The sequence below is a fragment of the Homo sapiens genome, chromosome 10 (assembly GCF_000001405.40).
Source record: "Homo sapiens chromosome 10, GRCh38.p14 Primary Assembly".
Taxonomy (NCBI): Eukaryota; Metazoa; Chordata; class Mammalia; order Primates; family Hominidae; genus Homo; species Homo sapiens.
In genome coordinates this window covers 61,124,955-61,197,043 of record NC_000010.11, presented here as the reverse complement: position 1 = coordinate 61,197,043, position 72,089 = coordinate 61,124,955, and the positions used below count along the sequence as shown (strand labels likewise).

At 38.6% G+C, this 72,089-nt stretch overlaps 2 annotated features.

The window, feature by feature from the left end:
* Positions 60,579 to 60,873: an enhancer, noted in NCBI's record as "tiled region #6196; HepG2 Activating non-DNase unmatched - State 8:EnhW". NCBI's record gives its function as "activates a minimal TATA promoter and a strong SV40 promoter by Sharpr-MPRA in HepG2 cells {active_cell/tissue: HepG2}" and the evidence as "EXISTENCE:reporter gene assay evidence [ECO:0000049][PMID:27701403]".
* Positions 61,296 to 61,525: an enhancer, noted in NCBI's record as "active region_3396". NCBI's record gives its function as "activates an Ori minimal core promoter by ATAC-STARR-seq in GM12878 lymphoblastoid cells {active_cell/tissue: GM12878}" and the evidence as "EXISTENCE:reporter gene assay evidence [ECO:0000049][PMID:35858748]".

Genomic DNA, 72,089 nt, shown 5'->3' with positions numbered 1-72,089 from the left:
GATGCAGCCAGATAAATATCTGGCCTTAATATTTATTATATAGTCAAGGCTAAGTTCACATCATTTGCAGCTCAAATCTCAACTCTGCCATTTTCTAGCTGTGTGATCTTTGAATTTTACTTAACCTCTCTGAGCTTCAGTTTCCACATTTATAAAGTGAAGATAACTTTATACTTAAAGAATTTCTGTGAGAGTTATGATGATTTTTGGTGAACATTTGTGCTCAGTAAGCTTCAGTTAAGTAACACAGACCCAAGGAAGGCAATTGAATATTATTAGAGATAATGGGTCTGACCTGGGAAAGCAATAATTCTGCTCATGTTTTAATAGCTTAAGAGCTAGTTTTAAATCAACCAAAATTGAGAGCTTCCCTAAGCAATATCATTCAATTTAATTCGACTACATATAAGGCAGTATGCACGACATTGTGGGTGACAAGAATGAAAAAGGCATGGTTTCACCTTTCAGAGCGTACTTGACCTAAGAGGAGGACTAGGAAAGTCACCTAGGAATAAAATGGACTGTAGCCAGTACCATATGACCATGGAATAACACCCTAATCCTAGAGGGAGAGTGATTACGTTGGTGGATAGGATCAGGGAAAGCTTTAAGAAGGAGGGGCATTTGTACTGAGTCTTGTAATCAATAGGGTTTTGAGAGATAGAAATGACCAGAAATGTTGTCACTGATGGAGTAAGTAGAAAAAAATATGCCCAGACACAAGAAATGAAGGAAACTGAATACACATACATTCATTCATTTATTACTTGTGTGATAAATATTGGGTGTTTGGGGTTACAAAATTAAGTTTGGTTGGAATCCTGAACATATGTGGGGAAGTCATGAATGCATCCCCCAACAGGTAGGTTGAAGCTCAGGTGAGGGGAACATACAGTTACCAGGCTATGATGCCCTGTATGGGATGGGGAAGTCAGAGGAGAATATGTGTGAAAAACAGAGTCATCAGAAATGACTGGAGCTCTGCTTTAAGGATGATTACTCCCATAGGTTGGAGGTTTTAAAGGACTCTTGGTGAGAGATTATTAGGGCCTAGATGGGAGGGGGCAGTCAGAATATTTTGGAGGAATATTGGCAGCATTAATCACAGTGGGACAGAGGCATAAGACCAAACTAAATGAAGTTTCTCACCTCTGTGACTAAGAATATAATGAGCCATGATCATGTGTGTAGATCATGGAAGGGATGATGATGCTGACATCAAATGGACATGGTGGTTCTGAGGGGCACCGTGGCACAACTTAAAGACTTGAAATAAAAGAAATTGCCAAGGACTTAGAGAAGGGGAACAAGAACAAAACCTGGGAGAATGCCTATATTTGAGGAATAGAAAAAGAAATCAATGGAGAAGAATCAGTTAAAGACACCAGAGAGGAGCTTGAAGAGTTCAGGTTCACCTGTGGAAGGAAATTTCAAGGAGTAGATGACAAGTGGCATCATAGCTATGGAGAGGTTGAGGATAGAAACTGAGGAAAAGTCAATGTTAAATGATTAGAAAAATCATTGGTGACCTTCAGGAAACCAGTTTTAGTATAGAGGTGAGGTCAAAAGGCAGAGTGTATGTGAATGTGAGTCTTTAAAATGGTGCTTGGGAATTGATTGCTTTTGTTAGATTTGGCAGCATGCCCTGAATGGAGTTACAAGAAAAGCCCAGAGCCAATTTTTATCTGCAGTAATGAGTCCTTGAATGTGTTAACTGCTTGCATCCTTTTTGTTCAAAGTGCTTAAACAAAAGTGCTTTAATTCACATTACCTAATTTCCTAATTCATGTTACCTAATTACCTCAAAACCACCTTGTAAGGCCAGGAAGTCAGGAAGCAGTTTCCTCATTTATAAAATGAAATAGAGACCTGAGATATTAAGCAATTTATGCCAGGTCACACAGCTAATAAAAAACAGGGGCAGGATAAGGACCCAGGTCTCCTGTCTCCTAGTTCAACACTACTTCCATTGCTCCAAACCAAATGTATGGGGCTCTACTGCCAATAGGTCTCATCTTACCTGGCAATGAAAGTTCAGAGACCACCTACAAAGCCCATATAAAACAAGAACACATAATAAATCGGAGACAAGGAATATCTCTCTTTCTCCAGCACACTGGAAACAGGTGGATTAGCTTGAATTTGAACTTCTCAGCCAGAAGTCTCTGTGCAACGAGCTAATAATTTAAGTTTATTTTTTTCTCATCTTTTTCCTGCATGTAGCAAGTCAAGGATTGCCATTGCTTTTTTAGTGTCTTGATATACCTGTTGGCTTTTTAATCATTGCACATAAAAGGAGCCAGTAATAAGCCCAACTTCGTGATTCCATCAAAACCCATTTATTTGTGAGTAATTGATATTGGAATTTTCACTGTTTTCTTGAGGTCTGCCAGACCCTAGAGACATACATTGTTAGTGGTGACAATAAACATTACGGGGTAGTCAGAGTCAGAAGGAGTAGGATGGCAGGGGAGCATACTAGGATGCTTTCCTAAAAAAGGAGACCATTTGACTTTCCCTTGTTAAAGCATAATTTCTCAGTTCCTGCCATGCCCTTGCCTTCTCTTCTCTGTTCTCTAACCTTAGCCATGATAAATAGTCAATACACAATGATACAACATTTAAAAAATAATCAAGTAGGCCAAGATGTCCATGGATATCATATCCCTGTTCATCATGGGTCATCTCAGGGGACAAGTATCTTTGCCTACAACAAGGAGATTATTCACTAGAGTCTTCTGCTAATTCCTGATACATGGGGATAAGATGGCATTACACAGTCTAGACACACTGAGGTTGATCTCTCATACTTCAAGAGGCCATTGGCTCCAAACTGATTGTGCGTCATGTTTTCATCGTGGATCTTGGTACAGTTTAGGGTTTTGTTCACTTTTATTGTCTTTAACAGGCCAGGTCTGAGGATTTTCAGTGGAAGTGGTTACTTGCTGGCCCAGGAGAGCTCTAAATTCAGTGGTAGAAGATGCTATTGGGTGAGACTTCTAGATAGTGAAGTTCCTTTTCTTCTCAGCACATCACCTGTTACCATGCTTCAGGTTCTGAAAGACATGAATCCTGGAGAAACATGACACCTTATGTAAACATATATTTATTATTATTTATTTATTATCTCATAGCTCACCTCCTCAGAGAACCACATACGAACTTCATGGATATTTCGATTTCTTTACCCATGTTTTTTTAAGGCCTCTGTCTTCCCTAGGAGACCTTATATGGTTTGGCTGTGTCTCCACCAAAATCTCATCTTGAAATGTAGCTCCCATAATCCCCACATGTCACGGGAGGGAACTGGTAGGTGGTAATTGAATCATGGGGGTGGCTACCCCCATACAGTTCTTGTGATAGTGAGTGAGTTCTCACAAGATCTGATGGTTTAACAAGGGGCTTTTCCCTTTTTGCTTGGCACTTCGTCTTCCTGCCACCATGTGAATGAGGACATGTTTGCTTCCCCATCTGCCATTATTGTAAGTTTCCTGAGGCCTTCCCAACTACGTGCAACTGTGAGTCAATTAAACCTCTTTTCTTTATATATTACCCAGTCTCAGGTATTTCTTCATAGCAGCATGAAAATGGACTAATACAGCAAATTGGTACCAGGAATGGGGCGCTACTATAAGGATACCAAAAACATGGAAGCAACTTTGGAACTGGGTAATAGGCAGAGGTTGAAACAGTTTGAAGGGCTCAGAAGAAGACAGGAAAATGGGGAAAGTTTGGAACTTCCTAGAAACTTGGAAGATTCAGAAGACAGGGAGATGTGGGAAAGTTTGGAACTTCCCTAGACACTTGTTGAATTGCTTTAACCAAAATGCTGATAGTAATATGAACAATGAAGTCCAGCCTGAGGTGATCTCAGATGAAGATGAGGAACTTGTTGGGAACTAGAGTAAAGGTCACTCTTGCTATGCTTTAGCAAGAGACTGTCAGCTGTTTGCCCCTACCCTAGAAATCTATGGAACTTTGAACTTGAGAGATGATTTAGGGTATCTGGCAGAAGAAATTTCTAAGAAGCAAAGCATTCAAGTGGTGACAGAAAATAAAAGTTTAGAAAATTTGCAGCCTGATGATGCAGTAGGAAAGAAAAGCCCATTTTCTGGGAAGAAATTCAAGTTGGCTGCAGAAATTTGCGTCAGTAATGAGGAGCCAAATGTTAATCACCAAGACAATGGGGAAAATGTCTCCAGGGCATGTCAGAGACCTTCACAGTAGCCCCTCCCATCACAGGCCTGGAAGACTAGGAGGGAAAAATAGTTTCCTGGGCCAGTTCTAGGGGCCCCCTGCTGTGTGCAGCCTCTGGAGTTGGTGCCCTGCACCCCAGCCACTCCAGCCATGGCTAAAAGGGGCCAAGGTACAGTTCTGGCCATTGCTTCCGAGGGTGCAAGCTCCAAGCCTTGGCAGCTTCCACATGGTGTTGGTTCTGTGAGTATGCAGAAGACAAGAACTGAGGTTCAGGAAACTTTGGCTGGATGTATGAAAATGCCTGGATGTTCAGACAGAAGTTTACTGCAGGGATGGAGCCCTTGTGGGAGAACCTCTGCTAGGGCAGAGCAGAAGGGAAATGTGGGGTTGAAGTCCCCGCACAGAGTCCCCACTGTTGCACTGACCAGTGGAGCAAAGAAAAGAGGGCTATAGTCCTCCATACCCCAGAATGGTAGATCCACCAACAGCTTGCACTATGCATGCACCTGGAAAAGCCATAGACACTCAACGCCAGCCCATGAAAGCAGCTAGGAGGGGAGCTGTACCCTGCAAAGCCACACAGGGGTGGAGATGCCCAAAGCCATGGGAGCCCACCTGTTGCATTAGCGTGACCTGGATGTGAGACATGGAGTCCAAGAAGATCATTTTGGAACTTTAAGGTTTAATGACTGCCCTATTGGATTTCAGACTTGCATGGGGCCTGTAGCCCCTTTGTTTCGGTCAGTTTCTGCCATTTGAAACAGGTGTGTTTTCCCAATGTCTGTACCCCTGTTGTATCTAGGAAGTAACTAACTAGCTGTTGATTTTATAGGCTCATAGGCAGAGGGGACTTACCTTGTCTCAGATGAGATTTTGGACTTGGTTTTTTGGGTTAATGCTGGAATGAGCTAAGACTTTGAGGGACTGTTGGAAAGGCATGATTGTGTTTGGAAATGAGAGGATATGAGATTTGGGAGGGGCCAGGAGCAGAAAGATACAGTTTGGCTGTGTCCCCACCAAAATCTCCTCTTGAATTGTAGCTCCCATAATCCCCACATATCTTGGGAGGGACCCAGTGGGTGGTAATTGAATCATGGAAGCAGTTACCCCCATGCTGTTCTCGTGATAGTGACTGTGTGTGTATGCCTGAATGACTTTCATATTCTTTTGTGCTCCTAGAACCTAATTTTTGGTTTTTGGAAAATTCAAAGAATGGAGAATCAAATCAAGAGATAGAAAACGTCATGCTATTCTGATATATAGAACTCAAACATTTTTGTTGAAAAATAAATATGACCACTTTCACCAAAGATTTGAAGAGTATTTCCTACTTATTGATACTTTATAAGGATGGTGATGATGACAATGCTAAAGGGTGTATTCTGAAGCAAAAGCAGTGTCAGCCCAACTTCATGTGCTCTAAAAAAAAAAATGAGACGAAAGGACCACAGGCAGGGGGAGGACTGTGACCCCTCCATCCCTTCCCCTGGAGTTCCATTAATATAGTGGCCTTGAATTCCATGAGGAAATGCACCCTCTTGAGGAGCAATGAGGAGAAAATTTGTAGTTGATGCCTAGGAGAGGAAATTTAAATCGGGAATACTAGTATCTGTGAACATGCACATTCAAGCAACTAAGCAATGACTAGCTGACAAGCACCAGTTATGTTTGAAGAATTATAGTTAAGGATCCTGATGAAATTGTTTTTACTCCTATTCCTGGGAAAATGGAATTAACTCCAATAAGAGTAAATCTGTAGATTTAGCCCATAGAAGACAGCTAGATTTCTTGCAGAAATCGGGGTTTTTCCTTCTGAACTTCTCCCAGAGCATTCTCTGTTTATGGGGAGTCTGGGTGAATATCTCAGCAGCGTGTTTACTGCTGTGTATCTTGTAGTCACATCCCCAAAGTACTTTTCCAGCTGTGGTTTCTACTGGTTGTAACAAACCTGTGATAAAAGCCAGATGTTTGATGAAGAGCCTGAGGCACAGATAAGTTAAGCCATTTTTCAGAGCTTACACAGCTGCTGAGTTTAGCGGTAGACCTGAAATTGGACCCAGTCCCTTCTCTACCAGCCTGGCCTCCAGATGGCAGCACAAGGTGAGTGTTCACAAATAAGAATAGTAAAGAATGACTGTTGGCCGGGCGTGCTGGCTCACGCCTGTAATCCCAGCACTTTGGGGGAGCTGAGGCGGGCGGATCACGAGGTCAGGAGATCGAGATCATCCTAGCTAACACGGTGAAACCCCGTCTCCACTAAAAAAAATACAAAAAATTAGCCAGGCGTGGTGGTGGATGCCTGTGGCCCCAGCTACTCAGGAGGCTGAGGCAGGAGAATGACGTGAACCCGGGAGGCAGAGCTTGCAGTGAGCGGAGATCGCGCCACTGCACTCCAGCCTGGGTGACAGAGCGAGATTCCATCTCAAAAAAAAAAAAAAAAAAAAAAAAAGAATCACTGTTTGGTCACCGATGTGGGCTATTTTATTTCCAGTGAAAATAGGGATGAGAGCAATCACAAAAGCATTGATAAGCATCTTCTTCTGAGGCTTTACCAATTATTCATGTTATTCATGACCAAGGTAGAGCAAAGCAAATAGCTTCATTGCTACCACTTATTATGTGCCTGCTGTATCCATTGAAATGTAATATACACCATACATGTATTTTTTTGCTCAGTTATTACTTAAATTTGTAAGGAAGATATTTATTCTCCCCATATTACAGATGAAGAAACTGAGACCCAGAAAAAAGAAATAACTTGCTTTCATGTAGATGTAACTATAATATGTCTGAGTCTGTATCATTTACGATTCTGCATTCATGCTGGACTGTATTCCCTATGCTTACCTCACTAGCGGAGTCATTAAGAACCTATAGCCCACAGGAGACCACAGCTGCTGTCAAGCAGGTGTGGCTATTAATTTGCAGCTTCCATTGTCCCTGAGCTATTTCCAGGAAAAAACCAGGAGGACACAGCTTTCACAGCACTTCTTTGCCTACAAACTGCTACAGGCTTTGGCATGATCAAAGCATGTGTCTTCACCAACCACGTAACCTGCCTGTGTGGTTCTACATCTGGACACAGCTGTGAAAAGTACAGCCTGCAGCTCGGATCCTTGGCCTCTGGTGGAGTGTCCTTCTCATTCCCGGTAGGTACAAGTGACTTCATGCAACATTTCACGTTATTTTATTTTGAGACAGAGTATCACTCTGTCTCCCAGGCTGGAGTAAAATGGTATGATCTCGGCTCACTGCAACCTCCGCCTCCCAGATTCAAGTGATTATCCTGCCTCAGCCTCCCCAGTAGCTGGGATTACAGGCAACTGCCACCATGCCTGGCTAATTTTTGTATTTTTAGTAGAGGCGGGGTTTCACCATGTTGTCTAGACTGGTCTCGAACTCCTGACCTCAAGTGATCCACCTGCTTCAGCCTCCCAAAGTGCCGGGATTACAGGTGTGAGCCACTGTGTCCGGCCTCATTTCACCTTCTTTAAACTTGTTTTCAAGGAAGGCATTACTCTCATTCTCATCAAAGTGTAAAATTTTCTGCAAGGAGTTAGAAGAGTTACTCTTTTCCTAAGAAAATGGATGTGAGGGGGAGACAAGCATGCTGTCACTTTACTGAACGATGGCAGTTCTAGGCATTGGGAGAAAAGCTGTTTTTTATATTTATCATTAACAACATTTCCTTGACTGCATATCTGCACATAGGTAATTTGAAATAACACCCAACAAGAAAAAAAAATTAAGAATTAACCAGACTAAAAACATGGACCCTAATCTGAACAAAATCCAGTGATTATATTTTATTGACTAATAAAAAATTTTTTAATGTTTAAGTTTTTTGTGGTCATTTTTTATCACTCATAAAGGTGGTCCCTAGGCAACCATGATTATGGCTTGCACTTGATTAAACATTGTGGTCACTTGATCCAAGCTGAGCCAATCAGGTTCCTCTTCCTGGTGAGCTGGAATCACAATTAAAATTCTATTCAAGTGCAGGCTTCTCTCTTGACCTCAGGAGTTGTGAGGAGGCTGTCTGCTGACATAGTGAGAAATCCAGTCTGCAGGGGGAGAAGGGATGGAGTGGAAAGCAGGAATGGGAAACTAAAAGTGTGTCTTCCTGAAGTTCTGGGGCCTTGCCTTTTCCTGGCTCCAAATCCTTTCTGAGTCCATGTTCCAGGGCTCTATGGGATGCCTCAATTTTTGTGTAAAGACGAACCAAAATATGGTGGAAGCACAGAGGGAGGCATCGTTTTCTTAAACTGAATTTGTTAGCCACATTATGTAGTTTCAAAGGACAAAAACTATGAGATAGTGGGAAAAACTGGTCAAAAAATGTTGATGCCATGAAATGTTGAATCCCAGTGCCATTATTTGGCCAATTTATTTCATCTTTCTGAAGTTCACTATCCCCATTTATAAATGAGGATTATGTTTTCAATCTCATAGGATTTTTGTAAAAATTAACTCACATATGTATAGTAGGTGGGTCTAGCTGTAATGATTAGACCTAACACCTGGAGAAAAGTTACAGGATGGGCAAAGGTCATTCCCTGGAAGGTCTTATGTGCCAGGCTAAGAAGGTAAGACTTTAAATTGCAGGCAACCAAGTAATTAAAGAGCTTTGTGGAGAGGAAAGACATGGTTAAATGTGCCTTTAAAGGAGATCACAGACAGAGTACTGAGCAGTGAGATTCAGAGAGGACACAGGAAATAGAAAAAAATGAGGGCCTGTAGTAGTGAGAAGATTGTGACCAAGTCCAGGGTATTAATTAGGGAGGCCTGGAAGAAGCAGCTGGCATGGGGTTTAGAACCTGGGAGACAACATTCTCCTAGTTCTCTCACAATGCAGAGTGCATTTATGAATGGAGTTAATTGAGTTCTTTCTATTGCATGGCACCTGCAGAAAGGGTTGTTGAGTTTCGTTGCTGTTATTTTTTAAAGTTACCTATCTGCAAAGTACACCACAAGGGAGAAAGTGTTTTGTGTTTTAGGACCTTGGCAAATAGACATCATAATGTCAGAGAAGTTTCTGACAATATCACTATTGTCTTTAATCCCCAATTATAGGATGAAAAATCTCTTTATTCAAAATAAACCTCAAATAAAGCCCCACATTATCCATTATAGTGCAGAACCAAAGCATCACTGTTCTTTATCTAAGAGGGTATGATATATTAAAAGCCATATGTCAACAAGGAGAATAACTGTTAAGGGTCATTGATCAGGAAGAATCAGAGGGGACTGGTGGCTTTATCTTTTGGAGCACATTGAAGCAGTTTCGGAACCCCCACTTTTTCAGGTACCATCTATGACTTTGTTGTTTAAATGTGAGCTGCCCAGACTGCAACAAAAAGAAAGATAAAATGTTTCTGTTGCCCACAATTAGTTTATAAATTCAATAAATATATATGTGTTAAGTATGTGACTATCTCTTTTTTTTTTTTTTTTGTCTGTGCTTATTCTAATTATAGTTGGGAGTCAGGAGCAAAGAAAAAATTTAAGTTTTATGGAAATGCTTAATTTACAGGATGCAAGTGAAACTCTTTACAACAGTTTTGGAATTACAATAAAAGATCAGATCTTTCCAAGAGTCTGTGCAGCAAACTGAATACATCAGTCTCATCTGACCCCCTGCCCTTCTCCACACCTGCTTGTGTGGTTCCTCACTCCCAACACAAACAGATCATTTTAGACATTGTGTTTAACACCTTAGTACCTCGTTGGGGCCAGTGGGGTTAAGATTAAAGGGAGACACCATCCTCTTTCTGAATTCTAATACTTGGAATTATTTTCTTGAGAATAACGAGATTTAATGCTATAATTTCTATGTGAATGTGCTCTAGATGGCAGATATTATATATATGCAGAATATTCCTTAGAATACAATCATAAGAAAATATACATTTTAACTACTGTGCTTTTTTTTTTTTTTTTGACGGAGTCTCACTCTGTCACCCAGCCTGGAGTGCAGTGGCGTGATCTTGGCTCACTGAAACCTCCGTCTCCCAGGTTCAAGCAATTCTCCTGCCTCAGCCTCCCAAGTAGCTGGGATTACAGTTGTGTGCCATCATGCCCAGCTAATTTTTCTGTATTTTTAGTAGAGATGAGGTTTCACCATGTTGGCCATGATGGTCTCAATCTCCTGACCTCATAATCAGTCCACCTCGGCCTCCCAAAGTGCTCGGATTACAGGCGTGAGCCACCGCGCCTGGCCTACCTTCTGTGGCTTTTAAGTCCGTAGATCATCCCAATGCCTTGACACATAATCGATTTTGCAAGATGGCTCTGGGGATTTGGTATCCCTGGGCTTCAGCACATATTAACTATTCATCCTGTACAAGATACCTAACTTGCTCTCTTTCAGTTTCGTCAACTATAAAATGGGGATAATGTCAGTACCTACAACACAGTCATGGGGTTGGGGTGAGAATTAATTAACAATTCAAGTAAAGGCCTCGATCATTATTATAACTATTACCATGATTATTTTAGTTTCTCAGAAACCAAGTGATAATGAAGACAGGAGAAAAGTTCTTGAGGTTTCTCCAAAATACAATTTAGTATGATGGGTCTTTACATCCAAGATTTGTTGGTGTCTCACATGCACAGCTTTGAAATACCTATTCTGCTTAGCTTTGCAGACAATCACAGCTCTCTCCCTTCCCCCTTCCTCCTCTTAGTGGTTCAAAGCTGAACTTGAACTCTGTGTAGAGGATTTACTGATGAAGGAAACAAGGATAGGCTGGAGGCAGATGGTGTGAACACACATCCAGTCTCTGCTACTTGGATAAGTTCTTTAGCCTCTCCAAATCCTTACTTTGTCCTCTCTAAAGCAGGATTAAAGATATCTACCGAGCGAATTGTTGTGATTAGTAGATTGGATGAAAGGATAAACGTAAAACAAATGTAAAATGTCATCATGGTAGAAAATAGGGCAATGTGTTTCCTTCCCAGCTGACCCTAAAGACACCTGTCTCAAGAGATCCTCCCACCTCAGCCTCCCCAGTAGCTGGGACTACAGGTGCATGCCACACAATGCCTGGCTAATGTTTTTATTTTTTGTAGAGGTGGGGTCTCACTGTGTTGCCCAGGCTGGTGTCAAACTCCTGGCCTCAAGCAATCTTCCCACCTTGGCTTTGCAAACCTCTGAGATTACAGGTATGAGCCATCATGCCCTGCCTGTGGTTCACTTTTTAAATGAAACCCTTTCAGATTTAATAGGGAAGGAAAATATCCTCTCTTTTCCCTGTTTATGTAGACAAACTCAAGCCCAAGCTAAAATCAGTGAAAGAAGATCACTCAACAACAACAAAAAGTTGTGGGTTGTTACTGATGTTTCTTTTTTATAAATGTGAACCTAGGGGGACACAGGCTGCCTTTTAAATCTTTATCCATTTAGACTTTGCCTATCTTGTGTTAGAAGTACATACAATACAGTTGGATAAATTTAAAAAATTACAACATTGTAACAAAGGGAAAAATAAGGATGAGAAAATGAAAGAGCATAAAACATGATAGCATAAATTGTTAGTAGAGGACCCCAAATTTAGTTTCATACTTCCAAGTGGGAGGAAGAAAAAATGACCAGTTGTGAGATTTATAGCATGCATAAGATGAAAAGCCAGATATTCTAGTGAGATGTAGCTGTCCCTGGTATTGGGATTGGAGACAGATTTTGCCCATGTGTCCTCATGAGGGAAGAATGCTTCACAACTTTCCAGCTAGACTCCTTGCATCCAATCGTGTCCAGTAAATCCATCCTCCACTAGAAACCTAAATTATCTTCTCAATGAACAAAGGTTATATCATTCCCAACTTAACATCTCTAGCTTTTTTTTTTTTTTTTGAGATGGAGTTTTGCTCTGTCACCAGGCTGGAGTGCAGTGGCACAATCTCAGCTCACTGCAACCTCCACTTCCCGGGTTCAAGCAATTCTCCTGCCTCAGCCTCCCAAGTAGCTGGGACTACAGGCATGAGCCACCATGCTGAGCTAATTTTTGTATTTTTAGTAGAGACAGGGTTTCACCATGTTGGCCAGGATGGTCTTGATCTCTTGACCTAGTGATCCGCCCACCTCAGCCTCCCAAAATTCTGGGATTACAGGCATGAGCTGCCATGCCTGGCCAGCTATCTTTTTTTGTCTTCAAAAACAATAGAGAAATATTGCTTCTGAGAGGTGTTGTGCTGGTAAATGTTTAACCATCAGTTCTTGGAAACAGACAGGGGCCCTGACTTGTAGCACTTGCCAGTTACTGAAGTATAAGTAATCCTACCATGGACAACTTGAAGCTACCAAACGTGGACTGGAAATAATTTCCACCATACAGATATAATAGATATAAATAACTTCAAGAACCTAGATAATAGTAAAGTTAGTAGTTAGGAAGTGATAAGTTTTAAAGATTTTCAAAAATATGATTTACTTAGTCATAAGTTTATATAATTAAATATTTTTTAGAGAGAGAGAGAGATGAGATTTCACTATGTTGCACAAGGCTGGCCTTGAACTCTGGGCCCAAGCAATACTCATGTCTCAGCCTCCCAAGTATCTGGGACTACAGGGGCATCACCACACCCAGCAACTTAATTTTTAATAATAGCTGTTGAACCATAGCTTGAAAAATTCCTATTTAGCAACTGACTCTGTTGAACTTATATCAAGCTGGCAGCAACACATGACAGCTGCTGAAGCATCACGAGACCTGTCCCCAGCTGTCTTCTCCAGGATCATCTTTGACTACTTGCTCTCTCATATTTTCTGCTCCAGACATTCTGAAGTACCACAAATAATCTAAGCTTTTCCTTAGATAATAATCAGAGCTTTTGTATACACTGTTCCTTTTGACTAGAATTTGTTGACTAACTCCTGCTTGTCCTCCAGATCTCCATTTACACATTTTTCACTCTAAGAAGTCTTCTTTGGCACTATAAATTGGTGTGGTGATTGTTTGGAGAAGAATTAGTATTGCTTAATCCCGATTTTTGTCCTGATACCTTGAGGTAATCTCTAAGCCCTTGAAAAGTCATCCCTGATGAGACTGTCTTTGTTTACTTGGGCCACACTTGATAGTGTAAGTTAACAGTGCAATTTACAATGAGGGGTTTGGATCATCATGGGGTGCATAGGCTTGACCTCCATAGAGGATGAATACTAAGGTCAGGAACATGTATGGTCAACCATATCTATGTAACTGAGCCCCAATAAAAACTCTGCACATCATGGCTAAGGTGAACTTTTTTGAGGACACTAATACTCCACATGTATGGTCACACATTGCTACTGGGAGAAGTTTGCAATGTCTGTGATTCCACTGTTGGGGGGCAGGAACAATTGGTAGCTGGCATTCAGAATTCTCCTGAACCTTGCCCCATGCACTGCTTCACTTGGCTGATTTTCATCTGTATCCCTTTGCTATGATAAGTCATAATTATGAGTAAAACAGCTTTCTGTGAGTTTTGTGAGTACTTCTAGCAAGTTTTTGATCCTGAGGTGCTCTTGGAGTCCCCTAAACTTGCAATTGGTGTCAGAAGGGAGGGCAGTTTTGGGGACTCCCAAACTTTGGGAACTCCCAAACCTCTTAAGTGCTTTCACTCACTGTGGTGCATGTACCACCCTATGAAGCATTTTCCTGTTTACCTGTCTGAAATGGGGACTGTGCCCTGTTCACTACTGCATCCCTAGAACCTAAACCATGGCCAAATGTAGTCACTCAAACATTGGTAGAATTAGCTTAATAGACAATATTATCCTATTGATGTAATAATCACACATTTGTTCCTTAAAATTATTTTTATTTTTACATGAATCAATTAAATTGAAGGAAATGACTGACGACCACTGAATAAAACCAATTTCACAAGCAGCCAAGAAGCACATCTTTATGAATCTCTCTCTTTGATAATTTCATTTCATCTAATAATAATATTTAGATCATAGAGGAATGGAAAATTATTTTTCAGATATGGTTTCTTCCAACTGACCTTATAATGAAAATTACATTGAAGAATATGAAGTCTTGTTTTCTAGGATATACCTGGAGTGCAGATTAAAGGGTTGGTCCAGGATCTTCATAAACCAGCTGAGTCCAGGATAGGATTAACATCAACCTGGGAAAAATATACACATTCAGCCAGAATACTTGGCTGAATAGAAGCCTACTTCAAGGCTGGCCAGAGATAACTAGATTTCTTTTGTTTATTCTACACGAAAGTGAAAAGATCTGAGGACATAACCTGAATCTACCATAAAGAACACAATAGGTCAAGTCCCTTTGCCCTGTAAATCAATGTATTCACCTGCAGAATGAGGATAAGAATATTCACCTTGCTTCACAAAATGTTGTAGAGATCAAAGGAGACGATAAGCATAAGAGCTTTGGAAATACTAAAGCATGTACACAATTTTGCTTTTCTCTTACTGTTAACATATGAGAGACACAATGCCACCTGGACACTTGCTTAATAGTGTTTAAGATTGTTAATTAGTCTAAAGAAAACAGAAACAATGCATCATCAAAGTCTACAGGTAGCAGATCAAAACTGTGGCGTAATGGCAGCAACTAATTTTTATTGAATACTCGCCAGACACTGGGCCAACCACTTTACATTATATCATTTTATCCTCACAACTCCTCTGGGTACATATATTATTATCCTGAATTTATAGATGAGGAAGCCGAGGCTCCAGGGTATGATGTAACCTTGTCTGGGGTCACATCATCAGTAATTAGAAGAGAGGAGACTCCAGCTTAACTTGTCTCTGTGAAATCCAATCTCTTATCAGTATGCAGACATACCCCTCTGTGGAAGGGCTTGGAGAGGGAATATGTGATGAGTGACTTTTTGGTCATTGTGCATCTGTGATTACAGATTTAGCCATAGCTCTCGCCGTATTCACATGAGAGCTAGATGGGATAAAGAGAGGTGGTGTATGAATATTTTAACATGAAATGTAATTCCTTCTACTAACCATAACAAATACCACAACTCCCATTTCAGACTGGACCCCAAAGATGTGATAAGATTGCCCACGGGAATCTTGCAATTTAAGTTTATTTTATAATCCATTTGAATAGGGTGATGAGACAAAATTAATTCATGACAACTTGTTCTCAAATTGTGAATTTTGGGGAACATTTCCAGTATTCATTAGGTCTCAGATTCACACTTTCACCTGTGTGTTTAAGAGCTGTTTTATCAGTTCCTAGAGCAGGAGGATGAAATATATGGAAGAACTGACTTTGTCTCCTTTGCCTCTTAAATTTGCAACTTTTAATATCAGTACAGTAAGTGGAGAATGGTTTTCAGGAGTCTTCTTATTCCCAAATCCCCTCCCTGTTAAATCTCTTGTCTTCTTTATGTTCATTTGTTCTTCATGATGAGTTCTTCTCAAATGTGAATCCTGTTTTAACTGTACTGTATATGGAGTAGGCCTTGTTAGAAAGAGGTTCCTCCTCATCATCTGTAATAACTTTCTTGGCCAATAAATACTAATACTGACCCTATTTTAAGGCCACTATACCCTGAATGCCTCTGAGCTTAACGCTACAGAGACTCTCAGTGAATTTCTGATGTTCTGCATAAAATCTTAGCTAAAGAGAAAACAGCTGTCATCTGAATAGTGGATTCACAGGTGCCTTCTCAGGTAGCAGAGCTTAACATTTTCTCAATGCAATTGGGTGGTTATGCCCATTTTAAAATTGATCAAATTCTTCTCTTTACTATGCTGATCTAATTGTGCACTGGGTTATTTCTTCCTAATGACCTAGGCATCAGCTAGTCCACTTTGATTAGTGTCTCGATCAGGCTAGGGGTACGCTTTGCAGTCTTTTTTTTATACAAATGCTGTAATTCCCACTCTACTCCCACCCCTCAACCATAGACCCTACCAATGTGTTTGAAATTTCACCAACTTGTTAATAATTTAAAAGTGTTCTATTATTCCCCCCTACTAGTAACTCCTGCTCAGGGAAAAATAATTCAGGAACAGATGTTCTCCATTTTGTTTTTCTGCCTACCTGACAAAAAGAGATTTTGGCAACAGTGACATCAGAAAAAAAAAAAATACTGAAAAAAAAAAGTCTTGGGAAGAGAAGGAATTGAACAGATGTTGTAGTCAAATCCTGACTTTCCATACAAATTGGGATCAATGTGGGGACAGGAGAGGGGTGTAAAGAGGGGGAGGACAACGCCACTGACCTTCCTCTGCCTCTCATCTGTGTAAGTAGCAGGTCTGCCCTCAATGTTCCTACGTTTCCTTTTTTTCTTCTATTTCCTACTTGATTTTTTTTTCCCTTTCAATTATCTCATACTGTCATTTGAGGCTGCACACATACCATCCATGAAATCTCCCCCACTTTGCTAAGTATTTTTGATAAAAGAGAGTCAATGGTATAAATTACCCAGATGATTTTGTCCATTATTTGTTTTGCATGCTCCATAGATACCAATTAATGTGTATCCATGTTAGTATGAATAGAAACATATGAACACCTAACAGCATTTCTAAGGAGGGAGTTGGTTGGCTAGAGCAACAAGCAGTCGTATTCTTTAAATTTAAAAAGATTTGTCAACTAGAGATTTTTTTTAATGCTCTGATTTGATGAGCAAGGGAATAGCTTCAGAAAAATGTATGAGAGTCATATTTATATGGTTGTGAAATTTTTTAAGCAGCAAGGATCTGAAACATGCTTTTTAAAATAGCCAGATAGAAAAATCTTGGTGTGAGCAATTTACACTTGAAGTGACTGTTCTGTCTTTAGAACCCTGGGGAAAGTGAGGTGTTTAATGTATCTTCCAGACAATTACAAAGCAGTCCTTGATCAAAACCCTCTGCGAGAGGTATTGACAAACCTGTCCAACTGCAAGAATCTCCCGTAGAGAAAATGATCTATGAGATTACCTGCTGGCGGGTTCATGGGTCAGATTGTCAATATCTAGAGAAGGATCACAGAAATAAACATTTAGTGTTTGCTGTTCTGACATCTATATTTATGGTCCTGTTAAAGCAGTTGGTCAATCAAAACCAGTTAAAGCAATTATAATTTTCCCCAGCTACATGCAAGAGAAAGAAACTGAACTCTTTGTGATGAGAAGTCAATATAGCAAGATAATCCAAAATTGCTTTTTATTCATGTGGAGTGAATCTGGTACTATTATATCTTTTCCCTTGTAATTGTCTGATTAAATGAATGCAGTGAAGATGCATTAATGTAATGAAGTCAAATACTCCATTACATTTTTATTTTTTCTTCCCTTCCTACATTGTTTGAGATCCCCACAGAATTTGAAACAGAATGGTCCTTTCCCTATTGAATTTGGCTCCTTTATATTTGGCAAATATTTATTCTTTTATCTATGTTTCAATTGGAGCTGCAGTGAATGGGTCCATTTTTCTCATGGTTTGACTTCTGCTGTCAAACAATATAGGTGATGCTGTTAGGCATAAAGTTATTTTGGAGATGACACAAATCACTAATGTAAGACAGATTCTGTGCTGGATGTTAACGGCAAACCTCTTTGAAGGGACAAGAGAAAGTATAAACAACAATGTCTGAAGGAGGCTGTGATTTCCAAAATGTTTACTTAGCGCTTGAAGGCAATCTGTAAAAAGAGGTGTCAGATTGTACTAGGTTGGTGCAAAAGTAATTAAGGTTTTTGCAATAAAGGTAAAGGCAAAAACTGCAATTACTTTTGCACCAACCTAATAACTCTTCTGAAGGGCTAAAAAGAAAGACAGATATAGTGAACCAGCATCTGCTTTGGTAAACTTGATATTCAAATATTTGAATGGGAAGGAATACAGCTTCTGATTAAGAGCTCACTTTCTAGAGTTAGGCAAAACTGCCTTTATCCAACATGCAGATTACGTGACCTTAGGCAAGTTATTTTACCTCCCTAAGCCTCTGTTATCTCATGTGTAAAATGAAAATAATTATCGAAGTTGCCTGATAGAATTGTTATGAGTTTTAAATTACATAATTCATGCAAAGTTCTTGGTACAGTGTCTGAATCATAGTAGGCACCCAATAAATGTTAGCTCTTGTTATTATCAGAATGCTGACTGGTGTTCAATTCAACGAGCATTTACCTCATGCCTTTTATGTAAGCAAAAACCTAGATGGCTTCAGAAATAAATAACACATGATCTCTGTCCTCAGTTTAGGAGGTTAACTCTAGTTATCACCATTATATTAGAAGGCAGACTGAAATGAGTGTTTAAAAAAGATATTGTAGAAATACAATTAGGCCTAGTATCTTCTTAACAACCCCTGCTTCCAATCTGACCCATTCTTTATGTGAAAATGGAGGGATCTTTGCAAAACTTTTTAGTGTCCTCCTGTTGAACATAACATCCAAACTACGGACTATGGGCTACTAGGCCCTGCCTCATCTGGTATCCAGGGTCTTCATTTGCTGTCACTCTGTCCCTCTTATGTTGCAATCCTTCTCCACCCCACTCCAGGGACTTTGTCTTGTACTTTTCCTCTGTCTGAACTGTTCCTCCTCCTTCTCTTTGCCTAGTTAATTCTCACCTTCAAGCCTCAGCCCTGATGCCACTTTCTAAGGGGTACCTCCTTAACTTCCTCACTGCTCACTGCAACTCTAAACCAATTTCTCTGTGATTTTCTCTTAGAATATTCTGTAATTTTCCTTTATGCACCTTAAATATTTTCTTATATCTGAGTTTTTTTTAAAATCTATCTCCCAACTAGACATAAATTTCTTGAAGTCAGGAACTATGACTATTTTGATTATCATTATATGCCCAGCTTCTAGCACTAAGCTTGGCATATAGTAGCTGAAAAACAAACAATAAGCAAAGGTGTAAATGGCAATTTTTTAAAAAGGTCAAATCATGATTCTCATACAGGTGTAAAATGAAAATGTGTTAAAGATTTTATTTGTCATTATTATTATTATTTTGAGACAGGGTCTCACTCTGTCATCTGGGGTGAAGTGCAGTGGCACCATCTTAGCCTCAAACTCCTGGGCCCAAGCAATTCTCCTGCCTCAGCTTCAGAGTAGCTGGGATCACAGGCACATATCATGATGCCTGGCTAATTTTTAATGTTGAGATTACAGACATGAGCTGCTGCACCCAGCCTAAATCATTATTAATGAGGGAGTCAGGCAGATATTAAACCAATTGAAAGGAGAAGTAAAAGAGTAAATATATAGAATCCATGTATAGATCTGGAATATTGTAACAAACGAGCAAATTGAGACAAAACTGACTTCTTCCACAGTGGGGAGGGAAGTCAACCGAACCTTCACCTGATAGCATTGTTTGCTTATTTATAAACAAGAATTGTTTTGCATTGCTGTCAGTTATCTACAGCTTACAGAGTTGTAAAATAGCTCAAAGGCAATGAAAAGCTAGAATCAGACGACTTGGAAGAGGATGCTCTAACATGCTTTTCTACTACAGCACACATTTTTTCCCTACAACAAATAGACATTCTGGAGGCACACAGCATTTCATTTGGAGGGGAAGGTGAGAGAGTTTAGAAGTCATGATAAAGGAGGAACAGTTGAGCTAAGCCTTGAAATGTTGGTAAGGTTTCAGTAATGGCAAAGCACTAGAGATTTTTGAGCAGAGCTCTAGAGATGTCCTTCTGGTCGCAATGAACTTTTGCAGGCAAGAATATAGTCTGTGAGACAAGATAAGAGTCCATTGCAACAGCCCGGGGAGAAACTTCTAGAAAAGACAAGGTAACATCCATTGGGGAAGGAAAGGCCCTGAGTACTGGTTCTGGTGCCAGCATTCCTTCTGTGACTTTGGAAGAGTTTACAGATCTCTCCAGGCCTAATCTGCTTTCATCATAGAAGTGTTAATTTAGCACCCAGCAACAGGGTTACAATGGTGAAGAAAAAACAAGCATGGAACTTAGATTCTAATGTATCTGGGTAATAAGGAAATGTTGACATCCTAAAGGAGCTTACAAGCTCTAATAAGAGTGTGTAGTTGTAGATGCACTTTCTAACATCATATTGAAATGAGAACAATCGCCCACCATCTGCGATGGGGATTATTTAGTACGTGAATAGTATAGGAAAGAGACTCCTTATCATAATCAAATAGATCAAATATTTTTTATTATCTTCTAGTACAGGGGCCAGAAAACCTTGTCTGTAAAGGGCCAGATGTTAAATATTTTCAGCTTTGCTGGTTATGCTATCTCCATTGCAATCACTTAACCCAGCTGTTGTAGCTTGAAAGCCAGAGACAATATGTAAACAGGATGTGCCCATGTTCCAATAAACCTTTATTTTTAAAAACAGGCAGTGGGCCAGATATGTCCCAAAAGGCCATATTTTTCTAAACTCCGTTTTAAAAGGTGGGTGGCTGGGTACCAAGAAGATCATTAGAATTGTGAATGATCCTTAGAGATACTAGTCAATAGAGAGTAGAGATCATTTTATTCACCTTTGTCCTAAACAATGACTTACACATAAATTATCAGTACATTGTAATAGAAAAAAACCCACTTTTTTTCAAGGATTCATCCTTCCCTGAACTTTCAAAGCAATTTGTCTCTCTTACAGAATTAATCACATCTTACCTGGTATTGGAGTTACCCCTGCAAATATCTTTATTCCCTACTATGATCTAAACTCCTAGAGGGAAGATATTATGCTATTTTCAGTGTTTCCCTTTGCTCCCTGATAGGTGCTTTAAAAAGTATTTCTTGAATGAGTGAATGATTTCTTCTGTATTTTTGTTGTTTATCAATTTTATTTCTAATCTTTCATGGCCTCAGTAAAATGCAAGGGCTTCCTGCTTGAGCACGGTTAGCAATATCTCAGCAGTTTCCCCAGGAACGAGGCCTCTCTCAGAGTAGGATGCTTGCCTGTGATCATAGCTGTCTGCTCCTCACCATTCTCTTTATTTTGTGGGATACTCTTGAATAACTGATTATTTGCCATCTTAGGAAATGTCCTTTTAGGGGCTGACCATGACCCATTTAACATAATTCAATGTAGTGTTCCTATATTTCCCCCCTGGACTGTCCTTTTCTGCGAGTCTGAGAGTTTCTTCTTTATGTAAGAAAGGAACAGTGTTTTGTTGTGGATCATTTTATACACCAGACAATGAACTGTCAATGGAAATAGATGTCAGCTGCATTCAAATTTCTAGTTTATTTGTTTTTATTTTTTTAAAAATTGTCCTTAAGTGTTCCTTCCCTTGTGAGAACACCAAGGCCTTATTTCCCTGCCTACTAATAGCTTTTTCATGAAGTGAATTTTTTTCCTTTTTTTTTTTTAAGCTTCTAAGCAGTACCAGATGTTGAATGAACTTTCTCTGATTGGTGTCCAGAGAAAACAGAAAGCATGTATCACTTCAAGCCTGACCTGCAGAAGGAAAAAATGGACTCAACAAAGGCTGCCAGAATTAAACACACTACAGATGGTATAAAAGGAACATTTTAGAGTTGTGTGTTTTTACCCCTGTGCTTTCATTGTTCTGTTTCACACCTGATTAGAGCATTAACTTTTGTTGAGAAAATGTAAAGTGGAAAACAGAAAAGCCACAAGAAAAATATTTTTTCTTAGACATGTCTTGGCTTATATGATCTTAGGCCACAGTTCACCAAAGGGAGCTCCATGTTCACGCTGTGGGATGTTGAGGAATGTTTTGAAAGGGGAAGAGGGTTTTGTGATCAAGTGCTATAGTTTGAATGTATGTGTCCCTCCAAAATCTGTTAGCTGGAAGTGAAATTCCAAGGTGATGGTAGAAGATGAGGCCTTCTAACAGAAGGTGATTAGATCATGAGAGCTCTCCTCTCCCAAATAAAATTAATATCCTTAAAAAAGCACTGGAGGGAACTAATTAGGCCTTTTTCCCTTCTGCCTTCTGTCATCTGAGGACATAGAGTTAGCTCTTTCTGCCAAGTGAGGATGTAGTAACAAGAAGCCACCTTGAAAGCAGAGAGCATCCCCACCAGCCACCGAATCTGCCGATGATTTGATCTTGAACTTCCCAGCCTCCAGAGCTCTAAGGAATAAATTCTTCTTTTTATAAATTCCCTAGTCTCAGATACTTTTTTATAGCAGCACAAATGGACTGAGCCACCAAGTACATATTTGATCTGATGGGATAAACAAGTTAAGCAAGAGACTAACCAGCACCAGGAATCTCCAAAGAGGTATATATAGTTCTGGCTTTTCTCATAACCTGCACAGAACACTTCTATTGCAGAATATTTTATAAAATGATTGCCCTTGGCATACACTTGAGAAAGTGCCTTGTGCTAGAAACAATAAATTTGCTTAAAAAATGTAAGCCCGCACTTTGGGAGGCTGAGACGGGCGGATCGTGAGGTCAGGAGATCGAGACCATCCTGGCTAACACGGTGAAACCCCGTCTCTACTAAACATACAAAAAATTAGCCGGGCGTGGTGGTGGGCGCCTGTAGTCCCAGATACTCGAGAGGCTGAGGCAGGAGAATGGCGTGAACCTGGGAGACGGAGCTTGCAGTGAGCCGAGGTCGCACCACTGCACTCCAGCCTGGGCGACAGAGCGAGACTCCGTCTCAAAAAAAAAAAAAAAAAAAAAAAAAAAAAAAAAAACTAAGCCCATGATTTTTAGTGTCATTAACTCTATAGTATTAACATTAACATACTATGTGTCTTAACAATGTCGATACACATTAACATAGTATGGAAGATAGCCTATCCTTATCTCCTGTCTCCAAAGTGTATGCAGTCTGGTTGGAAAGTATGGCACACACACATAAAAAGTTATTTAATGGGACAGTGCCAAACCAGTCTTCAAGAAAACAATCACTATACAACTTTTTAAAAAACTATATGTGGTGGTGCCATGGAGATTGTCTGAAGGTACCACAGGAGCACCTCTAAGGCAGGAATAGCTAAGGAGAAAGTCAACCAGGAACGGCTTTAAGTTCCTACCCTTGATTTAGCAAATAAGATGTCACTTGAAGACAAAATCCTGTAAAATGCTCAAATGATTAATAGATACTTTTCCACTCAATAAACGAACTGATGTTGCTGCTGTCTGTTTGGTTTTCACGGCTGAGCAGACTGCTCCTTCTGGCCCTTGGAAGAGGCAGAAACAGGAAAATAGGTAGTCAAGCAAGACAAGAGGAAGTGGGAAGAGGTGGGAAGAGGTGGAAAGAGAGTATGAGAGAAGGTAGAGAAAGCTACGTAAGAAGCAAGTGGGGGAAAACAAAATGAAGAAGGAAAAGTGATGAGAGTGAAAGAGAAAAGTTCCCAGAGCAGCCGGTGGAGGAAGCATTATAGGGGGCTTTCCTGAGTGCAAGGCTCTGGGGTGGTGCAGGGTGGGAAAAAAGAGGAGAGAAAGTGGGACCCAAGAAACATGGATGCGATTATGGAGTAGCATTGTTCATGTGTTTAAGATGAAAAATAAAACTCCCTTTTTAAATACTATTTAGGACTATGCTTTGCTTGAATGTGATTCAATGTAGATATTGGATCATGTAGGCTCAGAACTCATAACAGTTACACAGATAAGTGTGCCATTTGCATTAGGCTTTTTGAAATACTGCAAATAGCTTGAGGACCCCACTATTAACTTTGAGCCTTCTGAGGTGTTTAAGGGTGCCAGGGTGGAAACTCATTCCTTTGATGATGTTTACAAAACCATGAAGGACTTTAAAAAGTCTAATTAGGAAGTCCAATGAGATTAACTGCTTTATTATTTGTACTGAACTTGATAAACAATCCAAAGTGATTTGCTTTTTCGTACTTAGAATCTCCTGATGCCAAGCCTTGTAACTTGTTTCTAGTTGCTATAGAAATAGTGCAAGGAATCGACAGATTTGTTCAGAAGAATTTATTTCTTTCTGACACCATTGCCTTTAAAAGCAACATTTAGATTATTTATAAAAATTGGGTCATTGCACTGTATGGCAATTATAAATGCTACTATTTTAATTGAAGGCTATGAATAAGACACTTCTGAGTTTATCTTGGTTAGGTTTGATGGGTCCTTTGAGGTTCTTTTATATCTGGATGTCTAATGTAATTCTCAAGTGTCTTTTTTCCTCCTTTTCTTTCTCCTTCTTTCCCTTCCTTCCATCCTCCCTCCGTCCCTCCTTTTCTTTCTTCTTTCCTTCCTCTTTCTCTTTCTCTTTCCTTCCTTCCTTCCTTCCTTCTTTCCTTCCTTCCTTCTGTCTGTTTCCATTAGTACTTTTTCCTGGCAATTCCTTTCTTAGACACTTATAGTTAACTTCAACCAAAGGAGGAACCCTTTATTTCCATCCAAGCTGCTTTCTGGAACCACTCATCTTGCTGCTAACAACCATGTCATTTTGGGTGTCTTAAGGGATGCAAATTAACGAAGAAAAAATTCACTGCCTTCCGGAATCATCTCCTGTCTTGCATTTATGGCCCTTGGGAGGCCCAGGGCATGATTCTGAGGTAATTTTCTCTACATACTGTGACAAGAATGAACTTTTGAGAACCAAAAGTGCTCTTTTCTTGCCATACTCAGGTGAGGGGGTCAGAATGCTGTTATCTCTCTCCTGACCTCAAACAGAATTTGGGCTCTCCCCTGTAATTAGAAGCATTCAAGAGGCGTGTTGGGTAACTCAGGTGCAGGTGGCCCAGGTGTTATTACCAGATGAAACGATGATGCCTTTTGAAGAGACTATGAGGATATGCTGCTTCAAATTTCCTTTTTGTTCCTTGGTTTTGTCTTTCTGTCATTCATAAGCCACTTTATCATCTTAATACATCAAACTTTGAGGCCAAGTCTGTTGAAAGCATTGCTTTCCACAGAAGATTGTATGTCTTAGTTTCAGCTGCACAATTTTTTTTGCTACATTTTTGCATATGGTGGTCTCTGCAGGCATATATTTGACTTCTTGATATAAGGGACCAAGGATTTGAGGAGAATTATTTTGAAGAAATCCTACAACACTTCCTTTTCCCCAGAGCCCATAAGCCGAAGTTATAGGAATTATGGGGGCCAAAAGAGAATTTAACAATCTATTTTTGTGGAGACTTCTGATTAGTAGAAGGAGCACTCAGACATCTTTTCCCAGCTTCTCCTCTTTCTTTCCTCAACAAGAAGGTTTAGAAATAGAAATTAAGAGTCTTGCTGTTTTCTCAGTTCTGCTGCTGCCAAACTTAGCACTACCTATATTACTTGGCCTGAACAAAAACCAGTCCCCTCCTCATTTTTCTTCAGTTTTCCAGTTATTTGCTTACAAATGGCTCATTTAGCTGTTCTTCATTTACAGGAAAGCTTTCTGGGGCCTCATCGAACCCCTCCTCTCTCACTTTTAAATCTCCCTCCAGGTTCCTTTCTCAACTACTTTTAAAAATCCTTTTCCCTCAGAGAGGCTCTGAACCTGCCACCTTTCTTTTCAAAAATGATATCACACACATTGCCATATCCAAATAGTTGTGATTTCAAGATATTGTATGTAGGAACATAAACAAGGTGGGAGGAGCTTTAGAGATATAACTCTTTGTGGTGTGTATGTATTTGTTTACCATGCAACTACACAAAGTGGAAACAAGTTCAGAGAGCTTGTCGAGAACTTTCCAAAACCTTCATTCAAAGCCCTGGACTGGAACACAAATTGAGAAGTGCACTTCACACACACACACACACACACACACACACACACACACACACACATTGTGAATAATGCTGCCATGAACACCAGAGCACAGGCATCTCTTTGGCATAAAAAAAAAAAAGAATCCCAGAACAGTAACTTAAAGCAGTAACAGCCGTTTATCTTACTCTGAAGATTGACTGGCTATGCTAGGTAGTTCTTGCCCAGGGTCTTTCATGAAGTTGCAATCAGATGGTGATTGAGACTGGTGTCATTTTGAAGGTTTCTCACTTATATATCTGGATCTGGGCTGGGAATGTTCAGGAAGCTGGGAGCCAGAACCGCTGGGGCTCCTGGGACATCTTTTTCTCACTGTGGTCGCTTTATGTTGTCCTTCTACATAGCCACCTCATAGTAGCCAGACTTCTTACATAGTTGGTGAAGGCTATCAGAAGGAGTGCCAAAGAGAAACCTGAAGACATGGCATGGTTTCTTACCACAAAAGTTACCCAGTATAACCTCCATAACATTCTCCTTGACACAGTCACAATGGCTGACCCAGTTTCATACAGGGAGTACCAAATCATTTGCAAAATGCTTTAAAACACCCAGAGCCACACAGAGAGCCACACAGAATACTGCTGGCTCTATTTGTCTTGGGGTTCCACAGTCATCTTAACACTTGAGGGTTTAGAGAAATGTCCTCTTTCTCTTTCCTTTTAAAGTCTTTTTCTTCTTCCATCTTCATCTGGGACACCTAGCACTATTCCTACAATGGTCTCAGATCAAGGATGTCAGGTAAGTAAAGAAGGCACTCAAAGGTTTATATGTATTAATATAAAGACTGGTATAGGGACTAGGATAAAGAAATAATTCTTTATCATAAAAAAGTCAAGGAAAAATTATAATGGCATCTAACAGTTGCATTTATTTCAGAAGATAACAGGGAGTAGTGGGAACTGGGAAAACTGTTTAAAACAGGTATTTGTTGTTCAGCTGTAGCCAGTTATTATCATAAGGGATGCAGTTCCCGTTGTGCCAAATCTGCTCATCTTTTAAAGAAAAGTCAGAAATCTGTGTTTTTATATAAAACATCCTGATTGTTAAATACTGGTTACTAAATCAAATGCTTTTATAACTTCACTTGGGCCAAGCAAAATGTGTCATTGGCCATATTCAAGCTTCCAGATGTCAGCTTGCAACCCCTGCCTTGCATTTCAGAAGAAGGGGGAAGAAAATTTGATTTCAGGCTACTTCTGATTTCTTATGTATCAAAATTCCTAAGGCAAGAAAACATGAGAAAAACTGTCTATAGGGGAATGAAGAAATGAGAATCTACAGGGAAAAAAATATAAATTAATATTTCAGTAAAGTATCCTGCCCCATGGTGTATACCAGGAGTCAGAAAATTATGGTTCACTGGCCAAATCTAGCCCACTTCCCTGTTTTGTAAATAAAGTATTATTGAAATTGAGCCACACTCATTTGTTTCTGTGTTTGGTTTCTCTCATGCTACAATGGTGGAATTGAGTAGTTGCAATAGACTGCAGCTTGCAAAGACTAAAATGTTATTATGTGGCTTATAAAAAATGTCCAATTTCTGATGTATATCATCCTACACAGTGTCATTGGAGGTAGGAATCATAGAAACTTAAAACTAAAACCTCTTAAATCCATTTGCTAACTTTCAGGCTACAGTGAGGGTATTTTCATTCTAAGAAAAGGTTGTGATTTGGCTGGATTGCTGGTAGCAACTGAGTGTTCCTGCTGAGCTGGGCCTATAATTAGCAGGTGTACTCAACCTTGGCTGCTTTCTCTGTGACATGATAGTTAAAGCTCATAATTCAGCAGATTTATTCTAGTCAAGAAGAAGAACAAAATACACTGAAGGCTATGCTTTCCATTCCCTTCCATGGTGTCTTTATTTAATAATCAATGACATGTGTCACTTTAGAGCATAATTCTTCCCTGTCAAGACCCAAAAGCTTAGAATGAGGCTATCATTCCCGAGTCTCCAGGTGTGTTTAAGCAGACTCTTTAAATGGTTTCTAAAAAAAAATCAGTTGATGTTTTAAGAAAATAATATTAATCTTCCTTACACATTTTTTATAAAAACAAATAGCTTGCCACCGCCTTATGTGGTAGAAACAGTCATTGACCAACAGGTGCTGCTCTTCTCCAGAAGTGCACAATTCATTAAGAAGTTAATAAACTGGTAAGGTCTACAAGCATCTGAATTATTCAACCTAAAGCATCATTATTGCTATAGTTTCACTCAGAGGCTATGTTTCACCAACTACACAAAAAAATGAAATAAAATAAAATGACCCTAGGACTTCTGGTTCAGGACCAAGATGGCATAGACACATTTCTTATTCTTCCTGCTAACTACAGCTAAAAACCCTGCACCATATTATATAGAAGGAAAACACAAGGAGATGTCAAAAGGTAGAGAAAACCTTGGGGCCCAAAGAATGACACAGTGGTATCAATGAAGGTGATCTGGAGAATTTAGATGTCCACTTTTACCTGGAGTAATGGGCTGGATCCCCCTTCACCTGCCAGTGTAGTGTCAAAGGAGGCTTGTGAAAACATAAGGCTTAAATAACATCTAGAGTTTTATAAAATAATATCAAAATACTCAGCATACAATCAGAAATCAGTTATCATATCAAGAACCAGGAAAATGTAAACTCGAATGAGAAAAGACAGCAAATCTTCTGGCACTTTGATTTTGGACTTCCCAGTCTCTAGAACCATGAGAAATAAACATCTGTTGTTTATAATCTACTCAGTTTATGGTAGTTTGTTATATCAGCCTGAACGGACTAAGATATAAACACCAAGATAACACAGATGTAAAAATTATCCAACAAACATTTTATAGCAACTGTCACAAAAAATGATTCTATAAGCAATTGCAATTACACTGAAAAAAATAAAAGTAGAACGTTTCAGCAAAATAAAAAAATAGAAGACATAAAGAAGAGCCAAATGGACATGTTAGAACTGAAAAATCCAATAATCAAAATTAAAAACTCAATGGATCGGCTAAATAGCGTAATGGTGCAGACAGAGGAAAAAAATCAGTTATACTGAATATAGAGCAACAGAAATGACCAAGTCTGAATAACAGAGCCAACATAAACTAACAAAAAAACTGAACAAATTCTGAGGGACCTGTGGGATTATAACAAAAGAGCTAACATTCATGTCATTGGAATACCAGGAGAGGAGAAAGAGGGTGGTGATTAAAAAAAAAAAAAGTAGACCAAAATTTGGCAAAAGTAATAAACAATAAATGAAAAGCCAAGTAAATCTCAAACAGGTTAAACCCAAACATCCATACGAAGACACATTATACTCAAACATCAGAAAAATAAAGGAAAAAGATCTTGAAATCAGCAGGAGGGAAAAGCCACCTTATCTATAGGATTAAAACAATTTAAATACAATGAATTTCTCACCAGAAACTAATTTAACAGAAAGGACAGAAAGAAATGATACATTTTTCAAGTGATGGAACAAAAGAACTGTCAATGCTAAATTCTATATTCAGCAAAATTATTTTTCAGGAATGAAGGGGAAATAAAGACCCTCTCAGATGAAGAAACACTAAGAGAATTTGTCACCAGTAGACCATTCCTAAAGGAAGTCCCTGAAACAGAAAGGAAGTGATTAAAGAAAGAATCTTGGAACATCAAAAAGAAATAACAGGAAGAACAGAAATATGGGTAAATAACGTACATTATTCTCTTCTTGACTTTTAGATTATAATTGATGGTTAAAGCAAAAGATATAAGTGTGGTGTGATTCTCAACATATATAGAGTAAATATATAAGGTAACTATATTATAAATAGAGGTTTATGAGGACTTTCATTAAAGGACTTTAATAGAGGTGAGGTTTGTACCCTTCATTCAAACTTGTCTGTATCTTGATAGCAGTGGTTGTTACATAAATTATACATATGATAAACTATCTCAGAACTACATGCACACATTTTACCAATGTCAGTTTCCTGCTTTTGGTATTGAACTATAGTTACATAAGATGATATAGATGAAATGTTCATGTCCCTCCCAAGTTCATATGCTGAAACTTAATTCCTCAATGTGATGGTATGAAGAGGTGGGGCCTTTGGGGGGTGATTAGTTCTGACAGTGGGTCTCTCATGAATAAGATTAGTGCCTTTATTTTTTTAAAAAATACAAAACAAAAAACCCCAGAGAGCTCCTTTGCACTTCTTCCATGTAAGTTTACAGGGAGAAGACAGTTGTTGACAATCCAGGAAGCAGGCCTTCATCAGACAACAAATCTTCTGGCACTTTGATTTTGGACTTCCCAGTCTCTAGAACCATGAGAAATAAACATCTGTTGTTTATAATCTACTCAGTTTATGGTAGTTTGTTATATCAGCCTGAACGGACTAAGATATAAACTATAACCACTGGAAGAAACTGGGTGAGGTGTTATCAGGACCTCACTATATTATCATTGTAACTTTCTGGAAATCTATAATTATTTTAAAAACTGTTTAATACTTTGCAATGATGAAAAAGTTCTGGAAATAGATAATGGTGATGATTGCACAACATTGTGAGTGTACTTAATGTCAGATTTGTATACTTAAAATGGTTAAAGTGGTAACTTTTATGTAATGTATATTTTTCTACATTTTAAAAAATGACTCTTCCTGATATTATCAAATTAAATCTCTTAGAAAATATGAAAATGATCTTGGTCAAAGACAACAAATGCTATGAGACTGCTGATCATGGAAGATTGATTCACTTGCCCTGTACATTTCATTCTTTCAGCATTTAACATTTTAAATGGATTCATTTTTTAGATTAAAAAAATCAAAAAGTAAACATTCCCATTCACCTCTCTTCTCCTCCTTAAAGATGTTTGGTGCCATCTGGTGATAAGGTAAAAAGATTGGGTTTCCAGAGGGATTAGTATAGGCTGCTTAAAGTAGTAAGTTAGCAGAGAGGTTTTTAACTTGCAGTGACAAATGGCTTTGGGCTATGATCAAGTTCTACAAATAGATTAAGCCCTTTTTCTTCTTAGAAATAAAACTGGCCTGTCAAGTCCTAAAAATAGGTTGCTAATCACCTGGCCTATTTTCTCACTGATTTTATTTTTTATTTTTTCTCTTGGCCAGAACTCAGTAATTCTTACCTAATTAAGAAATTAAGTGTAAAATTCTTTAATAGGAGCTATTTCCTTATAAATTGTCTCCTTTAATGTGTTTATAGTTTCTTATATCAAAAAGTACAACTGCAGAAGGAAATAAAATATCTAAGCAAACCCAGTCCCAAGGAAATGTCAACTGCCACAGGCAACTCGAAGCTCTTTCTTAAATTTTGTCTACCCCAGATTTTCCAGTAAATAAAAGCTTTTAATTTGAGATTAAATTTGATGTTGTTTGGACTTTCACAATTAACATTATTGAGTCTGTTAAAGAGCATTCTTGGAAAAATCTAATCTACCCGTTGCAAGAGAGCCTCTACTTCCAAGTCATCTAAGACTGTAGCAGAAACATCAACCTCTTCAAGGGGCCTCATGTTTTAGTGGCACATTTCTCTAAGCCCTTTTAGAAAAGAGAAGTTTTTCTGCCATTTGATTTTGTTCACTTAATTCATTTCCCTGTGAAGGCAAAGTCTTCACAATTTTCCAGGCAAAATGTCTGTGAGAACCAGCAGGGCATTTTATACCTCCTATGATGGAAAAAACACCACCAGCAATAATCGTTCTTTTATTTTATTTACGTGCCTTCTTGTTCCAGAATTTAAGGCAACTGTGGTACTAATAGGAGCTGCCATTTATTAAGTGTTCACCATGTGTCAGGGGCTACACTGGGCATTTTTATGTGGAGGTTAAGGGCACAGGTTCTGAAGCTAAACAGAACTACTTCAAATGCCCGTTCCACCACTTAGTACTTCTATAACCTCATGCAGGTTATTCTGTCTTTCTTAGCCTCTCCAATTGTAAAATGGGGAAAATTATCGTTCTTATCTCATAATGGTGAGGTTTAACTGAGATGCTGCAGATACTTTCACATAAGCCCTAACAGGTAGAAAGCACTCAGTAAAGGCACGTCTAATTAATACTAATTTAATCTTTGTAAGTTTACAAAATAATAGTGTTCTTCAACAGAACACAGGCTTAGAGAGAGTAGACAATTTTCCCTCAATAGGCAGGGTTTGAATCTGTGTTTCTCTGCCCTCACAGTCTATGATTCTTTCCTCACTGCTGTGATTCAATCTCTTTTATTCATTTTATTATTGACAGTAATGCTCATAACAGTCATGTTATTGGAGGTTAAAAAACAAACCCTAATATGGGTTTATTAGCTCTCACAACAGCTTTCTCTTCCAGGAATTTCCTGTCTCTACTAATTTTTCCTCTGTCTTTGGCAAAGTGAAGGCTCTGATGGCTGGATCACAAAATTTCATGAACTATGGTTGTGCTGAGAAGGAAAAAGCAGCAGGATTGCGGGGGTGGGGGTGGGGGAGCATCGGGGGACACCCAGAGCGTCAGATGCCTGGGCCAACTGCCTATGCTCAGTTAGTTCTCAGACTTTGCTAGCCCCGAGGCGGCAGGACTGGGCCCTCCACGTGTCCATTTGGCTGGAATACTGCTGCATTTAATCTGAGCTCTTTAGGTACACAACAGACATGGCTGCAAACTGCTGGTGCCACTCAAGTTGTTTTATTACATGGTATTGCTCAACAGGGTTGCCACACAAGACATGACTGCTGCCATTGAAACATTTTTAACCCTGCAATGGTTACTAAAGCTCATCTTCCCATTCTGACTACCTTTTCTAATTGTGACTCGCTTGTTTGTCTAGACCTTGTATATGTCATGTTTCACTTTTTCCTTTATTTAGTTGGATCAGCAAGATTTATTTCTTCTCCCTCCCTCTCTCTCACTCCCTCTTCCTCTTCCTGTTCTTCTTCTTCTCCTCCACTTTCTCCTCCTCCTTTATTATTACTATTATTTATTAGTATCACTATTATTATTATTATTGTTGCTACTAGGTTGTCTCATGCCTCTCTAAGCTCATCATTTCTCCTTGGAAGCTACTCTGAATATTTCCTAAAACTTCTTTTAAAATAGTTTTCCATTTAATAAGTAAGGTTGAAAACCCATGCCTGCAACTCTTCCTGTCTGGAGCAGGTTATTCAATTTCTCTTTTTTTAATGACACCTGTTGCCTGATAAAAATGTATTTCTACAACTAGTATAAGATTACCCCCTCACTAGTCTCAGTCTACCTGATTGAAAACTCCCATTTTAGTTGTATGGCTTTGGCTGTCACCTTTGTAAATTGCAGAGCTGGCTTCATGAGACACCACCGCAGCCAGGAATTCATTTCAAGCCAATATTTTTGGTGTGACCACATGTGGCTCTGTTCACTGAAACCTGCAAGAATGGGAATGTGGGCATTTTAAAATCTCACCATGCTTTCATCTCTCTTGCTGGGCTATCCTTTTGCTGACACGGACCATCATTTTCCCCTCACTCACTCAGCCTCTCTGATTTGCTTTCTACAACCCTACACATTTCTCATCAGCTTGTTGTGAGTTCTGACACATCCCAAGTAAATTATTTATTTTGACAGGTGTGTGTGTAATACACCTAATGTGGGATGAACCTAGGAGTCAGATAACCGGTTATTTCAGTCCTGGGAAACAACATCATTATCTTGTGAAATGTACTTTCAGCACTCAATCCTAGCAAGTAATGAATGATATTGTGTAACACGTTTGCGGCAATTACCTTCGGAAATGAAGACTCCCTTTGGTGCTATTGATAGAATGCAAGGTGAGATCCTTTTTCTTGTAGAAGCCAGGACTTCGGTGCGAGTCCAGCAATCAGGCAATGCAAGCATAGAACATCTATGACACTGAACTGGAGATAATGACCTGTCCACCCTTCTGCCCTGCAGACCTCCAATCCCCATTCACTTCAGGCTCAGCCTAGCTTCAGGCTCAGAGACCAATCCTGATTCTAGTTGAGAGAATTTAAGGATCCTTAGACCAGGTGCCCCGTTACTTTACATCAAGCCAGTTTTATTTGGTTCCACTGTGGCGACAAACCCTGGTTAACATCATTGGACCACCCATGTGTCCATGGTAATGAGATCTCTGGCTCCTTTCTGTCATGTGTTCAATTGAACACCATTTAGTTTTGGGGCACCCAGCTTCCAAACACTGGCTCTTTCTCATGGGCACATGTGTTATTTTTTTCAGAAGACCCCTGAGGCAAACTGGCCTCCTCCTCTACTCTGTGGCCCTGAATGTGGCTCAGCCCTCAGCAGGTGTGCATGTCAACCCCTCAGCCACCTACTCCTCTGTTCTGCCGACTTAAACCCCAGCTACTCTCACCGGCCCCCAGGTCTTGTTGCCATACTGATTGTTGCAGGTGCTCCCTGCACCTCTTCCTGCGTTCTCCATCTCTCAAGTCCAATCTCCCCTGCACCCTTCTCCGCACCCCTACAACATCACACACAACTTTCAAATGAGGCAGCATCACCCATCCCTTACTTACTGGGATAAATTTCTTAGACATTTCTGACTGTAGGGAAGTTAGCGCATAGTAAATTCCATCCTGTGGAGGGGAGAAGGGTTCAGTTTTCTCCAAAGGGCAACTTCCTTTTCCCTTCTTTAGTTTTCTTTATATAAGCAAGATGGGAATGGGTGCTGCCAGAATGGCGAGGACCACCCCCCAAAAAACATACACATATATACACATACACACATACACAGCCAAGAATTATCCTGACCTCAAATATCAACAGTGCTGAAGTTGAGACACCCTGCTTAGGCCCCAGCCCTCTCCATTTCTGTGGCCTGCCAGCCACCATGTAAGCCCTGCTTTAACCAGTTACATGGTTCATACTGTGGATCCTTTACCAGTTGTTTGAGGGTAAGTATCATAAAATCACTGTCCTTTGATAACCATGTTTCTATGTGAACCACAACCGACCCAACCCATAACCCATACATGTAATCCTCTAGTGGACTTCCTCTCTGAAGCCATGACTTTTCTATCTCCTCTGCATCTTTATATCTTGAAAGTTGGTCTAAGACTAAGTTAAACCAGAATTCATTGATGAATAGAGTAGACATCAATTGCCATGATTGCAAGTTTCTGAAACGTTTTTCCTGGAGTTGTTCCCTATACACAAAGGTGGACTCCCACTGGCTATACACATCCTTTGGACATAGCTGGAAGACACCTGAACCAGTTTTGGCCTCTCAGATTTTGAACCTTGATAGAGGAACACAGGGAGTGGACGTCTTGAGGGGCTTGCTAGGTCATTCCATGTTCTGGCCTTCCCAGAGGCCTGGATCTTCCGCTTTTTCTCCAGTTGTGTAAGAATCCCTAATCATTTCAATACTCTCATTTTTTGTTTAACTAGTAAAAATCTGTTTCTCTTGATTGCCACTAAAACAACAGTTAATAATCCAAAACAAACACTATACCACACCTCCATCTACTTATAGAAAATATTTGCGGTACTTCATAAGAAAAGCATTGGCAAAATAGACCAAAAGCTATTCGCAGAAAGCAAAAGATTAAAACCAATAAATTTGAGGATAAGCAAATATTTTCTTCTGTTTGTTTTCTCCTTCTCCACTTACACCACCCCCAAGAAACATACACATGATTTTCCAACTTTTCTTTTCCTTCTTCATTCAAATAACTGACAATACTATGTTCTAGATTAGGAATGGTCAACACTTAGTGCACTATACTAATCTGTAGAATATTTGGTAATTTCTACCCCTCATCACCCACTCCCAGGATATTCTGATTAAGTAGTCCCAGTGAGGGGCCATCCACAATTTTCTTTTTTTTGAGACGGAGTCTCACTCTGTCGCCCAGGCTGGAGTGCAGTGGTGCGATCTCGGCTCACTGCAAGCTCCGCCTCCTGAGTTCACGCCATTCTCCTGCCTCATCCTCCCGAGTAGCTGGGATCACAGGAGCCCGCCACCACCCATGGCTAATTGTTTGTATTTTTTAGTAAAGACCGGGTTTCGCTGTGTTAGCCGGGATGGTCTCAATCTCCTGACTTCGTGATCCGCCCACCTCGGCCTCCCAAAGTGCCGGGATTACAGGCGTGAGCCACCACGCCCGGCCCACAATTTTCAAGAGCTGAACAAATGATTTTAACATGCAGCCATGACGGAGAGTCAATTTAGGCTTTTTTTATTATTATTATTCAGAGTCATACATTCCAAGGATCCAACAAGATCTATGAACATACTCTCCAGAAAAATCCATATATCCCATTTATTCTACTTTCAATATCAGGGGTAAACAAACGCCCAAGCCCATTCATCACTGTTGGTTAGAACGCTGTTTCTAGACACTGTTGGGAATTGGAGGAAGCAGGGTAAGAAGTTAAAAATAACACATAGTCCCCATCTTTGAATAACTCACTTTAGCAAAAGGTCATAGAAATATAAACCAATAGTTTTTCTCAGGCCCACCCAATATCTTTCAGCTTACTTCTAACTCACCTATAGTATAGTCTTTGAGGTCTTTCTCTCACGCTAAGTATAAATAGCAGTTTACTTATCTTAGAACTGGCAAAAGTTGAAATGGGATCCATCATTTAAACTAAGTAATTGTGCGGAAATTAGTTTGAATCCTTTTTGCGCTTAGTAATTTTTGTAATTATGCGTATGTTTACTCATTTATCTAATATTTGGGTTCACATATATGAATTGTGTACTATTTTCCAAGAGCTAACTTTTATAAGTATGCTTGGGTATTGCATTGTGTAAACTCCCAGAAGTTGAGGAATGTGGATGAAATGCCTAATGCAGTATGTCTGATAAACACTTGCTAAGTTTGGCTGTGTCTTCTGATTCTCAGTTCAAGTTGCACCTCCAAGGAAAAGTACATTGGTAGCAAGCTATGGACATTCACTGGCCCTGAAATCTTGGATGTCTTTGATGTAATGAAAACGGCACAGGATGAAGAGTGAGAGTACCTTGATACTGGGCCCACCTCATGCAGCTTTTCCCAGCTGCACAAATCTGTATGAACTTAACTGCTTTTAACCTCCCTTCCCTACCCATAAGGGAATCCACAAAGATCATGCGCCTGTTGAGTAATCCTCACTCAATGAAACATAATAAATTTTAAAAGTATTTTATCAATCATAAATTACTTCACAAATAGTAGTATGGGAGACAGACTGGCATAACAGAATGAGGGTGGCCTTGGAGTTAGATAAACCTGGCTTCAAATCTGACACTTTTTGTATTTAATAGTAATGTGATCCTGGGAAAGTCACTTAACCTCTATGAGCCTTATCTTACTCTTCTATAAAAGGGGATTGTTTATATTACCTTACAAGTTTGTTATGAAGATTTTATGTTAAATGCTTAGCACAGAGTTTGGTCCATAGTAAACACTCAAAATATATTTGCTCTTAATATTAATAACTACTATTATTAATATTAATTCACTAGTAGTAGAGATGGGTTTATACTCATGTAGTCATATTCTCTTGTCCCACATTTCAGGGGACAAGTTGTGTAGCACACATTTGCAAAAATGAAAAGAATTAGGTGAGCCTTTGTTCTTGAAACGGGCCACAGGAAATTTAACCCTCTTCCTGGCCTCATGAGCACAGGGCTTAAATTATGTACTTGACTTAGGAGAGACTTCTGCTAGGCCTAAAATTGTCAATAGTCAACATAGAAGACAGTGATAAAAGAAAAACTTCAACTGAATTAAATTTAAAGAAGTTTAATTGAGCAATGAATGATTCATGAATTGGGCAGCTTCCAGAGTCACAGCAGATTCACAGGGACTCCAGCATAGCCACGTGGTGGAAGAAGGTTTATAGACAAAGTAAGGGAAATGAGGTACAGAAATTGGAAGTGAGGTACAGAACGGCTGGATTAGTTACAAGTTGGCATTTACATTATTTTTACACAGTCTGAACACTCAGCAGTACTGGGATTGGTCAAGATTCTGTTACAGGCACATAATCCTAAGTTAGGTTTTCATTGTTGTCTAGCTATTAAGCTGGGTTGCAGTTTGTCCACATGGACTCCAATGTAGAAGTACAGAGTCCCTCTCAGGCCATATTTAGATCACTTTAACAACAGAGAAGAGTAAAGAGGTTATTGGCCTAATAAAGTCTGCTTCCTTCAAACGAGCTCATTTGAAATCTAATTTAAAGTTGTGACATTATGGTGTTTTTACATATCACTTTAAAAATTCTTAGAACTTAAATGGTCATTAAAAACTCTAAAGAGTAATTGTATTTTTTTCAAATGGCTGCCTGTGGTTTCAGGAGCTGCTTTTCTTCTCCTCCAGAAGGGCTTACAGCCTACTATCAAAACATCTGGCAATTACCTTGGACACTGATGCCAATCTGTCAAGCAATGAAACTTCTAATATTCCATTAGGAAATAAAGATCACTGTGACATCGGACTGCTAGTATGTTAGAATCGTTTCTGACCCTGAATTTTTGTAACGGTCATGAATCCATGGTAGACATGTTGCATGACTGAAGCAGAGCTCTGATTAGTCTTCTTAAGCAATTTCCCTTTGTGTTGCTAACCCTTCTAGACTGCTGGGGCAAAAATATTTATTGATCTCTATGTACCCAGCCACTGTGATCATTACTGGGGTAAAATGATGAAAAGATATACATGGACTGTGGCTTCATGTTTTTAAGGTTTAGAGTTTTTTATTCAAATGCCGAGACCTGAAACCTGATGCTTAAGGTTAGCATGTAAGGGGCTTTGAACCTGAATTTATTCGAAGACAACAAAGTTTAGCTGAAAGCTCATTTAGTGCCTCCTCCACTGAAAGCCTTAAAACCATTACCTTCTAAGAAAGAAATGAGTTTATTACGAAAACATGGTGCTAAAGTTGACCTTAAAAGCAATGTCAATCTCTCAGAGCGACAGAGTAGAAAGATGCCCACTTTGATGAACACAGAAATACCTATTTTCCCTACCAACTCCTGGTGCTTATCACCACTGAGTTATTTACTTCAAGCCCAGCGTTTTTTACAGGGCCACTAGAGAATGGAGTGTAACCCACTTACACCTCACCATCCCAAATGGGAGATTAGTCTGCCTGTCATTTGGCAAAGTGGAATCCCAATAAAATTACCAATAAGACAAGCTATCATTTTTAATGCTGCTTGAGAAGGGCAGGTTTAAATACAGTTTCAGAAGATCTTGAGAGCAGAGGACATTGGCAACAGGCACGGATGACAAATTGCATCTTCTTCACAGGTGTGCTAGCACTCAATGCTAAAGATGGCACCCAGTTCAAGGTCAGCAAATGGAAGGCATCCTCGCCCACAACTCTTCAGTGGACATGGCTTCTCTATCAGAGAGCGCTTTTCAGCTAAGTCCAGATGCAGGCCTGAAGTCTTCTCTGCCCATCCCTCCAGAAGGCCACTGTGATAACCTGAATTGGGAAGGAAAGAGAAGCCCCGTTGCCTTCCAAGATCACCTTCTTCTTTTTTTTTCCTCCAGGCAGATTTTCAGGCTAATTTTCCCAGGGGGAAAAAAATTAGTATCTCTCCTGTTTGAAAGCATTCTGAGATGAAAATGAAATAGAAATTGAAGATTGTTTCCATTCTTAAGGGTTTTGGTCAATCGTTTTTAGAAATTTCTTCCTGGGATTTATATTATTTTCCTCCCACTTTACCTCTCCTGTGTCCATTTTGGAGAAAAGCACCTCGTTTATCTTTGGGAGACAGTAACGCAGAAACTGTAACTGAGCCGATTTCCCCTTGAGGATCAAAATATTTGTGTTAAATGAAATGAGAAATCTGCTAAGTGGCGGCATGCATCCCCCAGGGAAGGATATTTTGTAATTTTGAAAAATTCCTACTGAAATTCTTCTCTTGCCAAGAAAAGAGGAATGATTTCTGTTAAAATTACTTCATGTCTGAATTACTCTCTGCCCCTCGGGAACATATAACATTACAGCTTTTATGCTCAGTAATTTAGAAGGACGGGGGGACACCTTATTTGGAAAGCATGCAGACTTAACACGAAATGTTGGGTATTAAGTAGTTTCACCACAAAAGTCTCGTTTTGAAAATTTTGCACTTAAACAGTTCAAATTAAAGTTCGTTTTTAGAACTGGTTTTTATGATTGTCTGTATAAGTCCTTTTAACTTTCTACTCTTATCTCACCATTCCCTGAAGCTGCAGAGAAAATCCTTTGATTGGTGTTCAAGAGTTGTACCTTTTATAGAAAACAGGATAGATGGCATCACTTTAATAAGGCAGGTGCATGCTTTGAAGCCAGTCAAATAAGTTAATTTTATTAAAATATATGTATCTGCTTCTGTGTATGTTATAGTACAGGCTTTGGAAAGGCACGAGAGATAGAAAATAGGTTTAAACTCACAGGCCAACTCTGATCAAGTATTATGGATCCCACTGGCACTGTGTTGGGAAAGATTCTGAGGCCAAATTCAGGTTCAGGGGGAAAAAAAGTGAAAGATGAGTATTCTTCTTTGATTACAGGTGGCCAATTTTAAGCACAAGCACCAAACACAGATGTCATCACTGACACGTATTAAATATCAAGAGAAGTGCCTTCTGGCTTGTGTAATTGAAGTAGTTTTCTGTGTTTTCTAATTTTCTGCAGTAAATATGTATTGTTTCTGTGATGAGATTAAAGCTATTTTTTATTCTTTTTAAACTGGAAAAATTGTTTTGACCACTTTTCTTTCAGTTGTCCTAAAGCTTGAGGAAAGTCGTTAAATTATCTTATTTGCGCCTTGTCCAGGAAAAGTCATCTTTAGAGCCAATAGGAATTCTGGAAAGGGTATAAGATCTGTTTCTATGTGATAAAAGTCAGTGGTTCTTTGAATTATTGATTATTTGAGTTAACCTGAGGCATATTCATAGACTTTACCAAGGCAAAGTTTCCAATATTATTCCTATGTTAATGGGCTTGGACTAAAAAGAAGTAGATCTAGGATGACTGGAACAGCAAAGCTGTAGGAGTATAAATGCCCTAGAAGAAGCCAGTTACCAATCTCATCTCTAGGATGGTTTCATGCTCACAAGCCCTTGTGCACTCTTGAGCGCTTGCTCTCCGCACCCACCCTGGTCCTCTTCTCTCTCTCTCTGTCTCTCTCTCTGTCCCCCTCCCACACACACATGCACATCTGTCAAAGGGAGAGAATGGTAATACCTATTTCACAAGTTGCTGTGAAATCCAAAGGAGCCAATGTATTTGAAAAGCACTTTATACACTACAAAGCCCTACAGAAATGCTAGTGCTATCACTCTGAGTAGTGATTATAAACATCCTTGATTTTCATGTTAATTAAGACAAACAGTAGTAGTATTCAAAACACAGATAATCCGAATCTATTTCCTCATGTTTTGGTAACTGACTTCTAATTAGCATAGACTCTATGTGCCTCTACGCATCTGTCATCAGAGAATATGTGGTTCAACAGGTCACAGCACAGATGAAATGGAGCCCTGAAGAAGTTGTGATGACTCTGGGTCACATTTACAGTTATGTGTGGCAGGTGAACTGAAACGTGTGAGTTTTCACTCTCTGTGTAGTCCTACTTTCCAACATATGCTACTAATTTTTATTTGTCTTTATAATAATATTTCCCTGGATTACTGCATTTGAATGAATGGTCCAGATTTGGCTGAAAATGCCAATAAAATTATTTTCCATTCACTGAGCAATTACCACCCAAGAGAGGAGACTTCACCTAGATTGGTGATACATTATTAAAACTTAGCCTAAAACAAAACACTTGTCACAGATTATCCACATAGTCAACAAATTTCACTCAAATTAGTAAATAACCTAGTTTATATGGCTAAGAAAATAAAAGCAGCATGCGATACTTAAACCTTCACATTCTCCTTTCTCTAATATTTGATAGATAAAAAATAAGAATACTTAATTCACAGAAGACTTATGTCTAAAGTAATAAATTGAAAATAATGGCTATTATTTAGTGTACACGTATTTTGTTCCAGGTATGTTCAATGTATTGCAGATAATCCTTACAGCAACTCCATTTGATACTGTCATTCCATTTTAAAGGTATGGAAACTGGGGCTCAGAAACATTAAGTAATGTTTTTATTTACTAAATAGTAACTAATTAAGGACTGAGCCTCCAAAGCATATGCTCTTTTCATCCTGCAATACTAACATATTAGTATTGAAGAGTTAATTGTAATAATTTTTCTCCTACTAAGTTAGTTCAAATGGTAATAAACATGCTCAGAAGCTCACAAAATTTTAATTATTAGCGTTCTACCAATGGCACACAAAGGTTCCTGTTTCTCCACATGGCATGCTCACTAACACTCATCTTTTGTTTTTCTGACAATAGCCATCCTGACAAGTATGAGGTGATATCTCATTGTAGTTTTGATTTGCATTTCCCTGATGTTTAATGGTATTGAATATTCCTCCTCCTCTTCCAAAAATCGTTCTTAGATGTGGTAGAGTGGCAATCAATAAGTACGTTCACTAGCTGAATCCATGAATGTGCAAGGAGTTGGTGTTGACTGGTAGAGAGGAAGGCATGAAACTAGGGGATTTCTGAGAAGGATACGAGACTGTGGGAGAGTACTTCAAGGTCACGTGGCTAAAATGGTCTGTTTCTAAGAAGGAAAAATCCCAAGTTGCATAGAAGTGAGACAAAAATTGGCTGAAATAGAATGTGTGTCTTTGGCCCTGACTATTCGCTTGTTCAAATCATTGACCTCATTGTGCATCTTTCAAGTGTAGAGCCTAATAGCAACCTAATTACATCACAGAACAAGTGTAAAGAACAACCAATGCAGTCTACTTCAGAAGTGTGCAATAGAAATTATTAAAATTAATGATCTGGGCAGCTTGCAGGTAAGGTGACTACTCCAATTTGAGCCAAGTTCTTTCAAGTTGTACTTTTTTTAAGAAAAGAGTTCTGCCTCAATCCGTTGAATTGGATTATTTAAATGAAATACACTTAATAAGTTCCCTTGGGCATCACTCGATACTTCTTTACTATTCTTTTTACCTTTTTTGTGTGTTTGATTTAACACCTGGGTAATACTAAGTGCCATGGTTACCATAAATTATAGGAGACTAAAGAAATATTTGAGAGAGCAGGAGAGATTTGATGAAATTGCTGAAAATGAAAGGTTGAGTACTATTTCCCGCACCAAACAGACTCTCCTCCTTGAGCATGCTCTGCCAACAGTGGATTTAGTTTTCATAGCCCCAGACATTTTCTAAATGGGTAAATTGCCAGCGTGACCACTTCCGTTTTTCTTTCTTGTTTAAGCCTCAACATATTTTTCACCCTTTGACTTTAATCCAAGCTAGTAAGTTATGGCCAAGAACTGAAGGCTTGATAATAAAGGGTTGTAGTAGTGGAACTCTATTGCAAAATCTACCTTGAACAGGCAAGAATATTTATATTGTAAATGTGGATTTTAGGCACATGAGATTTATGATATGTCAAAAATAAACTCCTTCCTGGTAAGTGGGCATGAATGGAGGGACTCAGTTAGGGTAATTAATAATAATTATAGCAATGTCAGGAGATTTGGAACAAGCAAGAAAGATTACTGAGTGCCTTCAAAAGAAAACTATGTACTGTTCAGAGCAGTTAATTTCAATATTACTTGTCTATAAATGAGTCTGCTTTTTAGATTTTCCTTTGAACCAGCTGTATTCACTTAGTGATGGGTTAAATGAAATTTTTGACATGTGTTTATTTTATAGCTCTGTGAGATTCATGATTTTACCTTTTAAAAAATTCACCCTTTCAGTGTTATCCTATCCAGTGTTAATAACTAACATATAGCGAGTGCTTACAAGGCTAAATTCTACAAATGCATTTTCTCATTTAAGAGATATAAGCCCATATTCCCCCCTTTAAAATGACAAATTGAGTGAACCTTGGAGAGTTTAAGTAACTTGCCCACCTAAGAGACTGAAATTCAGAAAAGTGTCCTCTGCCACCTAGAAAATGTACAAATTTCTAGTTAGCTCTCTATCATCTCTGACTAGATTAGTTCATCATGTAGAATTTATTTCCCTTTTGATAATATATTATCTTTAAGTGGATCCTCATCCACATACCTGTCTTCAATCTCACCAATACACACCTTTCTCAAACAGCTGGTAACGCAGATATTTTCCCAAGATGTTTGTTCACTCAGCCCTAGCCTAAGGATCCCTCCAAAGAGGTTGAGAGCTAAAGAAGGACAGGGAGAAGAGTTCTGAGTTTAGAAGCTGGAAAGGGGGTGGCAGTTGCAAAATGTGGATTTCTGATGTCTTTGCTGAAAACAAAGTAGCAGGCAACTGTCAAGCAATGAGAGGGCACGCAATGAAATTCGATGTTTGGGGTCCTGACACCGAATTCGCAACTCCACTCTCTATGCATTCCAGAGAAATGTCCCATCATCCCTGGCTTCCATTCTCTCTTGAATTTAGCTCTCTGCTTTTAGGCTAGATTTTGTAGCTGCCTAGGTACCTCCATTTTACTATCTCAAATGGAAAGCCCTACTAGGACTGATGAACCGTGAAATCTAGGTAGGCTGACCTCGTTGGGCCCCAGTTTCCTCAGTCAGAAAAAAAAAAAAAAAAGAGGGGAGATCCCTTTCTTTCAGCTTTAAAATGGAATGGATTCTATAATTACTCTTCATCATTAAGTGAAACGTAATTCCAAATGTGAAATGAAATATAAACCCTTTTTAGGAATTCTAAAACATTTATTTAACCCTTTTAAAATTTTATTTATTTGAAACATATTTCATTCCAAAAGGAAGCTGAGCTGACTTGCTGGACTTTTGCAAAATGTTGTCCATATATTAATGCAGGTGGAAGAGAGTCGGTGTAAAGTCAGAAAACTACATGAGGCAGGGCTGTTGTTTGCAAGTACAGAAACCAATTCTACCATTTCAGAGTAAATAATGTTCCCATGGAATCCAAGAACTGGAATGCTACTTGGCCCTGTGAATGGACAGGAACCAGGGACAGGGATGACTTTAATAATGTCTACCCCCCAACTCTGCTCCCCAAAACACACCTGAACACTCATTTCTATTATATTGTACATGGCAGAAAAAAATGTCCACAAACAACAATCACACTTATACATCAGCCAAAGAGGAACCACCTTCTCTCCTTAAAACCCAAACAGAATTTCCTGGAGAAGGAAATGGTCAAGCCTGGGTCACATACCAACCTTTTGACCAATCAACTGTGGCTATAATCTGAAAATGGTGCTCTGATTGAGACATGTGTTCTCCCCTCTTCCAATTCATTGTAACCTGTGGGCAGAGCCATGCTGTGCAAAATGGTCAACAGGGGCCACATAACCCTATTATGTGGTGTGAGAAAGAGAAGGCTGCCAGAAAACAATCGTTTGCAATAACAACTCAAGAAATGTCACCATAAGTTCAATAAGAAACCATTATTAAATAATATGGTGCTCATAAAACATTAAATTAAATAATACCAGTAACATCATTATAAACTCAAGCTAGCGGCTTTATGCACTCCTTCAGTCCATGGGGACATTTTGATACAATCAAAGGTGATAAAATTGCACTGTTATCTACAGGCTAATCAAAATCTTGATTGTCTCGGGGCTCTCATATATGGTCCCAATAAACGTCTGCACATTCCTAAAGAGTTCTTCAATTATTTTCTCAGCATTTTTCGTTTGATTCTTGGGCTTCATTTATCCCATTAAAAAAAAAGCACATTGGAACATCAATGCATATCCCAGTTTTCGCAATTGTTCTCTCTCACAATTAAGTATAATAATTAAAGTATCCTTTTTGTCTGAAAGGCAATTAAAGTCCAACTTTGAAAACATATGACAATAATATTGAATAATGTTGCCTTTGTCAGTGAGGTTGCTAAATGGGCAATAGATCTTAAAAAGCAAATAGTCTCTTTCGTAAACAGATCACTACTGAGGTTACTTAAATGGCTGTAATAGGTCCCATATACCACTGGCTGCTGTAGCAAGTTTTTCTAGTTTGCTGTTTCTATTTTTTATGAGAAATGAGCACTTTGTGGTAATTGGCAATGCCCATTGACATACTGATGAAAAATGAGTCTAAAACCACTTGGAAAGTAGCAGACAGCCAAGAAAAGAGAAACCATTAGAGATTTTTAAGAATCATATTTAAAAGAAGCTCTCAGACAGCATGAGAGATGATATACTGTCGAATGTTTAGCTACAATATCAGAATCCATAAATTGAGAGACAACAATGGCAGCTACAATATAGTTACTTAATAAATGAAGTAATCACTGCTCAACTACAGTTTTAAAACAACTTTAGCTTCTTTTCATCATACAAATCTGTCTCCTTTACTCTTCACTAAAATAGCCTCCTTGAGGGTAGAGATGTTGTCAATTTTGTTCATTATCTCCAGCACCTAGAATAGTGGCTGACAAGAGGCGACACTCAATGTTTTTTGTTTTACTGTGTTTGTTTTATTTTTATTGAAGAATAATATACGTACAGAGGAGTACACAGATAATAAAAATAAAACATTGAATTTTCGTAAACTGAGCACATCTATGCAACCAAAACCCAGATTAAGAGACAAAACCTGCCAGGAGTTGTGGCTCACACCTGTAATCCCATCACTTCGGGAGGCCGAGGTGGGTGGATCACTTGAGGCCAGGAGTTCGAGACCAGCCTGGCCAACATGGCAAAACCCTGTCTCTACTAAAATTATGAAAATTAGCTGGGCATGGTGGCGTGCACCCGTAGTCCCAACTACTCAGAAGGCTGAGGCACTAAAATCTCATGAGCTTGGGAGGTGGAAGTTGCAGTGAGCTGAAATCATGCCACTGAACTCAAGCCTGGGTGACAGAGTGAGACTCTGACTCAAAAATAAATAAAATAAAATAAAATAAAATGAGACAAAATCTTATCATTCACCTCTGAACCCCTCTGGACCCTTTCTCAGTCTCTAACTCCTATCAGTATAACTACCATCCTCACTTCAAACAGCACAGTTTAGTTTTGCTTATTTTTGGACTCTATATGAATAGGATCACATGACATGAATCGCTCTGGCTATGACTTCTTTCGATTAACACTGTGTTGGTGAGACTCACTGGTATTTTGTGTAGCTATACATTCTCCTTGCTGCAACATATTGTATTGTGTGAATGTGCCAGTATATTTACCCTTTCAACTGTTGATGGACATTTAAGTAGTTTCCAGTTTGGGAGTAATATAACTAGTGCTCTTATGAACATTCTAGTTCTTATCATTTGATATACACATTTCTTTTGGATACATATCTGGGGTGGAATTGCTGTGTTATAGAACAAACATATGTTCAGATATTTTTAGACATAAATATCTGCTAATTAATTTAATGATTTGAGCTTTAAAGGGCCTATATTTTAATTGAATTGGGGGAATAATTAACATAGTTCAACATTTTGACTTCCACATGAGGAAGCTAAGGGTGAAGTTTATTTAAGAAAGGCAGTAGAGTGGAATGCATGCTGCTACCAAGTAGCTGTGTGACCTTGAGCAAGAATCCCCTGGCCCCAATTTTTTTTACGTAAATTGAGGAATTGGAATAAGATAATTTCAGAATCACTTTCACATTCCAGTTCTAAAATTCTATTGCTTACTTGGGGTGTAATTGTGAGAGCCATGACTAGAAGCCATATTTCCAAACTTATATCCGGTATTCTCAAACTCATACTCACTATATTATACCCAGTATATCCAGTAGTCTTTATTTCATATCAGCCTTTATTTTAGTGAAATAAATTATTGATGTAATTAATTATTATCAATGTCAAGAGCTAGTAACAATATCAAGAGCTAATCTTTACTGAATACTTTTTCCAAGTGGTTTTCATGTGCTAACTCATCAAGTTCTCACAAGAATCCATAAAGAGTTGTTATGCCCATGCTTGCTTACGAAGGAGTAAACTGAGGCACAGAATGGATCAATGACCAGCCTAAGGCCACACAGCTGTTATGCAATTGAGCTAGGTTTCTTTGGGCACTACACACTACACACAGTGGGCACTACACACTTTATGTGTGGCCATCTTTAAACCTAATGAGCATCTAACAACAAATCTTTTTGCTACAACTTATGCCTGTTTCTAGCCACTTCTTTCATTGGAAACTGGTTTCTCCCTTGATTCCTGTATGTGACTTGTGACATACCCAGTCCTAACTAAGCCCCCGCTACAGCAACATTCCTCTATGTAATGCTCCCAACCTGGTCTTAGCACACTGAGAATCAATTCTTTATTGAACTCTTGTACGATCCTCCAGTGCTGATCTCTTTCTTCAACAACACTTGGACCAGTTTCTTAACTTGACTTTTTCTAACTTAATGAAAGCAGCAAAATTAACAAATCACAGATGACTAAACTTATATAGAAAAGAATGCTAAAGAGAATAGTAATATTAGGCATCATTATCTATAAGAAACTATAAATATTATGCATCAGTTGTCTGATATTAAGTTCTAAGTTTAGCTTGAAGAAAAGCTAATAGAAACCTTTAGTCATGTGGTAGGTGAATTATCTCTGCACTGATCCAATTCAGATTTTTGGTTCAGAATACTTTGGCTCCTCTTTCTCTATGTTCCATGAAGTTTAACAGGCTTTTACTTTCATTTTCTGTGTCCTAGGTTCCTGATTATTAGTAAACAGAATTCTCAGGTCTGTCTGAAATGGCTCTAATTGATGACTATTAATATAGGTTGCCCATCAGCTAATTTTTAAGGAGGCTTTACTTTCCACCAAAATACTTTGTAGTAATATGCCTATGGGAAATCCTGTTATGTAGAAAGCCTTTCTTTCTCTCTACACATAAGGTCCTGTGGTTCACAATCCATTTATTCTATAACCAATCTAAACTGATCTGTAACTGGTGCTCTGAACAAATTCCTCCATGATTTACATTTAGTCCAGCCCCAATATTTTGGGTGGGAGTGGTAGGTAAGAAAGGAACCTTACTCCGTATAGTTTGAGGTAGAAGGGTTTTCTATTCTTCTTGCCCTTATAAACTCCTTTAGAGAATTAGATCACACACACACACAAACACACATATAACCCTAATTTCTATATAAACCCTTGTTAATTTTATGTAATTGTTTAGAATACAAAAATTTTGCAATATATATTTTTGATAAAAATTTATAACAAAAATTTTGCATTGTAAATATATTTATAATAAAAATTTATAACAAAAATTTTGCATTATAAATATATTTATAATAAAATTTATAACAAAAAATTTGCATTATAAATATATTTATAAATTAAAATATTTATAATATGTATAAGCATTATAAATATTTAGGATGGCAGTTCTGCCTTGATACTTATAATCTGAAAAGTGACCTTAGTTCTCCATCTAAAGAAATGTGAAGCTACCATCTCAGCAAAAGCTGCATTCATGGATGTTTCCCTCCCTTACACTCTTGTTCTTTGGTAATCTCTAATGCTTGGGTCCCTGGTTTACATGTGACTCTTATGGAAGTTCAGTACCTGTAGCTATTTTCAAGCCTTTCCTGCTACCTGTGGTTAAGGCATCAGTAGACCTCAATGCCTCAATTAGGTCACTATTGATTGTTTGGGCAAATTATTTACTACACATGAACTAATCAGTGAACAAACGACCCATGGGAATTTTGATTAGCATCTTTCTATTTCTGCAGAACCACAGAAGAGATCCAGACTGTGGTCTTTCGGGGTTTAGGGATTATAAATCTACAGGTTAGCCCCACCAGAGGCAATCACTTCATGATTCCTTTTCTTGGCAGCAATTCTGGAGGACACATTGAGACCAACCAATGCAATAGGGTCAAGAAGAGAGGGGTGTCGAGCAGCCAAGGTGTTCAGTTAGCCAATTTCTCCATGAGTTGAGATTATTCAGTCTCTGAAGCTTACAGTACTTTATTATAATCACTCTCTTTTTTATTAAAAGTAATAACACTTCTAGTTAAAATTACCATTGTTGGTATTATTATTTTGCTTCTTAAAATACAGGAAAAGTCAATTCTTGTGATTTAGAGGGGAAGAAATAGATAAAATACTAAGATAGTTATCAAATCTCTTAACAATTAGCTATCAACTAAGAGACAAAGACAGAATGCTCAACTAGAGACCACCTTGTTCAAATCTTTGAGCCCATGCTGCCCACCACTCAGAACTGGAGGCAGATGGGACCTGAGACACATTAATATTGGGGCACTGGAATGAAATCCACAGACTCTTGCAGCAAAGGGTCCTTAGTACTGCCCTGGTTCTTGCTCATCCTAAAATACGATTTGTTGACAGAGCAGCATAGATCAGAGGAGGAAGCTATTGCTTTGGAAAAGGATACAGTTAAAAATAAAATATGTATAGTCAGTGAAATTGGAGGAATATTTTTAAGTCACTAAGATCTTATGGAAATACAGTCAAAATAATAAGGGGAAAACTGAAGAATGCTACATGAAATAAAATTAAACCTCATCATTATAGCTGAAGTTTGACCAAATGTCTGCGCATGACCCATTCTTTTTTTGTCCTGGACACAGAGATATTTCCCCACACTAAAGATACTCTAATTAGAAAAACATACATGAAAATAAAGCAAAAATAAAATTAATTAGAAGAGATCTGGAAAGAAGTGCGGGAAGTGTTAGTTACATAGATTAAAATAAAGCAAAATAATTTGAAATTTGAGAGTAAACATAAGCCAGTATCTTGGGAAGTCCTCCAGGTACCATTGACCTGGAGGACCCCCATTGTCCTCCCACTGTCTCTGATCAAGTCTAAATGGATGATAAATCATATGGCTATATAACCACATTCTCCTCCTTTCACTACTTGAAATCAACCATGGACTGGAAAGAGGAAAGAGTTTTTTCCGGAACCTTGTACAAGCAGACCTGGAGCTGCAGTAAAATAGCCAGCTGCTAAATCTGTTTGGTCTCCTTATCCATACTACTGTCTGAGGGCTAAACTTGCCCAGAATAGACAATAGAACAGAGTTCACATTCTGTGTACTCTCAATCAATCTTGAATTTCATAAGATCTGTGTACTTTTGATAAATCATTTTTTATTTAGATTGATTGGGTTGCTATTTTTTATATACAGTCTCAGACAGAAATGAAGACTCAGCTGAAGATAAATTCTTCCACTGGGAAGAAATATGATGTATTATTTTAATTTCAATCAGAAAACAGAAACCACTCTAGCTATTTCAACCGGATAAAATTTAATCTAGGGAATTGATTATCCAGGTGATTAAAGAACCAAAAAGTCAAATAGGAGATGGTGAGGCATCCCAGAAATTAACAACAACAAAAAGGGCTGGAGAAACATAGGAAGAGGCCGTGTTTTCAAATCCAGGAGGTAGTTACAGACTAGAAGTTGGACCATGAGGAGGAGTGCCTTCCAGCAGGATCTGGATACATAGAAGATGCACAGAGATGCTGCCAAAGACCTGACCAAAAGCAGAGAAAAGAGAAGGCATACCCTGGGTTCTCTCTTTTATATATTCTTTGTACCAGTGTATCCCATTGGCCAAACCTGAACAGACACTAGAGGACTGGAAGCCTGACAAATGTAGTTTCTTATAATACTGGCCAGGGCAGAAGAAAAAGACAGAGTATGGATCTGAAAATAACCAGGCCAAGATCTGCCCTGCATGGGTCCCAGGAAACAGTTTGTATCACACTAATAAATACCCTGCAAAAATTTTGGATGGTCTTGGGGCATAATAACATAATTTTAAGTTTTTTGATTCTCTCTATATTTTTCCCTTTTTACTCATTTTATTCAGATCCTCTACATAATGCCTCAGAGATTTTTGCAAGACAGAAACCATAAGTTATGTGAAATCATAAACTCTTCTTATAGAAAATAAATGTTGACTAGAGGCAGATACCATACTAAAGATACTAGAGAAGGAGGGAAGAGAGGAATGCACCCATGTGAGCAGCAAGCAAAAGGGGAATAATTCCAGACATTGCAGAGGACTGAATACAGGTATCCTGGGTATCAAAGACTCACATGCTGTTGTGACACTCTAGAAAAAGGCATGCCCACAGGTTGGGGGCAGGAGGAACTGGTGTCCCAGTGCAGCCTAAAATCTAAGCACAGGATATCTTTGCTTTGCCAAAGAGTCCCATGCCCTGAACAGGGTCCAGATACAGAAGAGCTTTTGGATGCAAAGGGAACGTGCAAACTGAGGTATCACATGCATCAAAAGGAGCCAATAAACTTTGGCTAATTCCTCATCCCAGACTTCTCTACTCAGGCTTAACCTCAATATCCACATCAGTCCTAGCAGAAAACAAATCCATACTCGAGAGAGTTTAACTAAAGAATTTAACAACAGAAGTGAATAGTTAAGTCTTGAAGAGGATTAAGGAAATCAGTAAGGATAATGAAACCTTGGAGAATGTCTTTATATCTCAGGCCTGAAAGGGAAAATGGAGAAAATGGTGTTACAAGGCCCCATAAAAGCTGAAACTGTGAAGTGTGAGCCTTCCACCAAGTCCTGAGGTCTTAGCAGAGTACATTCACTACTGCAACTAGGATGAGAGACAAAAGGAAGCAAAAAGAATGAATATTCCAACATTTTTCTCTTCTTGAAGCCAAAGAACAGGTAAGCCCAGCTGAGAAAATCTGTAGGGTCCTAGGGTACAGAATAGGGCAGAGAAGGGCTAAAAATGGCAAAGGTTAAATGAAAAGCAACCAACACCTGGTAATTCCAGATTTTGTGGGGTCTCGGATTTCTGCAGTTTGGGGGGACCACTTCAAAAAATAATAGTATAAAATTTAAAATACAAATTAGGGGTGGAAGTGCATATTTGTTTAGATTAAGAAATCACAACAAACAAGGAATTTGAAATAGCTGACAAATACTCAACTGTCACAAAATTTAAAAAAAACCCAATACAGTTTTATAAACTAAGTGCCTAAGATACCTTTATAATGTATGCATTCTTTACAGTTTTGACTATAAATCTTTTTATCATCTCTTCCTATAAGAACAATTTCCTAATATCAATTCCTATAAAAGAATAGAAAGATAATTTAATCTTTTTTGCTTTTGTTTTTGATATAGGGTCTGGCTCTGCTGCCCAGGCTGGAGTGTAGGGGCACAACTGTGGCTCACCTTAATCTCCACCTTCCAGGTTCAGGTGATCCTTCAAGCTCAGCCTCCCGAGTAGCTGGGACTATAGGCAGATGCCACCAAGCCCTGCTAATTTTTGTATTTTCTGTGGAGGTGGGGTTTCATCATGTTGCCCAGGTTGGTCTTGAACTCTTGGGCTCAAGTGATCTACTCACCTTGGCTTCCCAAAGTGCTGGGATTATAGGTGTGACCCACCATGCCCAGCCCTTAATCTTTTCTATAATAATAAATCAAAATTAGTTTTGTTATTGATAACTGGGATACATAAAATATGCAACTTCACAAAAACATGTACTTGTTTGTACACTCCCATTGTAAATTTGTACCCTAAAAACAAGAATTATGACAAAATAAATTTTAAAAATGTGTATGTTGCTTTTACAGTAATATATACTGCTTTATCAAATATATTCCTAACAGCAGAGCACTTTCATTTTGACTAGATGTTGATGAGAACTGACTCCTCCACTAAAAATTAAACATGTCTGATGATTAGAAGAATTTTTCAGAGACCAGCTTCAGGTTCCATACATTGCAAATCTATTTTTCTCTCCATCATTCACATTTCTACTTCTGGGAACCAGAGAAGTAATGGTTCTATACACTGAAGATTAATAATAGCTTCACCACACACAATAGCAACTAAAAAATCACATAAATATTTTTCACTAAACTCAAACTAAATGTCATGAATTCAATTTTCCCTAAGCTGGATCTTATAAAAGCCTGAAACGTAGTTAAATGGAAATATTGTTCAATGAGACCTGTAGATTTGCATTTAAATTAAAAGCCTAATATTCTCATGATGTATTTTTTAATGTGTGTGTGTGTATATGTATTACCTATTACCTACTTCTATTTACACAAAGGTCTAAAAGTAATGACCACCTAAGTGGTACAGAGCACCCCTAGTGTTGAGATTGTGGTTTCTAAATACCATCTCCACAAAAAGAACCTTGTATCATTGGAGAAGTGACTGATTTCAGGTCTGGTAGAATAAATTCACAATATGAGCCTGAAACATCTTGTCATACCAGAAAGCAAAGAGGCTATCCCCATTCACTAGGGTCATGTCAAGAGATAATTGGAGTCAAGTTAAAGCAAAACTCCCTATCAACTAAAGATGAAACACATCAAATTTTTTTTAATCAAGGTAATAAGGATATATTTTTTAAACACCTCTTTTGTCTCATTTGAAAGCTGTTAAAGCAGCAACTCCTCATTCTTCATCTGGTAAATAAAGGGGAGATAAAATTCAAGCATTTATCCTGCCTTTCCTACACAAACTGTATTCCAAAGGAGTCAAATAGTTGACGAGGAAGAATTCTTGGAGAATTCCATTTAGTAACTGCAGAAGGGATGATTGAATTAGAATATCTCCATTTTTAATCCCCAATGAAATAATAGGTCAACACAATGGTCGTCATGATTGCTAAAACTAATGATTCATGAATCGGGCTGATAGCACCTGAATCCTTAGGTAATCTTAACATTAAAAAATAAATAAATAAAGTAAAAAATTAAATACAGCAGACAGAGTATGTGTGTGTGTCAAACATCATATGCTTCTTATGTGATACAATGACAAAAATAGAGCATCATCTATAAAAAGTGTTTTCAAAAAAATTGAACATGAATAAAATCAAGCATCTAGATATAACTTTCAGTTTGCAAGAAATACACAAAAGATAGATGACCATACCAAATGCCATCACAAGGATGTAATAGGCTGACTCGAGAGTGCAGGATATTCTATGAAACAAAAGATCCAGCTTCTTCAAGCAAAGAAATAGCATTTTTAAAAAGAGAGAAGAAAACTATTACACCTTAGAAGAGTTTTATAAAACCCATCCTCCAAAAGCAATTTGAATCCTAATTCAAATAAACCAATTGAAAAAGAAAAGATATTTATGGAGCAGTAAGAAAAAAGTTGAATACTGACAGCATATTAGATTATATTAAAAATAATGTTAATTTTTAAGATATTAAGAATGGTTAAAAATAGTGTTCTTGTCTCTTAGAGATACATACATCAATATATAGGGGTGGAGTTATATCATGTCTAGTATTTACTTCAAAATCATCCAGTAGAGTAAGGCAGAGGTGAGAAGGTACAGATGAAACAGGGCTGGCCATACATTGATAATAGTTAAAGCTGTGTCATATGCTCATCAAGGTATATCATACTATTCTCTCTAACTTTGTATAGGTTCAAAAACCTCCATAATAAATTTTAAAGCAGTTGATAAAAAATAAACTTTCCATGAGGTTCACTAAAGTTCATGGAAAAGCAACTTTCTTCTTGTACCATCAAGATGAAAGTGACCAGTGTGGAGGTTCACATCTGTAATCCCAGCAATTTGGAAGGCTGAGGTGGGAGGATCCCGTGAGGCCAGAAGTTTGAGAACAGCCTGGGCAACATAGCAAGATCTCATCTCCACCAAAAGATTAAAATTAAAATTAAAAAATTTTCTGGGTGTGCTGGCATGCACCTTGTAGTCCCAGCTCCTAGGGAGGCTGAGGTGGGGGCATTGCTTGAGCTCAGGAGTTCAAAGCTGCAGTGAGCTATGGTCATGCCACTGCACTCCATCTTGGGTGATAGAGCAAGACCCTGTCTAAAAAAAAAAAAAAAAAAAAAGTTGAGGGGGAATTCAACTTAGGCCTTTAAATCTTTAAGAGAATTTGACAAAACAGTGATTCTCTTCTCTTTTTCTAATCCCTAAATACTGCCTGCTTTGTCAAGTGTTCAAGGGCAACTCTTCACTGATTAAAGGGGGGAAAAAGCAATTGAGCCTCAAGAAGCAATTGTTCAAATTATTTATGTCATCAGCTTGATCACAGTCTTCTGAGTGCCAGTGAGCTCAAGATCCGTACTGTTACTCTTAACTTCCCCCTGAAATAGCTAAAATGCTAGAATTCTGTATCTGATCCACCTCCTTCCTCTGCCCCCAGCAGCCTCTAGAGTCTTTGCTCTATAGAAACTTAATGCTCAATGTTTCTACACTGCGACACTGATAAAGTATGGAATTCATTAGAATTACAGAACCTCGAAATCCATACATGATAATTTTTTTAAATGTCTGAATATATCATGCGTTAGACAGTGACACCTATTGGTGAAATGTAGTGTTTTCAACCAGAACTGCTGAACATTGTACTACAAAACCTCTGGAAGTCAGACACAATGGAAAACAGCCAGACTGAACTGGGCGAAATCCATGGTAGGAGAACATCACTTTTACACGCTTTTGCCTCATTCAAATACTCTAGGTAATTTGACTTAGACACAAAGTGAGTTCGTCTATGTCTTTACAGACAATATTTTTGTTTACTGTAGCAAATATTCAGCTTATACTGTAGTGATTTGCCTTAAATTGCAATTAATTCTTTTCTTAATTGAAGTTTTAAAAATTCTCAATGTCACTTTGTTCCCCTAAGTGGACAAAAATTGTATGACCCTATCTTGATTGATTTTTTTCTTAAGTGACACTATCTGAAAGCTCACAGATTGCAAATCTGGAATCCAAGTTAATGAAAAAAATTTTTTTTCTATGCTCAAATTAGGCAAAAGATAAGGAGATTAAATTTGGCATTGTAAATATGGAAACTAGGGACTTCTAAGTATGAAATAAATACTTCTTACTTCTACCAAGGGTAGAAAGAAAGGAAGGATCCATTATTAAAAAATCAGATTGTAAGAACAAAAACAAGGAAAATGAGGAAAGTCAAATCCCATTCAATTCTCTAAAACACCCAGCATGCCACAGGAGCAGCCTACAACTCCTCCTCTTGCTCATCAAAAGTCCTCACCTCACTCATTAGAAAGATCTGTATAGCTTATGAAAATAATTTATATAACTTAGAATCATTTGTAAACACATAACATTATTATATTTAAAATATAAATATATTTATATTCATATAAGTATATATTAAATGTATTTATATTATAAAATTATATTATAAAATAACTTTAATAATAAAACCAATGGGAAAGTTAGACTCTAAGTAATTTATTTTACAGCTCAACATCAATACATTGCATGGTGAGAGATACCTGAAGCTAGAAGTACCCTTGAATCCTGTCTTCTGCCTGATATAAAATAATTTTCACTCTCAAATTGCCCATTCATTTCCTTGCACCTACTTGATTTTATCATAATGGCTGGTATGAGGTTTTTTCCCTGCTTGGTTCTGAATTCATCCTCCTCTGTGCTTCCCTCTTAATCATTTCTCCTCTTTAGAATCCTGGCCTCCTTCCCTGAGTGACACTATGAAGTCAGCCTTGACTTCAGTAAGGCACAAAGGAGCACTAACATGTTATTTTCCTCTGCTGGCTCTCTCATCTCCCCGCCCCTCTCCTTCCTGTTTTAATCAATTCCTGCAGAGTACTTCGAGGAATCCATTCTCAGGCCCTAAAGTCCCTGCGTGGCCAAGTTGCTCACTGGTACGGGGAGCTGAAGGTAACAAGGATAGGCTTCACTTCTCTGAGAGCAAGAAGGGAGCCTGTATATTCATTGCAGAGAATGCGGCAATTGCATCAATTTTGTGGCAAGAAATTCGACACTGCAAAAAACGGGGACTGGAAGGGTTGGGCCTAAGGGGAAAAAAAGGGAAAAGAAGAAAAAGGAAGAAAGAAAGGGAGGAAAGGAGAAGAGAGAAAGAAAGAAAGGAGGGAGAGAAGAAGATTAAAGTAAAAGAGAAAGAGAGAGAAAGAAAAAGAAAGGAAGAAGGAAAGGAAGGAAGGGAGGGAGGAAGGAAGGGAGAGAGGAACAAAGCAAGGAAAAGAAAAGAAAAAGAAGCCCTCTGAAATGATTCATACTCTGCTAATCTTTCCAAAGGAAGAAAAACCTGTTAATGACAGATTAGGACAGCAGTCTTGTAGTTAATTTTTATTTTCTATTACCATCATCAAAATATGTTTAAGGAGGGCCCTTGCCAAATTAAAATCAAGAAAGATTGGCCATCTGTGAAAGTTAAAGGAACATGGAAAGAGTCGGAGAACAGAGGAACAACTCAGGGTATAAAGAAGCATTTCTTTAATTCATGATTGTTTTTTGGGTTGTCCTTGTTTAACATAGGCATGCAGGGTAGAAGAATTTGGAATCTTTAAATAAATAAAACATTGCAATCATGCTGAGTTATTCAAGTCATTCACTCAGGGAGTTGGCCCCAAGAGAGTTAATTAGAATCTCTTGGGGATGAGCAGGTTCCATTTGCTGTAGAAGCCAAGTGAAGCCTGAGAGGAAGCAGTTGTTGGAAAAGTTAGAGCAAGGCTGATGGTTCACGAAGACAAATTAGAGCCTGAGAGAGCTTGGTGAACTGATGCAGATGCTGGAGGAGCAGAATCTTAGTGAACAGGTTCAATGTTTTATTTAAGCATACTGACGCTGGTTACCAAAAGCTGAGGCCCTATTAGCTGGAAGGGTTCAAGGCTGTAATTCTCTTGGTAGCAAAATAGGAATAAGTCAGTGGTTCTCAAAGTCTGGTCCCAAGACCAGCAGCATCAGAATCAGCATCCCTTGGGAAATTATTAAAAATGGAAATTCTTGGACCTCATTCCGACTCACTGAATCAGAAACTGTGTTGCAGGGACCCGCTCAGATTGCTTTGTCTACTGAAGTGTGGGAGTCACTACAATAAACGACTGGAATAAATGACTGAAATGGTTCAAAACTCTGATTATAATTAAATAGTGATTCAAGAAGTCTTTCCCATCCTGCTGCTTCACCCAGGTGGAAGCCACCATGGTCTCATGCCAAAACACCTACAACATCCCCTTCTCTGGTCTCCCTGTCTCCAGGCTCAAGGCTCTCCAGTCAACTTCTCACACTGCAAGAAAAGTGAGACTTTTAAATTACAAACCAAGTACTGTCCCTTCCTATAAATGACCTTCAGTAGTATCCCGTAGTATTTAGGATCGAGTCCAATTGGTGACCTGACTTCTGCCTTTGTCACTCCACAGCAGGCTCCCAAGCTGCTATCTCTTTGCATTCTAGGCTCCAACAAAGTCAAATTGCTTTTAGCTACTGGAATCCAGCTTTCAGGCCACTTAGCTTGCTGTTTCTACCACCTGAGGCTTTCTTTCCTTGTCTATTCATCAGCCAGTCTGGAGACAACTCAGTGGAAAGGGGCACTCCATGAGGGTAGGAGTGGTTAGAAAGAGGAAGCCAGTAAAATGTATCCCACAAAATTGACATGTTAAAGTCCTAGCCCCTGGTACCTTAGAACATAACCAACCATATTTGGAGATAAGATCTTTAAAGAGGTAAATAAGTTAAAATGAGGTCATTAGGCTGGGCCCTAATCCTGTCTGACTGATGTCCTTATAAGAAGATGAGTTTAAGATACACACATGCACTGAGGAATGACCATGTGAGGACACAGAGTGGAGACAGCATCTCCAAGCCAAGGAGAAAGCCCCTGGAAGGAACCCAGCCCTGTTGACACCTTGATTTCCACCTGCAGCCTTCAGAGCTGTGACAGTGCATTCCTGTTGCTTAAACCACCAGCCCGTGTGCTTTGTTATGGCCCAGCTGACTATGCAAGAGCTATAGGCACAAGGTAACTGTAACTAGTTTTATATTTGTGCTTCAATGACATTATAATAAAAAGTATTAGATCCTAAAGAGAGAGAGAGAGAGATTGAAAAAGAGAAAGAGGAAGCCACGAAGGGGAGAAAGGACAGAAACCCTGAGCCAAGCCAAGCCAAGCAAGTATAGATGCAACTGTGAAATAGGGGCCACAGGATCTTGACACCTGCCCTGCCCCCCAAGTCTTTACCTTCTGCAGGTGTTCAACCTATCCCTGGCTTCACCTTTAATATGCCCAGCCTCTTCTGAAATCTCTGGCCCCCAACACAAAACACCTTCTGGAGAGTAGGCTATCAGTGGCTTCCAGGATGGTAATTAGCTACCTGATCACCTCATATGCAGCGGTCTTTGGAGTGTTGTCCCCAGAGCAGTGCTACCACTACCGGGAAACTTCTTCAGAAATGCAAATTATTGGGCCCCAAAACTTACCATATCAGAAACTCTAGGGCAGGGCCCTGCAATCTGTATTTTTAAAAGCACTTCAGATGACTTTTAGACAAACTAAAATGTGAGAATCACTGTGTAAAGTATTTGTGTAGGCTATGCTAATGGAACACCATATGTTCTCCTTGCCCCATAAAAGGGCATTATAATTTGGGCCTTGGGTGATAACACCCCTCCCTCTTTTGTGCAAACCACAAGATTGTCTCCATTGTTAGGACTTAAGATCAGACAATTTGAAGAGGGTCCACAACACCTATTATATTCAACTGTATAGGTAGTAGTGACTGACAGTAACTATAGCAACACTAGTAATCACAGCAAATCCTGGAGAACATTTAGTAACCCCCTATAACATGATTTACTCATATATATCCCACATATATAACCTTGGAAAGTAGGAGTTATTCTTCCCCTGTAATGAGTTGCAAAAACCAAGTCTCAAAGGGATCAGCTGATTTGCCTAAAGACACTTGACAAGAAAGTGATAAGCCAATGACTTAAATGTGCGTCTGTCTAGCTCCAAACCACTAGCTCCGCAGTCCCACTTATTCCTACAAAGATACAGGGGTGGTCACTGGAAGACATTCTGCTCCTTGAACCAGACCTACCTTCCAAGCAAACACAGCAATGTGTTGACTGCACTTTTGGCCTTCCTGCCTTTCTTCCAGCCTCTGATGCGGTGTTTGCTTTGGGGGTTCTCTTCTCCTCACTGACCAATGACTGTGATAATGCAGTTGGCATTTCCTGTTGCCATGCTGAAGGTGGAAGACAGTGATGTAGTGTGTGAGAGAGAGTGCCTTCCAGATGAAATGCAATGTGTAAATGGAAATTGTCATCATTATCCTCTGAACAAATGGGGAAGATGCACATTGGTTCTAGCAGAACTGGAAGAAAAAATTGGAGTTTGAACAAAAGCATTATTAATTTAAGAAACTGCCTGAATTTGCCTCTGGCAGTTTTCTTTGTAAACACCGTTAACACCCTGGAATGCTTGAATTGTATCTAAATGCATAGCTTAAATATGTAAAAACAGAAACCTAGGCATTACTTTTAGGCACCCAGAGAATTGTTTGCTTCTAAAACCTACCAGAACAAAATAAAACTAGCATATGAGACTTCAGAATTATGAGGGTCTAATATTTCTTATGAAATTGTTTCATAGAATATAGAATTGTTGATCTCCCTTTCCTCCCTCAAAACCAGATATAATTTACAACTGACAAAATACAGCTTTGTAATACTGCTCGTGCAGAACGTGCTTGTATTTGTATTTTTCTATAACATGAACATGGTTTAGAGGGTAAATGGCTGGAGTAAGGGATATCTTTAAGCAACAGGGTTATTTAAGTGGCCAAGTCACAGCTGAGTAACTTTGTAAATGAGCCTGGTAAAGTCAACTCCACAGAGAAGAATATTTGCATATTTATGACCTCATTCTGAAGTGGAAAGCCCCTCGCTCAGGCACCATGGTGGGAGGCATTCAGAGAAGGTAAGTTTTGGACACTAGAATCAAACAAGTTATACTTCCCAAAAGGAAAAAATATGTATGATTTTGAGTGAGGTTATTCTAATTGAAAAGCCATCCCACCATCAGCGAGTTCTCAAGTTTTCCCAAGTAATCTAGAAAGTAAACATGGGCTTGCCAGTCCTCTGGCACCTGCAATGCATTTGGGGAAATCCTGTCTGCATTTGATGTGCTTACACACCCTGGAGCCCCTCCCCTCCCCCATTTAGAAGCACGTAGAGATAGGACAGGTAAAGTAGTTGCTGCTAGCCATGAACCAACCAGTCTATGGGGCAAATTGCTAGTAAACTAGCATCTCCATGGGCCATGAGAGCTTCAAGGCTTGAATCTCTTGCCAAAGTACAGAATAATCATGACAATGACCAATATAGATGGGATCTTACAATGGGTTGGGTAAGCACTTTATATATATTGTATGATTTAATCCTCCCAACAATCTTGTTAAGCAATTTCTTATTAAATTAATAAATGATTAGCAAAGAAATAAATAATATTAAAATGACTATTATTTTCATTTTACAGATGAGGACACTAAGGCACAAAAATTATGTAATTTGCCAAAGGTAAAACAGCTAGAAAGCAACAGGAACAGGATTCAAAGTCAGTCTGTCTCCAGGATCCATAGAGTCATCACTAGTCATGGGAAGATTGGGCTTTCAAGTTTGGCACCATAGAACTGAATTCCAGCTCAGTTACTTGGGGGTCAAACATGATCCTGAGTAAGTGACTTAACCTGAAAAATGGGTACAAATCTGAACTAGGAGGATTGTCATGAAGAAGGTACTTAGTACTTAACAGGCACTCAATAAACAGTTGCTTAAGGTATGTCTCCATCAAACACACCAACAGCTCTGGATATGATCCGATATTGGAATGACATTTATGAAACTTGAGTCATTTTCCTAGCTAAATATCTGAGAGGCATAAAGTAGGATGATCGCAAACCATAAGGGAAAGAATTCTATGCATGCACACATGCAAATATACACACACTGGATTCTTATAGAACTCAGAAAACAGAAAACACTTGCTTTCTATATTCAATTATTTGCAAACCCTACCAAAAGCTGACCAAAGATCTAAACTTAATTCTGAATCTAATTTTTGTTGGGAGAGGGTCAGGAATTTATACTTTGAGTGTCAATAATATATATAAAATTTTAAACACAGAACACTTTATATACACAAATATATAAAAAATACAAAGTATGGGGTGTGCATGTGTTCGTGTGCCTACATGTGCATTCTCCTCTAGGGTGGTTTTATAACAAATGGACCTCATTGCTACAGTCCGTTTTGAAACTTTCTCTTGACTGGGCTAGAATGATCCCAAACTACCCAAAATTGATTTCACTTAGGTCCTGTGTCTCTGACATTATTAAGAAGAGATTTTTTTCCTTTCGCAAACAATTTAACAATTTTTCAAACATGGGTAATGACCTTACTTTTCCTCTTATCCTTTTACCATAGGCCTTCGTGTGACACAACTAGAAAAGCACATGAGATTATGAATGACTTTTTGCTGCCTTTCAAAGCAGGAACCATGAATTAGTATTGATTGTGCTTTCTCATCCATTTCCCACTTATTTGGTTTCTTTCTCTATGTTCTATGGGAAAGAAAAGGCTATTTTAAGAGTAGAGAAGATTGGTTGCTTCTTTTCAAAAGCCTTTTTACCTTGTTCTACTGGGTTTAAACTCAATGGATTCATCCAAAATAATTTTCTGTTCATTGGGATATTATTAAGAAGATTGCCATTATGGTAAGTTCTAATATGTATTTTTTAGCTCTGGAAGACACAAGAAGTTCCCCAGGCTGTAAATATCCCCCAGTAGTACCCTGCCACTCTAGTTTTGTTCAACATCTTCTGGTAAAATGTCCATGGAGAAAAAGAGAGTAAAATGATTTTCTGTTTGTTATTTTGATAGACAGGAACAGAGACTTGTTCAAGTCAATTAAAGAAAAGAAAGATAGAGTGGACTATCACAAAGTCATTGTAAAAATACAGGAGGATATGTAATTCAACTTTTCCCCTAAATGTACAGAAGAACCATTTGCTGCTTTCTCTGAACACTTCATTGTGTCTTTGTCCTCCTGGAAAAGTGTGGATGTGATGCAGGACAAGCAAAGCCTCAGATTGGGGCTTAGCCTGGGAGGGTTCTTGACTTTGCCCAGGAAAGAATTCAAGAGCAAAGTGGTGGTAATAGACAGCAACTTTTATTGAGGTGGTAGTATACAGCAGAGGTACTGCTTTTGAAGAACAGGGCTGATCCATAGGCAGTATGCCCAGAGTAGCAGCTCAGGTGCAGTTCTACAGTCATATTTATACCTAATTTTAATTCTACACAAATTAAAGGGTAGATTATCCAGAAATTTCTAGAAAAGAGGTGGTAACTTGTGGATCATTCGTTCATTGCCATGGAAAGGGATGGTAGCTTCTGGGTGTTACCATGGCAATGGTAAACTGACATGGCACTGTTGGGCATGTCTCATGGAGAGGTGTTTTCCTTTTCCCTGTTTAAGCCAGTCTTCAATCTGGCCTGTAGTCTAAGCCCTGCCTCCAAAGTAAAGTCCCAGCTCCTACCTCAAATGGGCCTCTTCTGTCTGAGAAGCTCCTCACTTTTCATAGCAGAGAAGGAGGCAGAGGATGTAGGCTTTACCAGCCAGGTAATTCACTGTGGCAGTCACCAGGAGTAACACATTGCAGCTAGGTCTAAGATGACTTGTAGGTGTCCTGCCTTGATCCCTGTGAAGATGGTGGTATCATTTCACTAATATAGAGATGGCAGGTCTGGAGAAGAGGAAGATGAGTTTGCATTTGCATTTGTACATGTTGACTTTGGGGCACTTAGGAAACATTTGGGTGCATTGCTGGGTTTGAATCTCATGAGGGATTTCAGCTGGAGGAACAAGTCAAGTGACCTGCCCAAGCTACATGGCTTGGTGGTGGTGGTGCTGAGACTTGAATGAAGTCAGGCTAGAGTGTGTTCTACCAGCCTGTGCTGCCCGAGTCAAGCCAATCAGTGAAATTATGAGCTGTAAAGCTGCCTTTCTGGCCCTAACCTCTTCCTCTTGCTTTCTGTTCCACTGACTCAGCTTGCATCCTTCCCATGCCTCCTAGTTTCTCCTTCTCTTTTATCTTAATTTAAACTGTGTTCAGAAAAAGATCCATGAATTATGGCCTTCCCCAGGGGGCTTGAGTCTTTAACAACAACTCACCTTGGGCAATGATCATGATGGGAATAAACATGATGATGGAAACTACAATGATGACGAGAGTAACAGGATTATTTATGGATATTATTTTTTATTTTGTCGATCCTGGGTTTTCCCCTGTACCTTTCTAAGTCTATGCAGATTGTTCTTCTATCTCAATGAATATTTGCACTGAAAGATCTGACCCTACCCAAAACTTCCATTCCTGGGTCTTTCCAAAGCAGAAACCCTTAGGGTAATGCTGCCAGATAAAATATAGAATGCCAAGTTAAATATACATTTTAGATAAATGATTTTTTTAGTGTTTGTCCCAAGAATTGCATGGAACATATTTATACTAAAAAAAAATGTTGTTAATCTGAAATTCAAATTTAATTGGGCAGAGATTTTTTTTCTTTTCTTTTCTTTTTTCTAAATCTGGAGACCCTGCTATAGGGGTGAAAGGAGAGAGACTTTGCAAATATGACATAGGAATAAATGAGGGAAAAGAAAGTAACAGGAGAGAGGGGAACCCCCAAGTCCAGGACAAATTCTGAGGGTCCCTCGGGAACTGGGTCTGAACTCACCCCTAGCACTAAAGAGAGCTTGTGGGACCTCAGTGGAGAGGGACTAAATGGTGGCCCACAGGGGTCTAGGCCCTTGGCCTTAGAGTGTGCAGCAAAGTCCCAGGACCAAGCAAGGCAGATACAAGTGTTCCCTAACAGTGAATGGCCATATGTATTTAGACAACTACTCTTTTCTCTATTAGGCCACAGGACTGGGAGGGGGTAGCCTAATAATGACTGAAAGAAAATTTCCTACCAATGAAAGAGAACAAAGAAAAAGACTCAGAGCTGAATTCAATTTTATCTAAAGGAAATAATGTGACATCTCAAAAACTAGTTTTGTGAAGCTACCTTTGAAACTGTGAAATAATAATCATTACTGTTAAATATTGAGTATTTTCTATGTGACATGCACCACGTTAAATATTTTATCTACATTATTTGGTTTCTTTATTACAAAATGATTATGGCACACAAGCAGCCCTTTGTTAATGGAGTGTCAGACTTTGGGGAGTAGGTGAGGAGATCATAAGAGGAGGGGAACAGGAGACATCAATCTATGCCTGCGTCACTTATTGATTAGTCTGGCTCTGGCTGGAAAACTAATTCAGATATAAAGAAAAAATTATCCCAGAAATACACTTCACCAAATAGACAAAATATTTGTTTCAGGAGCCAGGCCTGTGTTAATCTCTCTTGCCCTTCCAGTTAAAAGGCAAAAAGCATTAGTCCTGATGTAAATATTTAATTTCCTTGCTTCAGGCATATTTTTTTGGCCTGGCTTAGATCTTGACACCTTCCATGTAATCAAGTTAAGTTCTTCCAAGCTTTGTAACCCTATAAGGAATAGTCTGTGTCTTGGGCCAAGGTTTCAGTTAAAGTATTATTTTCTACAATTCTTTTCACCTGGAAGAGGGAAAATTTTCTTTCCAATTGCCACAATTTCACACCTCCCAGCTGAGAGAATTTGTTCATCCAGTACTCAGTGTACCTTCTCTGATAGGAAGAAGCAAACAGTCATTGGTCTAACTTGGAAACATTTTGTGATCCCCACATACCTTAGCAAAAAGCTTTAAAATGACTTTTCTCTCACCACATGCTGAAAAATAAATGATACTCTGGCATCTGGTTTTGCAGTCTCAAGTTACCTTCAGCGGATCACTAGTAAAAGTAATCTTGCTCAACCATGGCTAGCATTGTAATGACTGTCCATGATTAGAAAGTTTATGAAAGGAGACAGGTCATGAAAAGAGATTCCTTCAGTCCTGAACAAAAGCTCAGCAATTATGTTTTGAAGAGGTTTTACCATTTAGCCTGAAAGATGAACTTCTTAACCAAATTTATTAGAAAGAAGGTTTTTTAGGAGAGTTTTGTTTTATAGGAATTATGGTCAAGCTTGCCTGGTATAGAAACCTGACACCACAAATAGTTCAATAGGAGGTTAACCTTAAATATCTCACTGTTAAAAACAAGGAGCCACTAACTTCAATGCAAGCCTCTTGCACTGAGGGGGCTCCCCATCCTCCACCAATGAAAGCCAGAGATGATGTTTTCTTTGTGTATAAAATGGAAGGCATATATGTGAATAAAAAATCTTCACTCCAATGCAGATCCTGCAACTGCAACATTCTTAGCATTTATTCTACTTCATAAATTGCCATAAGTCAATGGGAATTTTCTCACTGATAGAGATAACTCAGATCCAGACCCATCTCCACCTGGATATCTCACAGATCCTTCAAGATCAGAAAAACTTCCTTATTTTTCTCTGCCTTTTAAAAATGTATGTATTCTGAGCTAGGTTTCTCACTGTTGGCAATTGGAGAAATATGAAGGCAAGAAAGACTAGAATCTACCATTATCAGTATGAACTCATGGTTTTTAAAATATAGATAAATAAATAGAGAAATAGAGATATCTATATCCTAGCCTGTCCAACGAGGGAATCTAGAAAAACTGTGACCCCAGTAGCAATGAGTGCACCTAGATTTTGGTACTAGGAACCAGTACTTCTTGGACATAAGGTAGATTCTAAGGTTTGAACAGGGAAAATACAACATAAGCTTGAAGTAGTATACCACTCCAGAAAGTAAGAAAGTGTTCAAAATACAATGGAACCTAGCAAAAGGACACGGGAACCAATTTGAAGGGACTCCCAGTGGTAAAATCAGAGAAAATTTGAACATGAAAATAAATAATGACAGTGGTGGATTATAATCCATTAAAAAAAATAAAATCCATGAGCCCATACTGATATAAATAAATGAATAAATAGACAGGGGAGCCAGGAAAGCTCTTCCTTATAGTAATATAGATGGAGTAATATAAATATAGAAGCAATGACAGATTAGAAAATCACTGACGGATGTTCAAGCTATCGTATGAAAGCCTGATAAGGAACATGATACTTATATAGCCTCAAAGTATTTCCCACAAAATTCTCATTAATAACAAGGGGGAAAATGAATAATGCTAGTGAAGAAGGCTAGAGGACACCCCACCAAGTTATCAATGTTGGCATCACCAGTATTCAGGCAAACCTATATTATGTGTCTCCTTCTATAATAAATTGAGAATGACACAACCTAACTTCTCTTCTTTCTGTCTAAAAGTGTACAACCTGAACTTAATCATAAAGAAACAATGGAAAAACCCAAACTGAGGGATGTTCTACAAAAAAACTGGTTTGTATTTCTCAAAAATGCCAGGATCAATAAAGACAAAGAAAAGTTAAAGAGCTGTTTAAGTGAATGGACAATTACAGAGACAACTACATGCAATACATGAATCTGAATTGTATCCTGTACTAAGAAAGAAAAGTCTATAAAGAACATAATTGAAGCAACTGACAAAATTTGATGAAAGATTGTCAATTAGATAATAGTATTATATCAATATTAAATATCATGTTTATTTTACTGTGAGATGTGAGTATATGTTCTTTTCTTGGGAGATATACACCAAAGTATTCAGGAGTAAAGAAGCACAATGTCTCTAACTTGCTCTCAAATGGTTCAGAAAAAAAATGGATCTGTGGTGTGTGTATGTGTGTGTGTGTGTGTGTGTGTGCGTGTGTGTGTGTGTGTGCGCAGAGCAAGAGAGAGCACAAAAGCAAATAGGGCAAGATGTAAGTCGGTGAATATGGATACAACATAAGGTGATTTATAGTATTTTTGTAACTTTTCTGTAAGCTTAAAATTCTATCAGAATAAAAAGTTATAAAAATCTACCCATACTTCAGTCCCCAGTGGAATCCCTACCTCTTCTATGAAACCTTTTTTCCCACTACAGAATGAAGTCTGTAGATCACAGAATTTTATTGCTGGAAGAAACTAGATACTTTCTCCAGAGAAATCCTGTAGCATGCTGAGTCTGCATTATTCCATTGGTAATTGATCAAAAGGCTTCCTAGGAAGTCACTTCTCTTGTCTTCATCTGTTACCAAAATCTTTTGCCATCATTTATCTCCCCAATTACATTGTAAGCTCCTTGAGACCTGAAAATGTGTCTTAACAAGTTCCTTAACCTTTCTCACACCTTCTCCTCCTCCAGCCCCACAACCCACAGCCTCCTTGCAAAACACAACACACACAAACACACACACACACACACAGAGGCCAAGTCCTCCTACCTTTTGCTTATTCTTTACCTTGCCGGTTTCAGCTTAGAAACCATCTCCTCCAACCCTTTATGACATCTTAGACTGGGTTAAATGATCCATGTTCCTCATAGCATCCCATTCTTACCCACTTATCTTGCTGAATTGAACTTGGCTATTTTCTCATCTATCTTCCTTACCAGACTCCCTCAAGCCCTCCTTGAAGGCTAAGATTGGGGGTAGGGCTTAAGGGCTCACTGAATATTTGTTGAGTAACTAAATGAGTAAAAAATGTTTAATTTTTGGAAATCAACACTTCTGGACAGTTTCTATACTAGTTTCAGGTAATCTGTGAGTGATACAGATTTCCAGGACCCTGCTGGGATGTGATGAATCTTTGCAGAGTAGGTCCTGAAGACCAAATGTATAAAAGGTTCTTTGGGCAGTTCTGGTGTGCATTATCATTTAGAACCATAGGTTGAATAGATTGAAAACATTTCCCCTTATTTCTCTCACCTCTTCCCACAAATTTTCCACTTTTTCTGTAATCTACCCTTAGAGTAAAATTTCCCATAATGTCACTTATTGAGATCCTGGGGTTTCTACTTAATTTATACTTTTGCTGTTGAAGTATGGCTGTTGCTGACTTGGCTTCGCAGATGCTTCCAAATGGTATCTCTAAAGAACTCTGATAAATGAACTAGAAAAATTGAAAAATTAAAATAATATTGATCAAAAGAGTATATACTAGCTAGTCGAAACAATAAATAAGCCAATATATCATTTTCTTCAGAGACAAAAACATCTAAATAAATCACCTAAAATCTGATCTGCAGAGTTCTTAAGTATTGCCAGTTAAAGAGAATTTTGCCCAACATTTTTTTTTTAAAAAGAACTCTGAAAGGCCCTTGTGTCCATCCAAAATGTGAGGCTAGTTGGCACCAAAGTCATCAATTTACAAATCTGGGAAGAAACACAAAAGAAATACATTTAAACATATCCAAGGCTTTATGAGAAAATAATTTAAAAAGACAACATGTAGTATAAACTATGAAAGAGAAAAAGATTTATTTTCTAGATCTGGTTCTACCAGAAAAGAAATACTTTCTTTTCCCACTTATGGTAATTGGTTTGTTCTCACGCTGCTATGAAGAAATATATGAGACTGGGTAATTTATAAAGAAAAGAGGTTTAATCGACTGAAAGTTCCACACGGCCAGGGAGGCCTCAAGAAACTTACAATTATGGTGGAAGGCACTGCTTCACAGGGCAGCAGGAGAGAAAATGAACCCAAGCAGGGGAAATGCCAGATGCTTATAAAACCATAGATTTCTTGAGAAATCACTCACTATCACGAGAACAGCATGGGGGAAACCACCCCCATGATTCAATCACCTCCCACTGGGTCCCTCCCACAACACGTGGGGATTATGGGATTACAATTCAATATGAGATTTGGGTGGGGACACAAAGCCAAACCATATCAAGCAGTTACTTTGAATTAAGCCAACTGTTCATATCCCTTGAAGTATATTGGTAGTGCCCTCAAAGTTTCTCAAAAATGGGGGTGGTGGTTTAAAGTATATCAGCTTTTTGTGAGGTTCCTAATAACATGATATTTTTACTCTATAAATGGAAGGTGGTAGGTTAATGCAGTCTGTTTATAACTTACTATAACATTTATGCCATGTGATTCTAGATAAGCAGCAATAAGAAGACATTTACTTCTCTTCTTATCTCTTAAATGCCATGATTTTATCATCATCTTTACTTTGGGTTCGTGAAATGAAAGACAGGCAAAGAAATCAATGGCCAGCATCTTGAACACTGTGACATAAATTATCCCTGCATTAACAATTTACTAATTGATAGAGCCAAGGGAGATAAAGCAAGATCCCAATGTAAGTGAAATAAACTGTGTGCATATATAAATAATTCATATTTTAATTAAAATTGCCTACAGAACATCAAGATATTCCAAAATCATTTAGGCCAACACATATTTTATCAGCTTAAAAAGAAAATAAGAAGTCACCAAACATAACTTTGCAGTGTTGTTGAAGGTCCCCAAACGTAGGTCACATGCTTTCACTCTGTGCCTTGTTCTATAATTAGCTCTTGGTGTCAAGAGGAGGAAATGCACACTGAACAGCAGGTACACAGTCGGTTTTGCTGCATGAAGCATAATGAGGATTTCAGATTTAACACACTAATACTTGTTTTATTACCGTAGTCAATTGTCCATGCATCTTAGGATTCATGTTGTGTGCATTGGCTAAGTCATGTTTCTTTCATTAGCTGAAGCAATTAATGTACATTCAGCCTTTTAAGTACTATCTCTTTATGCATTATCCTTGTGTAATTCAGTTTGCAATGATTAAAATAATTTTTCAATGGAGATGCCACAGCATAATGAAAAAATATACAGCCCTAATGTAAGAAGCATTTGTAAACATTTTTAGGAGGATATTGTTTGTTGTTACACAACACTGTAACAGATGGCTGTAAAAAGCAGCTCAAACTCAAGAACCAGCAGAGAGACAGACCTCAGGGGACTGGGGTAAATGGGTAGAAGAAAGAGAGATTTTATTCTTTTGAAAGAGAATTTAACAGCGTGTCAGAAATAGTTTTTGGTCTGCCTTTTTGTTAGTGTATTTAAGGACCAAATATTGGCTAGTCTTTATAATTAATAACTCGATCTCATTAAACCTTTCAGCCATTTTTAAAAAAAATTTAAGTAGGGGGTCTCAGTATGTTGCCCAGAGTGATCTCAAACTCCTGGCCTCAAGTGATTCTTCCTGCCTTAGCCTCCCGTGTAGTTGAGATTACAAGTACAAGCCGCCATGCCAGGCCCTTTTAACTACTGAGCACTTACTTTGTGCCAGGCCCCAGGAGACAACTTTTACATGCAGCCTCTTATTCAGTCACAGTAACAAAGAAACTAAGACAAAGAGGGGTGAAATAACTTACCCAAGAGTCTCATTGCTAGTTAGTCATAGAGGTGGGATCTATCCCATAACCCTCTTCCTTTTATGACCTAGTAGAGTGGTTAAGGATCTGGGCTGCATGGGTTTGTGTTTGTGTGTCCCTATATATCAGCCAAGGGACTTTGAGCAAGTTACTTAACCTCTCCGAGCCTCAGTTCCTCCTCAGTAAAAATGGAGACAGTGATAGAAACCTAGCTCGCAGTGTTGTGAAGATTAAGGAAGTTCAT